The 60,948-nt window shown below is 42.6% G+C and overlaps 1 protein-coding gene across 1 annotated transcript; it reads right to left on the bottom strand.

Annotated features, from left to right (window-relative positions):
* Positions 1–2,533: 2,533 nt before the first annotated feature.
* LOC140195427 (protein lifeguard 1-like) lies at positions 2,534–44,442 on the bottom strand. Its single transcript, XM_072253707.1, has 10 exons — positions 44,341–44,442; positions 43,822–44,150; positions 37,985–38,063; positions 15,378–15,431; positions 15,206–15,296; positions 14,305–14,342; positions 14,110–14,197; positions 13,933–14,022; positions 10,728–10,775; positions 2,534–3,151 (listed from the first exon to the last, which is right to left on the bottom strand). The coding sequence occupies exons 2-10, from the start codon at positions 44,114–44,116 to the stop codon at positions 3,002–3,004; spliced, it is 933 nt and encodes a 310-aa protein (XP_072109808.1). The 5' UTR covers positions 44,117–44,150; positions 44,341–44,442; the 3' UTR covers positions 2,534–3,001.
* Between the last annotated feature and the right edge of the window lie 16,506 nt (positions 44,443–60,948).

Raw genomic sequence — 60,948 nt, 5'->3', positions numbered from 1 at the left:
TTATTGTAAAGTCAATCATACAGCTGCTGGTACACAGAGCTAGTTGCAGGCAACCTATTTGTAATGCTGAGGGTTTACAGCTGGCATGCATCAAAGAGCTGGTGTCATGAGTGAAAATGAAGATAAGCACCTCCTTCAGGTTTTCTCTCACTTCCTACTGCTGGCCTGTCAGGAGGATACATTGGCAAGACTCTTCAGTACTAATTCCATCCCAGGTTTTCATTTCAACCACTCTATCACTTGCCCACAGTCACACATTTAAGGAAATACTATCAACATTTCAAATGTTTAATAATGTGAACTCATTCCTTGCTTCCTATGTGAATATAAAATTTTAGGTGATGCATTGCTTTTAAATATCCCCTTGCAAATATTTTCTTGCAGTTCTAACCCCAAATCGTTTCAAGTCCAAACCAAAGTGACCTGCAAGTTGAATATTGAAATGTAATGCACCATGCACAGGAAGTTAATCTTAACTTTAAATCTAAATCTAATTTAAACTTTAAATCCAATCTAAATTTTGTCACTAATTGTGATCAGAAATTTCACACATACCTCAAGAAATTATAGAGCAGCTCTTATGCACAGATGTCAGAGATCATACCTCAGTGATGTGAGTTTGCCACACTTGATTGACTTTACTTCCGTTATTTTCTAACACATATATGCAGTGCCAGTACTTCTTGGTCCTTGTCTGATAGAGCAGGCTTTATCCGGAGAGTAGACGCTTCCTCCTTCATTAGTTAAAGAGCAGCTTCCCATCTGAACTACTGGCAAGTCCAACAGGGGCTTCTACCAGTCCACAGAGATAGTCCTGAGAGCAATCTTCTTGAAGGTAAAGTTTTCTTCCTTTTCCTGGGCTGCAATCATTGAGGCCCCTGAAGCCCAATATGGGAAGTCTTGGAAAGCGAGTTAAGGCTCACATAACTGCACAGCCTAGAACTCTCTGATTAAAGACATCAGAAAATCTGCAGAGGTCGGAAATCCAAGCAACACACACAAGTTTATGGAGGACCTCAACAGGCCAGGCAGCATCAATGGAAAAGGGTAAACAGTCGACACTTCAGGTCCTGATGAAGGGTCTCGGCCTGAAACGTCAGCTGTATTCCTTTCCATAGATGCTGCCTGGCCTACTGAGTTCCTCCAGCATTTTGTGACTTTTTGATTAAGTTTATCAAAAACATAACTAAGTGCTAAAATAATAAGTAAAAATAATACGACAAAGTATGCTACATGAATTAGCAAAGGTATGATGTAAAATCTACAAATTATCTTGTAGGATCTGTTTTTTTCCCTCTCTCCTTTTTCTCTCTCTCATTCACTTCCCATTTCTACCATCTCCACTCTGTTTGTCCAGTGTAGGATTGCTTGATACCCAATGATTAGAACAATGAAGATATTTTGATGACAAAAAGCTTGAACTTATCTAAAAGTTACTCAAATATTTCTTTAGATATTTTCACTTGGACATGGTTGCTGAGGGCAGGCTTAACAATATCAGGACCATCATATTTTCTATGCAATGATTGTTACTTTGGTAACATTATCATATAGTAAGGGTCACGGTGAAAAGCCTGTCACAGATAGTTGAGGATTTCCTCTCCTGTTTAGAGCCTATTTGAGTAGATTAACAGTGACATAGGGTTCCCATTGCATTCTTGCTGAAGATGTGACTTTATCACCTGCCATTTTGGTCATCACATGGTGCCTATCCACACACCAATCACACCTGGAGGCACAAGTGCCTCAAAATGGTCTCACTTATGTTCCTGACCTTTTATCCCAGCCACATTTCCCATCCAGTCCTCCACCTATTCTCCTTCCTCATCTGCTCAGCACCAAATACAGAGCAAAGTCACCCTCTGCCTCATTTTCTCCAATCTAGTAAGATATGCAGGCCTCTTGGATTATGTGCCTTAGACTATGATCCCAAGGGTTGATGATATCTGGTTTAGATTTACACATTAAAGAAGGTCTCTAGGCAAATGTTTGTCCAAATTAGGCTGGAAGCAATCCTCATTGAATCTGCCAGGTCTGAACAAATCCATGCAACTCCTTTTTGGTAGTTTGCCTTGAAAGCCAAAATTAGCTTAAAGCTTCTCTAATTCAGCACTGTAGTTCAGCTTTAAAAGCTTGCCCTGCTAACCTGGTTTAATGTTGTGATTCCCACATGAGCATTTCCTGTACAAATCTCAGTGAGTTTTCAAGTTCAGTTGCACTCTTTCTCAGAATGTGAACATAACTGCTCAAAGATCAGTCTAATAAAATCCATATAGCATAAATGTTCCAATTACCTTGGCTAGATTCATTTCCAAATCTGTGAGAAAACTGCTAACCTATTGGTAAAGAACAGATTCTAAACTTTGACAAAATACTGCAATAATATCATTCACAAAACTATTTTGCTGTAAGTTCATCACTGATACTGTACACCACATTGTGTAAAAATTAACAACCACTTAAAAATGACAAATAATTTCAGAGTAGCTAATCTCAAGAATTGATCTTGGTGATGCAGAAAGAATTTACTACATTTGCATTAAACACTTTTTATTTTGAAAATATGCCCACTTTTACAAAACTTTCACAGTTCACAAACTATCATACTGAGGCACTTCTCAAATTCGCACCTGTTACATTTTAAAGCTAATTTGCAATATTATTAATTAGTAAACAAGATTGAACAAACATTTCTAATACAGGGTATTAAAATAGCTGGTACTTTGACCTTTTACATGCTTTTTTATTGTTTTGTGGAGAAACAGCTTTCCAAGACCACAAGTCAATTTTGTAATTTCTGCTGCATAATGACCTTTCAAAATTATATCCATTAATAGTGATCTATAAGAAAGGTAATGACATTTAGCTTCTAAGTTTACATTTTGTCATTCTGCTTTTCATTGATTATTTACTGGACTTCTTTGTCTGAAATAAAAGATTTCTACAAGAATGCATTAATGATCAATAATTAAATAAATTTGCAAAATTCACTTTTTATTTCTTAACGACTCAGGCCAATGATCTGAAGTATGAAGAGGAAGAGATTTATAATGTCAAGATAAAGACTCAGGGCTGCAAAGATGTATTCCTCAGGGCTGAGGCTGTATCTGTGCTTTCCTCCCAGCATTAATTGTATGTCAATCACCAGGTACTAAAAAAAGAGATATAAAATATATTATATTTGTTGTTCAACATGTAAAAAATTTGAGCAAAGGTTCCCCTTCACAGACCTCTCCACTGTATATTAACCCTCCACGTCTTTTCTCCCCTTGGCATCCATTACTTCAGACAAAACAACCTTAGTTTGGCTAGCTTCTCATTATTGCACATGCCTTCTAATCCAGGCAGCATCCTGATAACTGTCTTCTGCGTCCTCTCTAAAGCCTCCACATCTTTTCTATAATGGGGCAATCAGAAATGAATGCAATAGTCCAGAAGTGGCCTAACATAAAGTTGCAACCTAACTTCCTGACTCTTGAACTCAGCTAAGAATGGCAAGTGCTGCACACGCCTTCCTTGAACCCTTTCAACTTATATGACCAATTTCATGGAGCTATGGTCTTGGACCCAAGATCTTTCTAAATGTCAAAGATCCATCTGTGCATCAATGATACTTCTCATCTGTATTCACTAAGGATAAGGGCATTTTATTTGGAGAATTTAAGTAGGGGATTGGTGGGGAGGTGGTGGTGGAAGTGGTGGCTGAAATTGTAGAGCAGGTAATTGCTACAAAGGGGGAGGTGGTAGGCTTTAAAGTGGGTAAATTCCCAGGGCCTGAAATGTATCCCAGGTTCCTTGGCGGGGGTGCGGTAGGGGCAAGGAAGGTGACGACCGTGGCTCTGACAGATATCTAAATCTTTGCCGCCACAGAGAGGGTCAGATTACTAGACTACAGCAGTAGTGGTAATCTAGTGGTAGGGAAGATACTGACATGAAAGGAAAATTTCTGAGAGACAGGATACTTGGAAATGCAGGTTAAACAAAAAAAATTTCGGTATAACTTTGTTAAGGGGAGATCCTGCTAAACAACTTTACTGAATTTTCAAAGAGGTAAATGAATGCATTAGTGAGGGCACTGCAGCTGCTGTGGCCTACATGGATTTTAACAAAGCTGATCCAAAAGGTTAACGCTCACAGGGTCCAAGGGAAGTTGCTAAACTGCATCCAGAACAGACTTAGTAATAAATATCAGAGTAAGGTTGGCGGGTGTCTTTTATGATTGGAAGCCGGTGATCAGCAGTATACCAGATTGGTACAAGGACCCTTACTGTTTGTAGGTTTAATGACTTGGGCATGAATAAAGGACATACGATTTTCTGGTGACATAAACGGTGTTAGTGGGGGAAGCAGTTGCAGGCTACAGTCGAAGCAAGCAGCTGAGAAGGGAGTGAAGAAATCGGATACAAAAAATCTTTTTTTTTTTTTAAAAACACTGCTCGGGGAGAAGGGTCTGCACCGCACAGGCGCGCGATGTAGTGTGCCAAGGTTTAAAAACAGACCACCATATACAGCAGGCAGCGTTGTGAGCGGGCAGTGGAGTGAGAGGGAACAGAGTGGGACGGCTTTGGCTCAACAGGCTTTGGCGAGAACAGGCAGAGGCCAGGGTAGGTTCCGGTAAGTTTTCTGTCCAGTTTGCTTATAGTAGAGAGAATGCCAGGTTGGAATGCTCCTTTTGCAGGATGTGGGAAGTCAGGGAGCCCTCCGGTGTCCCTGACAACTACACCTGCAAGAAGTGCATCCAACCGCAGTTCCTAACAAACTGTGTTAGGGAACTGGAGCAGGAGCTGGATGACCTCCGGATCATTTGGGAGAATGAGGAGATTATAGATAGTAGCTACAGGGAGGTAGTTATACCAAAGGAGCAGAGCACAGGAAATTGGGTCACTTTCAGGCGAGGGAAGAGGAAAGGGCTGGCAGGGCAGAGTTCCCCTGTGGTCATTCCCCTCAACAAGTACACCGCATTGGATACTGTTGGGGGTGATGACTTACCTGGGACAAGCTGCAGTAGCCGGATCTCTGGCACTGAGTCTGGCTCTGCAGTGCAGAAGGGAGGGGGGAGAAAAGAGGAGAGCGGTAGTGATAGGAGACTCGATAGTTAGAGGTGCAGATAGGAGGTTCTGTGGTCGTGACAGAGAATCCAGGATGGTTTGTTGCCTCCCAGGTGCCAGGGTCAAGTATGTCGCTGATCGATTGCATGACATTCTGAAGTGGGAGGGTGACCAGCCAAATGTCGTGGTGCACATAGGCACCAATGACATAGCAAGGAAGAGTGAAGAGGTCCTGGACAGTGAGTATAGAGAGCTTGGTAGGAAGTAGAAAAGCAGGACCTCAAGGGTGGTAATCTCAGGATTGCTAGCTGTGCTACGTGCCAGTGAGGGTAGGAATAGGATGCTCTGGAGGAGGAACAAGTGGCTGAGGAACTGGTGTAGGGAGCAGGGTTTCAGATTTCAGGATCATTGGGACCTCTTCTGGGGCAGGTGGGACCTGTACAAGAGAGACGGGTTACACTTGAACCACAGGGGGACCAATATCCTTTCAGGGAGGTTTGTTGGTGCTATTGGGGAGGCTTTAAACTAGGTTTGCAGGGGGATGGGAACCAGAGTGCCAGAGCTGACAGTGTGGCTGGGGTGAAAATAAATGATATTCAAAGTTTAAGCAAATCCACTGATAGAAAGGTTGTGAGTGGTGGTAAAAATCTTCTGAGGTGTATATATTTCAATGCTAGGAGTATTGCGGGGAAGGCGGATGAGTTGAGGGCGTGGATTGACACGTGGAATTTTGACGTTGTAGCAATTAGTGAAACTTGGCTACAGGAGGGGCAGGACTGGCAGCTTAATATTCCAGGGTTCCGATGTTTCAGATGTGATAGAGGCAGAGGTGGGGGCAGGGGTGTAGCATTGCTTGTCAGGGAAAATGTTACAGCAGTGCTCAGGCAGGACAGATTAGAGGGCTTGTCTACTGAGTCCTTGTGGGTGGAGCTGAGAAACAGGAAAGGTATGGCCACATTAGTGGGGTTGTATTATAGACTACCCAATAGTCAGCGAGAATTGGAGGAGCAGATCTGCAGAGAGATAGCAGGCAACTGCAGGAAACAAAGTTGTGGTGGTGGGGAATTTTAATTTTCCATATATCGATTGGGTCTCCCATACTGTTAGGGGTCTGGATGGGTTAGAGTTTGTAAAATGTGTTCAGGAAAGTTTTCTAAATCAATATATAGAGATACCAACTAGAGGGGATGCGATACTAGATCTCCTATTAGGAAACGAGTTAGGACAAGTGACGGAAGTGTGTGTAGGGGAACACTTTGGTTCCAGTGATCATAACACCATTAGTTTCAACTTGATCATGGACAAGGATAGATCTGGTCCTAGGGTTGAGGTTCTAAACTGGAAGGCGGCCAAATTTGAAGAAATGAGAAAAGATCTAAAAAGCGTGGATTGGGACAGGTTGTTCTCTGGCAAGGATGTGATCGGTAAGTGGGAAGCCTTCAAAGGAGAAATTTTGAGAGTGCAGAGCTTGTATGTTCCTGTCAGGATCAAAGGCAAAGTGAATAGGAATAAGGAAACTTGGATCCCAAGGGATATTGCAACTCTGATAAAGAAGAAGAGGGAGTTGTATGACATGTATAGGAAGCAGGGAGTAAATAAGGTGCTTGAGGAGTATAGAAAGTGCAAGAAAATACATAAAAAGGAAATCAAGAGGGCTGAAAGAAGACATGAGGCTGCCTTGGCAGTCAAAGTGAAGGATAATCCAAAGAGTTTTTACACGTATATTAAGAGTAAAAGGATTGTAAGGGATAAAATTGGTCCTCTTGAAGATCAGAGTGGTCAGCTATGTGCGGAACCAAAAGAAACGGGGAAGATGTTAAATGGGTTTTTTGCTTCTGTATTTACTAAGGAAACTGGCATGAAGTCTATGGAATTAAGGGAAACAAGTAGTGAGGTCATGGAAACTGTACAGATTGAAAAGGAGGAGGTGCTTGCTGTCTTGAGGAAAATTAAAGTGGATAAATCCCCAGGACCTGACAGGGTGTTACCTCAGACCTTGAAGGAGACTAGTGTTGAAATTGCAGGGGCCCTGGCAGATATATTTAAAATGTTGGTGTCTACGGGTGAGGTGCCGGAGGATTGGAGAATGGTTCATGTTGTTCCGTTGCTTAAAGAAGGATCGAATAGTAATCCGGGAAATTATAGGCCGGTAAGTTTGACGTCGGTAGTGGGTAAGTTATTGGAGGGAGTACTGAGACAGAATCTACAAGCATTTGGATAGACAGGGGCTTATTAGGGAGAGTCAACATGGCTTTGTGCATGGTAGGTCATGTTTGACCAATCTATTGGAGTTTTTCGAGGAGGTTACCAGGAAAGTGGATGAAGGGAAGGCAGTGGATGTTGTCTACATGGACTTTAGTAAGGCCTTTCACAAGGTCCCGCATGGGAGGTTAGTTAGGAAAATTCAGTCGCTAGTTATACATGGAGAGGTAGTAAATTGGATTAGACATTGGCTCAATGGAAGAAGCCAAAGAGCGGTGGTAGAGAATTGCTCCTCAGCGTGGAGGCCTGTGACTAGTGGTGTGCCACAGGGATCAGTGCTGGGTCCATTGTTATTTGTCATCTATATCAATGATCTGGATGATGATGTGGTAAATTGGATCAGCAAATTTGCTGATGATACAAAGATTGGAGGTGTAGTGGACAGTGAGGAAGGTTTTCAAAGCTTGCAGAGGGATTTGGACCAGCTGGAAAAATGGGTTGAAAAATGGCAGATGGAGTTTAATACAGACAAGTGTGAGCTATTGCACTTTGGAAGGACAAACCAAGGTAGAACAGACAGGGTTAATGGTAAGGCACTGAGGAGTGCAGTAGAACAGAGGGATCTGGGAATACAGATACAAAATTCCCTAAAAGTGACGTCACAGGTAGATAGGGTCGTAAAGAGAGCTTTTGGTACATTGGCCTTTATCAATCAAAGTATTGTGTATAAGAGCTGGAATGTTATGATGAGGTTGTATAAGGCATTGGTGAGGCCAAATCTGGAGTATTGTGTTCAGTTTTGGTCACCAAATTACAGAAAAGATATTAATAAGGTTGAAAGAGTGCAGAGAAGGTTTACAAGGATGTTGCCGGGACTTGAGAAACTGAGTTACAGAGGAAGGTTGAATAGGTTAGGACTTTATTCCCTGGAGCGTAGAAGAATGAGGGGAGATTTGATAGAGGTATATAAAATTATGTTGGGTATAGATAGAGTGAATGCAAGCAAGCTTTTTCCACTGAGGCAAGGGGAGAAAAAAACCGGAGGACATGGGTTAAGGGTGAGGAGGGAAAAGTTTAAAGAGAACATTAGGAGGGGCTTCTTCACACAGAGTGGTGGGAGTGTGGAATGAGCTGTCAGACAAGGTGGTAAATGTGCCTTCTTTTTTAACATTTAAGAATAAATTGGACAGATACATGGATGGGAGGTGTATGGAGGTATATGGTCCGTGTGCAGGTCAGTGGAACTATGCAGAAAATGGTTCGGCACAGCCAAGAAGGGCCAAAAGGCCTGTTTCTGTGCTGTAGTTTTTCTATGGTTTCTACAGAATAATGTTGATCATTTGGTAAGGCTAGCAGTATCAAGGAGGATCCCAGCTACCCTGCTCATGGACTGTGTGTCCCATTCCCATCAGGGGGTCTATGTAGCAGCCACGTCAGGAACACTAAACTCAAAAACAGCTGGAAAGTAGCTGACCAAGTAAGGCTGATCAACACATCCGCCCACTAACCTGCCCCACTGCACCCACCACCATTTGTCATATGTCATCATTTCCAGAGTCACATTATGTTGAGTCAGTCCTGTACCTGGCATCATGTATGTACATATACTCAATCTATCTATTTAAGCTGTCTTCTGTATTTATATATATTGTGTTTTTTTTAAATCTTATATGCTGCATTGGATCCAGAGTAACAATTATTTTGTTCTCCTTTACACTTGTGTGCTGGAATTGACATTAAACAACTTTGAATCTTGAATCCTGAAGGCAGACAGAGACATAGCAGATGAGATTTAAACCTGATAAATACAAGAGAGGACGTTGGGAGGACTAAGAGTGGAAGGACATATAAAATGAATAGTAGAATGTGAAGGACTGAGGGACCTTGTGTACCAAGTCCAACTATTCCTGAAGGTGGCAGCACAGGTAGATGAAAAGAAGCCATATGTGAGATCTGCCTTCGTGTAACTACAACACCCTCTCTGCGTTCTTTTTCTTTTTATGACCTTGATGTTCTTATATATGGCATGATCTGTCTCTTGCAGGATGTGGGAAGGCAGGGAAACTTCCAGTGTCTGCGAGGTGCATCCAGCTGCAGCTTCTAGCTATCCATGTTAAGGAATTGGAGCTGGAACTGGATGAATCCCAGATCATTCAGGAGGCTGAGGGGGTGATGGATTGGACGTATTGACAGGTAGTTATACCCAACATGCAGGAGACAGGAGACTGGGTGACAGTCAGGAGGGGAAAGGGGTTAAAGAGCCAGTGCAGAGTACCCATCCCCCTTAACAACAGGTCTATCACTTTGGATACTGTTTGGGGGGGAGGGGGCGGGATGACTTAACAGAAGGAAGTAACATGGTGGTTGGGTGTCATGGCACTGGTCTGGCTCTGTGACCCTGAGGGAAAGGAGGGAAGAAGAGACACGCTGTGGTGATAGGGGATTCGTTAGTTAGGGGAACAGACAGGGAAAGAACGAGATTCCCAGATGTTATGTTGCCTCCTGGGTGCCAGGGTCCGGGATCTCTCAGATCGAGTCCTAAGCAATCTCAAGTGGGAGAGTGAACAGCCAGAAGTCGTAGTCCATGTAGGTAGGACAAGTGCACAGGGAGCTCATGGAGCTAAGTTAAAGAGCAGGACCTCCAGGGTTGTGATCTCAGTACTGCTACTCATGCCACGTGCTAGTGAGACCAGAACTAGGAAGATTATACAGTTTAATATGTGGCTAAGGAGTTGGTGTTGGAGGGAGGGCATAAGATCTTTGGATCATTGGGCACTCTTCCAGATAAGTTGGGACCTGTACAGAAAGGATGGTTTACACCTCAGCCTGGAGGGGGACTAATATCCTAATGGGAAGGTTTGTTAATGCTGCATGGTGGGGTTTAAACTAGAGTTGCAGGGGGATGGGAATCAGAGTGCCAGAACAGTTAGTGGAGAAGTTGTGGAGGCAGATGTTGATAAGACCTCAGACAAAGTTAGGAATCAAGAAGTTGAGCATGGTGCGACTAGTGTCCTGAGTGGTGTATATTTCAATGCAAGGTGCATTGTAGGAAAGGCAGATAATAGTGCTGAAGATGAGGCAATGTGTAGTGAGGAGAGGCTGTTGATAGGGCAAAATTCCAGTCAATAGGATGAGTTGCAATGTAGAAGGTGGACAAAATCAAAAAAGGGTGAATTGGGAATGAAGGTGTGGTATTTGAATGTGCGCAGTATACAGAATAAGGTAGATGAACTTGCAGCACAGTTGCAGATTGGCAGGTATGTTGTTGTAGGCATCACTGAATCATGGCTGAAAGATTCAGGCCTGACGAAGGGTCTTGGCCTGAAACGTCGACTGCACCTCTTCCTAGAGATGCTGCCTGGCCTGCTGCGTTCACCAGCAACTCTGATGTGTGTTGCTTTATTATACATAGTTGTGTGGGAAAGCTCCAAAATTCTAAATTGTAAGCTGAAGAAACAAAGGCTTAAATATACTTACAGCCGAGAACACCAGTGTTCCTAAAGAGGCATAAACTATCTGGAGCCACTGTAGGGAAAACAAAACAATTCAAATTCAGATAATATTTACACCTTCCTTTCTGTTCACAGGTACTTCGCATAGAAAGTAGTGGGGAGAGTAGGCATGCTTTACAAGGGTTAGTTTCGCAGCTTTGTGATTCCATTTTAGAGTTGTGCACCCCTGAATGCATCGTGGAAACGTAATTAAAGAGAATAACAGTCCCCACTAACTGGCAGTGGATGATACACAGTCTGTGGGCGGGATCTAGAGACCAATGTGCTCCAGCTCGTGATGGACAATGATCTTGTGTTTGGAGAGTGACTTGGCAAAAGTTACTCATTAACTTGCAAATGCATTTTATGTTTATCCATTTTTATCCAGTACCTTCCAGTTTTCTTGTGATCAGATTTCCTGCTGGGATCCACATTATCCTCAATATTTTAAAAGTCTAAATTTTATAGCAGTGATTATCAAAAAGTTCTCTATAATTTTTATAAGATTAGCTTTATTTGTCACAGGTACATCGAAACATCGATACAGTGAAATTCTTTGTTTTGCGTCAGCAACCAACACAGTCCGAGGATATTAAACAAATTTGGCAGGGGGATGGGAAACAGAGCATCAGGTCAGAAAGTGGAGGGATGAAGAGGAAGGTAGATGTCAGGGCCAGTAAAAACGGGTAGGAGCAAAGTAATAGATACGATGGGATGGATAGAATGAAGTTTGTATATTTTAATGCTAGGAGTATTATGGGGGAAGGTGATGGATTTAGAGCATGGATCAGTACACGGAACTATGATCTTGTGGCCATTACAGAGACTTGGTTGAGAGAAGGGCAGGAATGGGTCCTTAATGTCCTAGGGTTTCAATGCTGTAGAAAAGATAGTGAGGGAGGTAAAGTGAGGGGTGGGAGGGTAGTTGCACTACTAATCACAGAACTCAGAGAGCACATAATGGAGGGCTCGACCACTGAGTCTGTATGGGTAGAACTCAAACAACAGGAAGGGTGCAATCACTCTGGTGGGATTGTACTACAGACCTCCTCTCACCACCACCACCCCCACCGCCACGGGGACACTGAGGAATAGATACGCAGGAAAATTAAGAAAAGGTGTAAAAACAATAGGGTTGTTGTCACAGGGGACCTCAACTTCTGTAATATAAGATAGGATTCTCTGAGTGCAAGAGGTTTAGATGGGTCAGAATTTGTTAGGTCTGTCCAGGAAGGTTTCAAGATATACTATGTAGATAATCCAACAAAAGCGGGGGAGGCTGTACTGGATTGGGTGTTGAGTAATGAGCCTGGTCAAGTGACTGACCATTCAGTGGGTGAGCAGGTTGGGAAAGTTGACCACAACTCATTAAATTTTAAGATAGTTATAGATAAGGATAAGTGTGGACCTTGCGGGAGAGTATTAAATTTGAGCAGGGCAAATTACAAGAGCATTCAACATGAAGTAGGGAGAGTTGATTGGGCAATCCACATTCAACATGAGGAGGCTGTTTAAAGACCAACTGCAGAGATTACAAGACAGGTATGTTCCACCATAAGGAAGGACCAAGGTGTCGAGAGAGGTGATGAATTTAGTGAAGAAGAAAAAGGAGAAATATGTAAAGTTTAGGACCCTTAACATTGTTGTTGAGCGGAGGGATTTTGGGGTCCAAGTTCATAACTCCCTGAAAATGGCTACAAAGGTTGATAGTGGTTAAGAAGGCATATATTGCTTTTATTAGTTGAGGCATTGAGTTCAAAAGTCAGGGTATTATGTTGCAGCTTTATAGGAAGGATGTCAATGCTTTGGAGAGAGTGCAGAAGAGGTTTGCAAGGATGCTGCCTGGATTAGAGGGCATGTGCTATAACAAGAAGTCAGACAAACTTGGGTTGTTTTCTCTGGAGAAGTGAAGGCTGAAGGGAGATCTATTAGAGGTGTATAAGATTATGGTGGTATCTTTCTCCCAGGGTCGAGATATCTAATACCAGAGGGCATGGGGCATGCACTTAAGGTGCGAAGGAGTAATTTCAAAGGAGAGGAGCAAGTTTTTTTTTTTAAAAACACAGAGAGCGGTGGGTGCCTGGAATGTCCTGCTTGGGGTGGTGGTAGAGTTAGATAAATTAGGAACTTTTAAGAACCGTTCAGATAGGCACACGAATGTAAGGAAAATGGAAGTATATGGTCATTCTGTAGGCTGAGGGGATTAGTTTAATTGGCCATTTGTTTACTAATTTAATTGGACTGAAGGGCCTGTTCCAGAGCTGTATTATTCTATGTCCTATGTGCTGGGGGCAGCCTGCAAGTGTTGTCGTGCTTCTAGTGCCAAGTCACCGTGCCTACATCTCACTACTTCTATCCATCTGTTTGGAATATGGGAGGAAATCAGAGAACCCAGAGGAAACCCCATGCAGTCACAGGGAAACTACAAACACCTTACAGACTGTGACAGGAATGGATTTTAGCGTTGTAAAGCATTGCCAGATCATTACACTTCTGTGTTACCTACCTTCATGGTTTTTAAGCTTACTACTAGAAGTTTGAACCTTTTCCCCATGATCATTGTTGATCTTTTTCTTAATTTTGCCGTGCATTTTGCTGATAATTGGCCTAAGCTCCAGTGCTTTTGTAAACTACATGTGCTGCCAAAATCTTTGGCACAATTCAAGGCCATGTGGTGATGGCCTGGAAATAATCAATGGAATGAAAACAGGCAGAGATAAAACATAATTTTAGCTAGAACAGGAAAAGAAAATAGGTTCATATTAATACAAAGCAATTAAAGATTAATTGGGCATGATAAGTACAATTCTAACATGGTTAGCAAGTGTGTTTCCATGGATATGAATACTGGTAATGATTGGTTACTGCTGAAAGTGTAACTGGATAATGTCACACAGGCATGGACCAAAAGGAAATGTTTTCCTTAATCAAGATCTCTAGATTCCTCATAGATATAAACATTAGCAGTTAAAGTAAGCCAAATGAAACTACAAATGTACATTAGTGCATTTCTAGAACAAATCATCAAATACAGCATTTTATATTTGTCATTAAACCACAAAAAGTGTGTAGGTGTTTAAATTGGTTCACAGGCACCAATCAGAGACAGACAGACGATAAATGTTGGCCTTGCAGCAGGCTCCACATCTAATATAATGAATAAAAACATCAGATATAAAACAAAGACTTACATATGATCGAATTATGGCACACAAAATTCCAAATGCCAAAAGCACCAGTAGAATCACGAACAAAATTCCAGTTCCCTTGGTGAAATCCCACTGAAAATAAAGAAAACTCAGTAATTCAGATTTTAGCACAGAGCAACTGAGCACAACAAAATCATGGGGCAGAGCTGTAAACTGTACCTTGGTTTGCAGAGCAAATAGTGTCAGTCCAAATGCTACAAATGTAGTAGCACCAACAGCCCACATCACTGCATTAGCACCAAAGAAACTGAGAAGCAACAGAGACAAGAGTCACAACTTCAGTGTTTGAAACTAAAATTATATCCAAGTCTTTATTGAATACAAAGGATGTTTCAAGCAAAGTTAAACACTTACACTGAAACTGCTCCCAACATCAAGCCTTCCAGAATGGTCTGCAGGTGAAAAGGATTAAATATATTGGATATGTTTTGTAGAAAATTGAAATCAACTTTCGTGGAGGCAGTGCACCATGGGCATTAAACCTGGGAAGTGACTCCCAGTCTGTGCAATTTTGATGACGACTAGGAACTGGATGAGACAGCTTAAGATGGTTGGAATTGAATGCAGGTTCAAATACATCTCTCAAACAAACCTCAAGTGAAAAATGCAACACAATGGTGTTTATAAATTGGGAAATTGAATATTGTGCTGCACTAGAACTGAGCCTTTTGCAAATTGTTTCTTTGAATTCTGCACTCCCCATCAATGGAAGGTGCAAACTAGTTTCATCGGTGGTCCCACAAGAGTTTGACCCGATGTCAGGGTTCAAGGTTCATTTTTATTATCAAAGTGCGTGTGTACAATACAACTCCGATATTTGTCTTCTCCAGATAGCCATGAAATTTACATGAAGTAAAAGAAACAAAAAATTACAGACCCTAGAATTCCCACACCCTCCCTGCAGAAAAAACAGTGACAATAACAATCCCCGACCCCCTCCTCTGCAGAAAAAGAGCGACAAAAGCAATCCCCAACTCCCTCCCTGCCGAAAAAACAGCAACTATACAATCCCCAACCCCCCTCCCTGCAGGAAAAAAAAAGCGCAAAAAAAAAACCGATGCCCATTAAACTGGTGAACTGGGCTGCAATCCCTCAAAGGAACACCTTCCAACTGTTGGAGCTGGATTGAGCAGTCAGGCTGCTTTCTAACTGAAGATCTATCAACTGACTTAGTAAGCTGAACTGAAGCATCAAGTCAGTTGGGAAATCGTAACAACTAAACTATTACCATTAACTGTGCTATTTAATAACTTACAAATAAAAAAAGAAGCACAAAGTTCCATGGAGTTTTACGTCGTACACCTTCACAGCATGACAAGATAATGATTAAAACGATGACGGCAGGGCTGCAATGGAGAGAGAGAGACACACCTTAGAGATACCAACCATAAGCAATAGGAAATTAGAAGAGCTTAAAAGATACTTACAACAAGGCATATGTAAACCAATAAGTTTGGGTTACCCATAAATTTAGGGCTGGCCTGGAAAATAAAATTTAAAAGATATTTATTTGAAGCATTGTTTATAGATTTTTGAAGAAATACATGCTGCAAATTACTTATTAAATATTTGCCGAATTTCCCAGCTTTATATCTTAATTAGGGACAAAATGAAAAAAAAGAGGTTTGAGAGTAGCTGTGGATGGAACAGACATGTTAATGGTTCAGGTGTAGGGCCTTGCTTTATAAAAATGAAAAGCTGAGCAGATATGAATGCATACACATACATGCACACACAGAAAAACATATGCACATAGAAACATAGAAAATAGGTGCAGGAGTGGGCCATTCGGCCCTTGAGCCTGCACCACCATTCAGTATGATCATGGCTGATCATCCAACTCAGAACACTGTACCTGCCTTCTCTCCATACCCCCTGATCCCTTTAGCCACAAGGGCCATATCTAACTCCCTCTTAAATATAGCCAATGAACTGGCCTCAACTGTTTCCTGTGGCAGAGAATTCCACAGATTCACCACTCTCTGTGTGAAGTAGTTTTTCCTAATCTCGGTCCTAAAAGGCTTCCCCTTTATCCTCAAACTGTGACCCCTCGTTCTGGACTTCCCCAACATCAGGAACAATCTTCCTGCATCTAGCCTATCCAATCCCTTTAGAATTTTATACGTTTCAATAAGATCCCCCCTCAATCTTCTAAATTCCAGCAAGTGTAAGCCTAGTCGATCCAGTCTTTCTTCATATGAAAGTCCTGCCATCCCAGGAATCAATCTGGTGAACCTTCTTTGTACTCCCTCTATGGCAAGAATGTCTTTCCTCAGATTAGGGGACCAAAACTGCACACAATACCCCAGGTGTGGTCTCACCAAGGCCTTGTTCAACTGCAGTAGTACCTCCCTGCTCCTGTACTCGAATCCTCTTGCTATGAATGTCAGCATACCATTCGCCTTTTTCACCGCCTGCTGTACCTGCATGCCCACTTTCAATGACTGGTGTACAATGACACCCAGGTCTCACTGCACCTCCCCTTTTCCTAATCGGCCACCATTCAGATAATAATCTGTTTTCCTGTTCTTGCCACCAAAGTGGATAACCTCACATTTACCCATAATAAATTGCATCTGCCATGAATTTGCCCACTCACCTAACCTTTCCAAGTCACCCTGCATCCTCCTCACAGCTAACACTGCCGCCCAGCTTCGTGTCATCCGCAAACTTGGAGATGCTGCATTTAATTCCCTCGTCTAAGTCGTTAATATATATTGTAAACAACTGGGGTCTCAGCACTGAGCCTTGCAGTACCCCACTAGTCACTGCCTGCCATTCTGAAAAGGTCCTATTTATTCCCACTCTTTGCTTCCTGTCTGCCAACTAATTCTCTATCCACATTAATACCATACCCCCAATACTGTGTGCTTTAAGTTTGCACACTAATCTCCTGTGTGGGACCTTGTCAAAAGCCTTCTGAAAATCCAAAAGTACCACATCCACTGGTTCTCCCCTATCCACTCTACTAGTTACATCCTCAAAAAATTCTGTAAGATTCATCGACATGATTTTCCTTTCACAAATCCATGCTGACTTTGTCCGATGATTTCACCGCTTTCCAAATGTGCTGTTATCACATCTTTGATAACTGACTCTAGCATTTTCCCCACCACCGATGTCGGGCTAACCGGTCTTTAATTCCCTGGTTTCTCTCTCCCTCCTTTTTCAAAAAGCGGGGTTACATTAGCCACCCTCCAATCCTCTGGAACTAATCTAGAATCTAAGAGTTTTGAAGAATTATCACTAATGCATCCACTATTTCTTGGGCTACTTCCTTAAGCACTCTGGGATGCAGACCATCTGGCCCTGGGGATTTATCTGCCTTTACTCCCTTCAATTTACCTAACACCACTTCCCTACTAACATGTATTTCCCTCAGTTCCTCCATCTCACTAGACCCTTGGTCCCCTACTATTTCCGGAAGAGTATTTATGTCATCCTTAGTGAAGACAGAACCAAAGTAGTTATTCAATTGGTCTGCCATGTCCTTGTTCCCCATGATCAATTCACCTGTTTCTGACTGTAAGGGACCTACATTTGTCTTACCCAGTCTTTTTCTTTCCACATATCTATAAAAGCTTTTACAGTCAGTTTTTATGTTCCCTGCCAGCTTTCTCTCATATCTTTTTTTCAGCAAGAACCTGTATCTGTGAGGTATGATCATGAAACACAAACACAGCAGGTCTAGAATAAATAGTAATTTAAAGAAGAACAAGACCTCTAAATGGAGGAAAAGACCACATGAGTAATTAAAGAAATAAAATGTTATGTATTCATGCATATTTTGACCCTTACAGGTTGCTGTCAAGCTTCCCCATAATGTGAGAGGGCATTCTGGGTAGATGACATACAAGCACAAAATAACCAGCTGCACATTTGTTCTTCACTTCTCTGTCTCTCATGTGTGTTATTCACGGCCACTCAGCTTCTCAGTACCATAAGCATAGCAAGTGGCAATGAGGTGACGAGTCCTTCCATGACATTTATTGTTTTGCTCCCTTCCAGAAGAAAAGTCCAGGTGCAATGCTGGTGGTGTACCGTTGTGTAATGTGGATGAGCGAAAAGAAAATGGCCGCAGGAAGTGTGGTCAGTGAGGAATCCGAGGGGAGTGAATCTGATTGGGATGGTTAAATAAAACACGAGGAAGAGAGAAAGTGAGAGACTAGATAAGACTAATTAGCTTTCCTGGAATGTGATTGTGTTTGAAAATAGTAACAATGTTTGGAAGTTTGGGGCCATATTACAAAATGACAGAGCAATGGAGTTCATATACTGAAAGATTTGAATATTTTGCATTGGCAAGTCAAATTTCAGATGATATTCATGTTCCAACTTTTCTGACTGACTGTGATGGGTGCAAAAATATTTAATTTATTATACAGCTTAGTGCAACCTACTAAACCTGGTGATAAGCCTTAAAAGGACATATTGTAGTTAAATTCTTAAAGGACCACTATTCACTTAAACCTTTCATTATTGTTGAGAGGTTTAGATTTCATGAAAGGAATCAAGAGAAAAGCGAGTCTATTTCACAGTTTGTGCTGGTGCTGAAGCAATTGTCTGAACACTGTGATTTGGGTCAGATACTGAATAACACATTATCTGATAGATTCGCATGTGATCTGTGTAGTAAGGTAATTAGGAAATGTTTGATTATAGAAGATAGATTAACATTGCAGAGGGCAATTGAGATCAGCAAATCTAATTAAGCACATCTTCCCAAATTCATAAAGCTTTTACTGACTTTCGGTATAAAACATCTACTGGCATTCAGTGTTACTGTTGTCGCAAATCTGGGCAGTCGGCAAGAGAATGCTGGTACAGGTTTCCCCGCCATCCGAAGGTAGAGCGTTCCTATGAAACGGTTCGTAAGCCGAAATGTCGTGAAGCGAAGCAGCAATTACCATTTATTTTTAATGGGAAAATTTTGTGAGCATTCCCAGACCCAAAAATAACCTATGAAATCATGCCAAATAACACATAAAACCTAACATAACAGTAACATATAGTAAAAGCAGGAATGATATGCTAAATACACAGCCTATATAAAGTAGAAATACTTTTCCACAATCATTGCCGGCACAGAACTCTGTAGCGAAAATCTCACACAAGCGCCGTCGGCAGAAAATCTCACACAAGCGCTGTTGGCAAAAACACGGCACAAGTGCTCTCCAGTAACCTTTAAACTATGAAGCTGCCAAATCATACCAAATAACACGTATAAATACACAGCCGATATAAAGTAGAAATAATGTATGTACCGTGTTGTATCACTTACTGGAATTGGGAAAACAGCGCCGAGCACACTGATGATGGTGTGTTAGACTGAGTCGTCGCAGGCTGGGTGGTGCAGTGGCCCCCACCCTCCAGGCCACCAACCAATACATTTCCGCGAATCGGTACTGTATCTGTCTGCGGCCTGGGGTGGGTGTTGGGGTGATGGGACACTGGGGTGTCATCTCGTCATCTATTTCCATTAGAGCAGGCAGCTCATCTTCTCCTATGACTGCCTGCCTCGATGTCGGTGGTCGAGGTTCGTCGTCTGCTGTGGCTGATGTGGAAGACTTGCTTGACTGCTGAGCCTCGCGCATTTTTCTCTCACACAGTTCTTTGTAAGGACTCAAAGAATCTTGCAAATATCCCCTAAACCTATGTACCCTTTCAAAATTAAAGTCGTACTTTATCATTACTCATTCAGTTTCGATTGTTATCCTTTCCTCTTCCAATTGCATCAGTTCTTCATCTATCAGTTCTTGGTCAGAGGATGCCAAAACCTCTTCAACATCATCTTCATCAGCTTCCACAAGCCAAACTCACTTTGTCCTTGCTTCGTTCACCACGATCGAAATGCTTAATTATGTCTAGTTTTACGCTAAGTGTAACACCCTTACGAGCTCTTTCAGGCTTTTCCGACACCATAGAACTCATCTTGCAAACGACTGCTCACAAGCTCGTGTTAAAGCAATGCTGGCGAGAATGCCGTTCCGAATCCGGGAAGAGCGGCTGCTTGGGGCGCGCGCTGTTTTTTTTTCGTAACAGTGAAAACACCTTTTGAAAGCGAAAACAGGGTACTAATGTAGGTCTTTCGTAACAGTGAGGTTTCGTAAAACGAACGTTCGAAAAGCGGGGGACACCTGTATAAGGATTTAGATTGCCAAAGGTGTGGGAAAAACAGAACATACTGAACAGGCCCGTAAAAGTAAAAAGACACTGTCAACCAAAAACAGTGTAATAAAGAAAAATGACTTTTGGAAAAACAGAAAGAAAGATGTGAACAAGATGGAGCATACAGAGGACGGACTGAGTGACTCTCATTCTGTGGTTGAAGAAGCTTTGCATCTTTTATCTGTTTCAGGACACAAAGATGACCATTGGGTGACCCTACAGCTGGATGGGGCCACAGTGAGGAAGCAGGTAGACATAGGTGCTGCAGTACCTCTGGTGTCAGTCAGCTTACAAGGAGAAATTGCAGCATCTCACCCCAGATGGGGCAAGGTTCAGATGGGCAAGGTTGACTTTAAAGACTGGCACTGGTGAGGTTGTTCCAGTGAGGAGAAAACTACATGTTACAGTGGAGATTAACAAGCAGAGAAAGAAACTTCCATTGTTAAAGATATTTATCCAGTGCTTCTAGGCCACTCGTGGAGGAGCAGCTCAAACTCAACTGGCACAAAGTGCACTTGATTGGTGGGAGCACTGATCTACAAGAAGTATTGAAGAAACACACAGAAGTATTCAATGGAGAACTGAACAGTCTGAAAGGTTCAACTGTTACACTAGCTGCTAAGCCCACACCACACCCATATACCTGAAGGCAAGGCCTGTTCCATACACCCTCAGACCAAAGATAGAGTGGAAAGACTGGTCCAGAGTAAAAGATTGTAACCAGTGTGTATAAGTAAATGGACAACTCCAATGCTTCCTGTCCTAAAAAGGGATGGGTCTTTAATGATTCGTGGATACTTCAAGGTAATCATTAACCCTGTTCTTTTTATATTCATTTACAGGATGTGGGTGTCACCAGCTAAGCCAGCATTAATTACTCCTCCCTAGTTGCCCTTAGGAAGGTAGTAATGGGCTGCCTTCTTGAACCACTACTGTCACTGAGGTGCTGTTAGGGAGAGAATTCCATGATGTTGACCCAGTGACAATGAAGGAATGGTGATATGTTTCCCAGTCAGGATGGTGAGTGACTTGGAGGGAGATTTCAAAGTGGGGGTGTTCCCAGATATCTGCTGTTCTTGTCCGAGTGGTCGTGGGTCTAGAAGATACTGGCTTAGGAACTTTGGTGTGTTGTTGCAGGGCATCTTGTAGATAGTACACACTACTGCAACTGTTTGTCGATGGTGGAGGGGTTGGGTGCTTGTGGAAGGGGTACCAATCAAGTGGGCTGCCTTGTACTGGATGGTGTCAAATTTCTTGACTGTTGATGGAGCTGCACTCATCCAGGCGAGTGGTGAGTATTCCATTACACTGCTGACCTGAGCCTTGTAGATGGTGAACAGGCTTTGAGGAGTCAAGGAGTGAGTTACACGCTGCCGAATTCCTAGCCTTTGACCTGCTCTGGTAGGCATGGTGTTTATATGGCTAGACCAGTTCAATTTCCTGTCAATGGTAACCCCAGAATGTTGATAGTCGGGGATTCAGTGATGGTGATGCCACTGAATGACAGCGGATGATGGTTAGAGCCTCTCTTGTTGGAGATGGTCATTGCCTGGCACTTGCATGGCTCGAATACTACTTGCCACTTGTCACCCCAAGCCTGGATAGCGTCCAGGACCTGCTGCCTTTCAGTATGAACTGTTGGATTGGAAATGGGAAGTGGGTGGCCACTGGGAGATCCTGCATTTTGTGGCGGATGGAGCAAAAGTTCTTGGTGAAGCAGTCTTCCAATCTACGTCTGGTCTCACCAATATATGGGAGGCCACGCCAGGAGCTAGGTGTATTGCTTCACCTAGAAGGAATGTTTAGGGCCAGGAATGGTGGTGAGTAAAGAGGTGTAGGGGCAGGTGCAGTACTTGTATGAAGTTTGACTGCTCCAGCAAACCACCAGAAATTAGTGATATTGTCAAAGTAATGCAGGAACACTTAAAACCGAAGCCATTGTTGATTGCAGAATGCTGTGGGTTTTGTGAGCAAAATCAAAAAGAAAATAAGTGTCAGAGCATTTAGAAGTGCAAAATAATTAAAATGGAATTTAACAATTGCCTGTAACTTATCCCCCACCTGGCCAATGAATATCAGGGCCAAGGTCAGCTGTTCTCTCTCTGCTGGGTCCATTTTTCTGGTCGAGACTTGCTGTCAGAACATCCAGATATGGCCCAAGCGGTTGGGGGGGGGGGGGAGAGAGAGAGAGAGACTGACTGACGTGGGTCACCAGTCCATAAACTTTAGTGCAAACTTTGCAGAATTTTAAGGGAAAGGAAAACAATAAACACTGGGCTAACAGGTCTGTTAACCAAGGCTCTCAAACTGAAAGTAAAATGCCAACACTGCGGCTGATAGCAATATCTAAATACTACACAAATACCGCTCCTTTCCGGCATCAGTCAAAACTGTAGTCCTCTTTCTTAGACATGGAAGAAAGTAAGCAGGGAGCATAACGTTGTGTGCTTTGTTCAAATCTCAATAAGGCTACAATAATAAGGGAAAAAGGATCTTAGAAACACAGAACATAGTGTGACAACAGACCAAATTATCAGAAGATTGATGCCGATAAGAGGACAATGCGGGAACATTCAAAATGCTAATAAGAGAGAGACGAGAGAGATTACCGAAAGGAGACACAGTTCCGAGTATTGTCAGGGACCAGTTGCTTTAAACCCGAACTGTTTGAAGTTTGATGGACAGGTGATACCCCAGCAGGGGGATAAAAGGAACAGGTTCGCTAAGGTAACACACACACAACACCACGAGGTAATAAGACCCTGGAAGCGGTGTGCCCCCACAAGTTGGTGGCAGTTTTGGAGGTCTGGTCGCGGGACCAGCCATAGACGCACAGGGTGGAAAGGTGCGGTCGGGCGGGAACCCGGTGTGTGTGTCCGTCCTTGCCTGGGTGCCGGGTTCATCGCAGAAGAATGATCGTATCTGGAACGGAGGGGTCACAGTCAGCGACCTCAGAAGACATTACAAAGGGCTCACCCGAAAGCTAACTGCGAGGAATATCAAAGGACTGTTTGGAATCTGATTTGCATATTCATTCGTTCTCTCTCTCCCTCCCCAATGGCACAACAGCGATTACTGCGAACTGAACTAAATTGAACTGAACTGTGTCACTTGAGACTGATCATTTTACCCCTAGACTGCGATAGAGCTTGATTGATCCTATTATCCTAGTTCTGTGTACATGTGTGTTTATTCATTGCTAACCTGTTGCATTTATATCCTTACTATTAGAGTACTGTATTGCTTATTTCTTTAATAAAACTTTCTTAGTTCCAGTAATCCAGACTCCAACTAAGTGGTCCATTTCTGCTGGTTTGACAACCTAGTTACGGGGTACGTAACAATAGAAACATAGAAAACCTACAGCACAATACAGGCCCTTCAGTCCACAAAGCAGTGCCGAACATGTCCTTACCTTAGAAATTACCTCGGGGTACCCATAGACCTCTATTTTTGTGAGCTCCAAGTAGCTGTTATGCACCTGATCTTGTGCTTTCCTGGCATATATAATGCTTCCGGCCAGGTCCAGGTATCGATTATAACCGACACTTCAATGACAAAATCTACCATCTTCATCAGGCCTGGGCATGTCTAGTCCGGTGGTATTTATAGCCCTGTTGTCTGTCCCTCCTGATTGGTTAGTCCTCATCCAATCAGGTTGTTCACAATCAAATTTCAGTTTACTTAGAGCGAGACCTACATCTTTGTGAAAATTCTTTTCCTCTAATTTTATTTCAATGGTTTCCTTTACTAGGCAGTATCAAAAGCCATTGGTGTGGCACAGTTTTTTTTTGCCATCGAAGTCAATCCTATGGCTATTGCAAATACGATATTCTGCTACCACCGATTTCTCCAGGTAACCCAAATGAATACACACACCTCCTGTGCTCTTGATGCAGGTTTCCACTGGCTGATAAACCCTGCTCTGCAATCACAGGGAATCCTGTCAACGCCAGCCAACCTGAGTCCCAGATCATCTTTGACTCATATAAACTGTGATTTGAGTTTCCTCATGGGTATATGGGTGGTTTTAACCCAGTATTTCATCAGGATCCTGGTGATCCTTCCAGAAACCGTGGAAATATAGGGAAGACTTGCAGTAGCAAAGGCTTCCTCCTGGTTGTTTGGTTTCCTAATTTTCCATCGACCCTTTTAAGGGCCCAATTGATTTTCTTCATGTTGCAGCCATTCTGGAGGAATGACATGCATAATCACCTTATTTCCTTGGGGAGACTCTCTGGGTCCTAAATAGTTTTTGCACGGTTAATCAAAGTAGAAAGAACTGCTCTACGTTGGGTGGTGTTATTGTTGAGGTATAAGTCCATGTGAGTGGATTTCCAATAGACGCTATGTCCGAGGCTACTGCCTGGTTTCCGTTGTATTAGAATGTCCAGGAACAGGAGGCAGCCATTCTTCTCCATCTCCATCGTAAATTGAATGTTTAGATGTACGCTGTTCAGATGGTCGTGGAACTGTTGCGAGTACCTGGAGTCCATTAGGCCACACTACGAAGGTGTTATTGACGTAACTGAAGAAACATTTAGGACGTAAGGGCGATGAACTCAGAGCCCACTCCTCAAAGTCGTCCATGTAGAAATTAGCAACAGCCGGTTACAAGAGCGATCCCATACTATCGGACTAGACATGCTCAGTCGTCATTCCTGATGAAGGTGGCAGAGCTTATCATTGAAACATCTGGCTGGAAGCCAGGGAAGAGTTTATTTGAAAAGAAGGGAGTTAAATGCCGCCATAACAAACAGTAATTAACTGAAAAGGGCACGTTCATGAGCGCAATTGCTGAACCTGCTGTGCATCCCACCTGCGGGGGTGCATAGACACCACAGCAGAGTCCAAGGTTGTGCCAACAGTTGTGGCTGAATTGAAGAGATTGTCTGAGAGTTGTTTAATTTGTGGAATCCTGCAACTGAGTTGCAGTCAAGGATGAAAGTGAGCGTGAACAAAATTGCAGCATCTAAAAAAAAACAGCTTGGCCAAACAAATGTGTTACTGTTGTGGCTGAGCCTCACAATCACCAAACAAATTCAAGTTTAAAGGTGAAATTTGCAGAAAATGCAACAAAGTAGGACACATACAACGAGTGTGTCAGGTAGATAAAAAGAAATGGAGTGCTCAGGGAAGAGAAAAAGCTAAAAAGTCCATTAGCAGTTTCAAGAAGAGCACTGATCTGCGTGCTGTTGATGAAAATCTGATAACGATGAGACTGACAAGCCTTGAAATTTCCAGTGTGAAAATGAACATTGGGCAAGCAACATGGCTTACTCCAGAAGTGAACAACAAATTAATTAAAATGGAATTGGATACTGGTACACCTGTTTCAGTCATTCCACAAAATGAGTTTGTATGTGGTAAAAATAGGAGGACCAACGTTGTGGGGACGTGATTGGCTAAGACATCTACAAGTTGATTGGAGATCCATCCACCCATTGCATGCCACATCCCCTGCAATGAAGCCATCTGAAACTGAATTGAGAAAGGTACTGGATGATGTTGCAACGGTCTCCATGCCAAACACCATGAGCCCAACAGAGGACAAGCAGGTGCTGGTGCCAACCCCTGTGCTTCTGGTTGGGAAGCATGTTGGACAAAGGAAGGACCAAGCTGCTCAGAGGAAGTGTGGAAGTGATAAAAGCAGTGGTCCAACTACAACAGTTTTTGTAAGCAATATATCTGAGAAAGCTCTTGATATGTTAATTGGGCAGTTACTAGTGAAATGTGAACACAAGGAAGTCTGCAGATGCTGGAAATTCAAGCAACACACACAAAATGCTGGTGGTCAGGACGAATGGTCTCGGCCTGAAATGTCGACTGTGCTTCTTCTTATAGATGCTGTCTGGCCTGCTGCATTCACCAGTGTTTTGTGAAACGTGGCTTGTTTTTAAGCTGGGAGAGGGTTCAAGGAGCATCAGGAAAGGTGAATGTGCTTGGCTTTTGTGAATATAAAGACCTGGAATCTACTCTTTGTGCATTAAGCTTATTGCATGAACTTCAAGTGGGTGATCATAAGCTGCTTTTAAAAGTAGATGCAAAGACCAAAGCCCAGCTGGATGAATGCAAGGCCAAAAAGAAAGGAGTCAATGGAGATACAAAAACAGAGGATATGTCAGATGATGTTGTGGATGAGGAAGCCAAGAGGAGAGATCAGATGGTAAAGGGAGCAATAAGAGAATACGCCAGTGAACCAAATGCATCTGTCCAAGATCAAGTTGCACAGACGAGAAGAAGATAAAGAAAGAAGAAAGGTGGCTACCACCTGTTGGAACCACTTCCTGCCGTCTCAGAGTCAACTTCTACAACCACCATAGAGGAGGCCCCAAAGCCTTGGACTGTTTCACAGCTGCAAGTCTCACCTGTCAAGCAGAGGGATCCTCCTTGTCAGGAAGCATGTTATCCCACAGGAATAAGAAAGCTTTCACCACAATGAAATCTTTCTGCCTGAATGGGACACTTTAAAATATACTATGCTATGGATGTCAATACATAATAGTTTTATTATATACTGTATATATAGTGGAGATGCAGTCTATATTGAGTTGGAATTCATAGCTAAGCAAGGAGAGTGTTGTGTATTTAATATTTTGTTATATTTGAGTATATATATACACACACACACATATATATATTATATATATATATATATATATATATATACACATACATACACACACACACATACATATATAAAAATAATGGATAAGCTTTCCTGTTCATTTAAGTAATTCATTACGGGTTATGTGTATAAATTTGTGAACGTCATACGCCACCACACAACCTTGTGATACGTGTACGCACAACTTAAAGTAAATTCAACCCAAACTTGTATTCTCGGACAGCCATGTCTTCTTTGAGTTAGTTTATAACAGATATGTTATGTATCCACGTATATTTTGACCCTTGCAGGCTGCTGTTGAGTTCTCTTTGTGTTATGCACTGAACATAATGCAAGAGGGCATTCTGGCTGGGTGACTTATAAGTAATTTAAACAGTGTCTTTCGTGTGTGTCATTCACAGTCACCTATCTTCTCAGTACCACAAACATTGCATAAAATGCATACATAAAGCCTAATGTGTGCATGTTTTGTACAGTTTGAGAATAGAAGAAGGGGAGCTGGTAAAGAAAACTGTCAAAACAAAAAACAGCAAGACAGAAAATATTGGAGGGAAACGGCATGTCAGGCAGCATCACGGAAATGAATAAACAGCCAATGTTTCAGGCCAAGACTCTCCATCAGGAATGGGAAAGGAAGGGGGAAAATGCCAGAATAAGAAGGCGGGGAATAGGGAAAGAGGACAAGCTAGGAGGTGATGGGTGAAGCCAGGTGGGTGGGGGAGGGTGGTGACGTAAGAAACTGGGAGTTGACAAGTGGAAAGGGCAAAGGGCCGGAGAAGAAGCAATCCAAGAGGAGATGAGAGTGGATCAAGGGAGAAAAGGAAGGAGGAGAGGGACTAGAGGAAGGTGATAATCAAGTAAGGAGAGGTAAGAGGTCTGAATGGGGAAATGAAGAAGAGGGAAGAGGGGGAAATTACCACCAGTTTGAGAAATCGATGTTTTCGCCTTCAGGTTGGAGGCTACCTAGACGGGATATGAAGTGTTGCTCCTCCAACCTGAGAATGGCCCCCTCATGGCAGAAGAGGAGATCATGGACCCATCATATCAGAATGGGAATGGGAATAAGAAGTGAAATGGATGGCCACCAGGAAATTCTGCGGATGGAGCTGAGGTGCTCGACAGCACGTACAGGATCTCTTGTGTTTAAAACAAAAAAAAAAAAAGGCTCCAGTGTTCTATAAATTGAAAAGTGCTTTCTCTCTATAAGTTCATCACCATACACAGCTGCTGGGCAGGCAATGTTGCTTTACCCTAGAACCTTGATATCTGCCCTGCTGCAGTTGTCACCATGTCTTTCGTGAACACAAATGTAATGAAAAGAAAGGTTTCCCTTTATATAACACATGTTATACCCTGTTTAGAATGTCCCAATGTTCTTGCACTTCAGAATTTCCTTTAAGTGTAAGCTCTAAGTGCAGGGAAAATGGTACAAACTCTTTCAAACAAGTTTCTAATTCTTCTTGGGCAGCCACTCAGAATATAATTACTTGCTTTTACTACAGATCCACAGTGTGTGAATTCTTTTAGCATAGGATGTCCATTTCATACCAGCTATCAAAGAGGCACATGTTAATAAAGATACTGGAATAACCATCCTGCTCTTCCTCAAAATAGCATCGGGCAATCCTTGACATCCACATGAGAGAGCAGGTGAGCTTTCAGTTTAAATGCTTGCCCAAAAGACAAAAGGTTCAGGAGAGATATTTGTTCTCAAGTCACCAGACTGTGGCCAAAACCTTCAGTTTTCCAACTGATGACAAATAGCTTAAGCCTTAAAGTCAGTTGTCAGTCACAAAGTAAATGCTAGGATGAGAAAAGCCTAATCAAATAAAGCACAACAGTTCATAGAAACAAACATTCCTTATCAAAAATAAAAACAAGCCAATGGAGATCACAGACTCAATAACCGCTTTCTAAGGGTAGCCAAACCATACAATGTATTATTATGTGAGATTTCTTAGCAAGTAGCTGAAAATCTAGGGGCTAGGTGAATGACCGGCCACATCAGAAACTGGTGCTTTGTGACTGAGGCTTCCTGAGGCACAAAGAGAGATGAACATTGTAACAGTTATCAATAGTACTGGGATAGATTTCGGGAGACTGCAGATATGCTAATGATAAATTCCTTAATCTTCACTTCTTAGTTCACATCTATATCTTTCAATATTTTTTGTAGCAAATGGTAAAGAGGTTATTCATCCTATCTATGTAGAAAGGTTTTGCTGTAAAAATTCACAGAGAAGGGTGCATATATGACAAAAGAGCAAGTTTTTAAAAGGGAACATACGACTGTACCGGACAAAAAGAAATATAAATGAAGTATCCTCAAGGAAAGTGAGGAAACAGCTGTAACTCAGCTGTTCTTGAGATACAGCTCAAACTGAAAAAGGCAAATTTATCCAAAAGTAAAGGGAGCCTCTGGAAAAGGGGGTTTGTCAGTCTGATACCTCAGAAGATTGTCACATCTTCCCTGAGGAACAAATCTCCAGTACTGCATACACCAGGGCACATGGTTGAGCAGTTTCTAGTTCCTGGGTGCCAACATCTCTGAAGATCTATTCTGAGCCTAACATATTGATGCAATCACAAAGAAAGCACAACAGTGGCGATATTTCATTAGGAGTTTGAGGAGATTGGGTACGTCACTAAAGATTCTAGCAAATGACTACAGATGTACCATGGAGAGCATTCTGACTGGTAACAACACCGTTTGGTATAGAAAGGCTATTGCACAGGATCAGAAAAAGCTGCAAAGCTCCATCCAGGGCACTAGATTCCCCAGCACTGAGGACAACTCTAAAAGGTGATGCCTCAAAAAGCCAGGAGCCTGAAGAAACACAGTCAATGTTTCAGGAACAGCTTCTTTTCCCGACAGAAAACAGCTTTAACCAAATATTTAAATAAATATATGACCCTTGTACATGTGCTTTCCAAGCATGGAGTGCATGCATAAGGGTGTCAACATCTCTGGAGATCTATCCTGGGCCCAACATATTGATGCAATTACAAAGGGGGCATGGCAGTGGCTACATTTCATTAGGAGTCTGAGTAGGCTTGGTGTGTCATCAAAGACTCCTGCAAATTTCTACACGTGAGCTGTTGAGAGAATTCTAACTGGTTGCATCACCATCTGGTATGGAGAGGCCACTTCACAGGATCAAAAAAAGTTGCTAACACAGCCAGCTCCGTCATGGTCACCAGCCTCCCATCAATGAGGACATCTTCAAAAGATGATACCTAAAAAGGCCGCATCCATCATTAAGGACCCCATCACCCAGGACGGGCCCTCTTCTCTTGCTGCAATCAAGGAGAGGTTCTTAATGGACAATGAACCCATGTTTATAGTTACAGTTTTTAAATTAATTTACATTTACAGGTCTTTATTATGTATTGCATTTTACTGCTGCCACTAAACAACAAATTTCACGGCATATGCTAGTGATCATAAACCTGATTCTGACTCAGATTCTTGACAAAACTGTAGACTACAAACATGCAGACTTTAAACTGTTTAATAGAACAGTAATTTAGTATTATAAACTTGTCAGATGGTCTTATTGAAACTAATCTCAGAAAATCATATTGCTATTGATTTCAACTAGAAGTCGAAATTCTCTGTCTGGCATTCTATGGCCTGGCAACTCCCAGTCCGGCAAGTTTTAAATCTGGCATCATCAGTTTACAGAGAGGCCATCAGAGTGGCTATATTAGCATTCTGTAGTAGCAAAAATTTTCTGTATTTGCAAAATTTAAAATGTGGAATACAAATTTGCTCTTAAAGAAAGTATGTGAAAAATAAACAAACACAAAATGTAAACAGAGAACTGAATTAGTTTACCAAGGACAATGTTCTACAGGTTGCTTGTTAAAAAACGGTAGGCCACTTCAGGGATTTGCATTGGAACCAGACATGTAATCTCTTTAATGATACTTGTAGTTAAAAGCTCATAGCAGGAGCCCACTTAAAGCTTGGGCAGAGTGAACTGCCAAGCCAAGGGGCTAGGCATATGTTTACATAGGGAGATCCTGGGGCATTTTCTGTGGTCCAGCACTAGTCATGCCCAAGGATGCTGGACTAAGTTTCAACCGGGATGTATTATTTATAACATTGAATCACTGTGATACGGCCAAACCTCACAAGTAAATGTTATGATTTATTTCAACTATTAACCATTTCAACTAAATGCATGCATGCTCAATATTTAAGAATTACTCTAGTTAGGAACAATATTTTCAATTGTACTTTTAAAATGAGCATTAACTGATTCATTTAGTCAACAGCATCTGCAGATTCTGATGGAAGATGAGCGATATAAATAAGGATGGATGCATTCTATTTGGCATGGATGTGGTGGGCTGAAGGGCTGTTTCTATGCTGTCTGACTCAATAACTCCACGAATCGCATGTGATAATGTGGCAAGTCTCTATCTCGCTAAATGGTATGTCACAGGCAAGGCATGAAGAGCATTTGGTTAACTTGAAGGAATAAAAGTGAAAAAGTTGAGTATTCAGCTGGATCTTTGTCATTATACAATAATCAGGATTATATAGATGTTCAGAGATGTTAACATTGATGAAATACTCATGCATTTGGGAGAAACATAGAAACATAGAAAATAGGTGCAGGAGTAGGCCATTCGGCCCTTCGAGCCTGCACCGCCATTTATTATGATCATGGCTGATCATCCAACTCAGAACCCCGCCCCAGCCTTCCCTCCATACCCCCTGACCCCCATAGCCACAAGGGCCATATCTAACTCCCTCTTAAATATAGCCAATGAACTGGCCTCAACTGTTTCCTGTGGCAGAGAATTCCACAGATTCACCATTCTCTGTGTGAAGAAGTTTTTCCTAATCTGGGTCCTAAAAGGCTTCCCCTCTATCCTCAAACTGAAGAGAAAGCTACCCTGAAGTAGAAACACACAGAACAGCACAGCACAGCAATGGGCCCTTTGGCTCACGATGTTTGTGCTAACCACGACACAGATTTAAGTTATACATCTGACTGCATATGGTCTGTATCCCTCACCCCAATTTCCCGCCTATTCATATGTCTGTCGAAATGCCCCTAAAGCATTACTAATGTTAACTGCTTCCACGACCACCATGACAACATGTTCCAACCTCTCTCTGTATAGAAGTCTCGCCTAATAAATCTTCCTTAAACATTACCCCTCTCAACTTAAATGTATGCCCTTTAATATTTGATATTTCTAACCCAGGATAAAGACTTGGACCATCTACCCCATCTATGTCTCTCATAGCAACACACACAAAATGCTGGTGGAACTCAGCAGACCAGGCAGCATCTATGGAAAAGAGTACAGTCGGCGTTTAGGGCCGAGACTTTTCAGCAGGCCATTGTACCTTCCTCTGCAAATGGATCCTTAACTTCCTCACCGGGAAACGACAATCTGTGCGGATTGGAAATACCAAATTCTCCTTGCTGACATTCAGCACTGGTGCTCCTCAAGGATGCATGCTTAACCCACTGCTCTACTCTCTGCACCCATGATTATTTGGCTAGACACAGTTCAAATGCCATCAATAAATTTGCTGATGACACAACTGCTAGTGGCAGAATTTCATTTGGGGATGAGGAAGCCCACAGGAGTGATATAGATCAGCTGGTTGAGTGACGTCGCATCAACTTTGCAGTCATCGTCAGCAAGACCAAGGAATTGACTGTGGGCTTCAGGAAGAGGAAGTCGAGCGAATCCACATCAGTCCTCATTGAGGGATCAGAAGTGGAAATACTGAGCAGTTTCAACTTCCTGGCTGTCAACATCTCTGAGGACCTATCTTGGGCCCAAAGTATTGATGAAATTACAAAGAAGGCATGACAGCGACTATATTCCATTAGGAGTTTGAGGAGAATTGGTATGTCACTGAGGACACATGTAAGTTCCTACAGATGTACCATGGAGAACATTTTAACTGGTGGCATTACCTTCTGGTATGGAGGAGCCAATGCACAGCATTGACAAAAGCTGCAGAACTTTGTAAACTCAGCCAGCTCTATCATGGGCACTAGCCTCCTCAATATCCAGGAAAAGTCAATGCCTCAAGAAGGTGGCATCCATCACTAAAGACTCCCATTACTTCGGATGTACCCTCTTCTCATTCTACCATCAGGAAGGAGGTACAGGAGCCTGAAGGCACATTTTCAACGATTCGGGAACAGCTTCTTCCACTCTAGCGTCAGATTTCTGAATGGACGTTGAATCCATGAACACTTCAGTTTTTCCCTTCTCTTATGCACTACTTATTTAATTTAATTTTGTATATGAATATATATATATATATATATATATACACACACACACTTACTGTAATTTATAGTTTTATTATTAATTGCAATTTACTGCTGCTGCAAACAAATTCCGCATCAAATGCCAGTAATATTAAACCTGATTCTGATTCTGAGGCCACATCATGTGGAATTAATTCATTGCTGAGGCGATTGAAGCCGGTCTAGGAGCCCGACGACTGCAGGACAACAACTGGTCCTGAACTTGGCAGTGTGAGACACAAGACTCCCGCACCTCCTGCCCGAAGGCAGCAGCGAGAAGAGAGGGAGACCGGTCAAACACGACATATTTACTGACTGTTGAAGGCAAGTAAAACATGTGCCTCTTTACCACCTTATCTACTTTCAGAGAGTCATGGACTTAATTCCCAAGATCCTTCTGTACATCATGCTCCTAATGCCCCTGCCATTTACCCTGTAATTTCCTCTTACATTTGAACTCCTGCAAGTGCAGTACCTCACATTTATCTGGGTTAAATTTCACCTCCCACTTATCTCCTCATGTTTCCAACTGGTCCACATTCTTCTGTTTCCTTTGATAACCTTCCTCAATATCTACAACTCTGTCATATGAAATCAATGAATTCCTGACGATGCAGAACCTCACTGTGGGCAAGTCACCAAGGCAACACTGATAAGGCATTCCTCAGGGTTAACTAACCATGTAGAATGAAAGGTTTCGGTTTGTTATCACTATGTAAACTTTAGGCAGACTGAGTAATAGCAAAGATTAAGTTAGTGCAATATGTGGCATTTTTATCTATGACTGAGGAACTACGGTTTGGATTCTACTGGGTAGTGCCAGCCATTCTGCACGGAATTGGAACTTGCACTGTGGAACTGATCATGATGAGTAAACACTAGGGAATTGGCTCTCAGGTCCTATGCTGTTAGAGATGTAGGATTCATTAATTCATTGACCTCAGTGGGGACTGAAGTGCTTTGAAAATGAAGGATAGAGAAGCTGAATTCCTGCTTCAGTTATTCGCAATTTGCAGCTTGTTAAACATTTACTGTTATTTAGAAATATATAGAGTGATTTTGTTTTTTTTACTCGTACACTGTATATCAGAATGTTACTTTCTAATAAATTATGTAATTCCCAAACTGTACTGGTAGACAATTGGTTCCTGTAAATTGCCTCAGAGGTAAGTAGGTGATGGGAGATTCAATGGGGTATTAATGGGTGCTACAGGGAAAAAGGTATTAATGGGGTTGCCTTTAGAACTAACAGTGACTCAATGGGTAAAATGCTCACCTTCATTGTCAGAAATATGTGAAAATATATACAAGGAATCATTTTCTTTTGAACGAAGGGATACAAAGGAGATTTTTCCATTTATCAGAAGTGTTGTGTATTTAATATTTCAGTAACATCTGAGTAATCTTGTAAATATTGTTTGAATAAGCATTCTTTGTTGTTTATATAATTCATTAAGGCTATATGTAAAAATACAGGCATTGCATATGTCACAGCGCTACCATGTGATTTTGTGCACCTCGCTTAAAGTAAAACAAAGTTAGACTTACATTTTGGCATACAGTGTGTCTTTTAATTAGTTTAGTGTTTTGGAGTTACAAAAAATAACAGTGGTGATGAGGTATTTTTAAAATGAACCTGAGATGGCTACTGACCTTTTGAAGCACAGCAAAAGAGGTATTTGAGTTTTAAAAAGGCGCATGAGGAATGGCCAAGTTAAAAAAACACAGCGTAGCATGTGCAGAGGCAGTTGAGTTTTAAAAAAAAAAGGCAGAAAATAGAGGAATTCAACAGATCATAAACAGGAAGTCTCAGGTGAGCAGAAATAGCTAGCTACATGGGATGCGTTTGTTTGCACAGCGATTAATTGGCTGTTGTATACTGAACTAACTGAACCATATTTTGAAGCAAACAAAATAGTGAATGAGAAATGAGTACCAATTTTGCTGAGTCTATTGGGTTTAAAGGCATTCATTTACTTCAAATTTTAACAGCTCTAATCAAACCACCTTAAATGAGTTTACTAATATTGTGTAAATATTTACTAATATTTGAAACTGAAACCATTATTGATTGCAAAACAGTTTAGGTTTCATAACTGGAATCAAAAGGAAGGGAAATCCATTTCAGCTTACGCATGTGGCTGAATTGGACAGATGTCTGAGCATTGTCAGTTCAGTAATGAGCTTAATGATGTACCGAGAAATTCTTTTGTTTGTGGAATCTTACAAGAAAGCACTTAAAAACGGCTCCTAATTGAAGCACAACTTACATTCAAGACAGCAGTTGACATAACTGAATCAATAGAAACTGCAGACAGAGACACAATTGAGTTGCAGTCGGGAGTGAAAGTGAATGTGAACAAAATTGCAACATCTAAACAGAAACCACTCTGGCTGAACGAATTGTGTTACCGTTGTGGCAGGGGCTCTCATACACCAGACAAGTGAAGATTTAAATGCAAAATTTACAGAAAATGCAACAAAGTAGGACACATGTCAGGCATGTCAGGCAGACGAAAATAAGCGGACTGCACAGGGAAGAAAAAAGATAAAAAGTCAATTTGCAGTTTCAAAAAGAGTATTAATCTGTATGCTGTTGATGAAAAATCTGATCATGATGAGAGTGACACTGGACTGGCTAGCCTTGAGATTCACAATGTGAAAACTAGCAACGGACAAGTGACACACACAAGCGAACACAGCAAGCCAGACAACACCTATGGAAAAGAGTAAACGATTGGCGTTTTGGGCTGAGGCACTTCATCAAGAAGGACCATGCTGCTCAGAGGAATCATGAAAGTGATGAAAGCAGTGGTCCAACTACAACAGTTTTCATGGGCAACATATCTGAGAAGGCTTCTGATATGTTAATCAGGCAATTACTTGCAAAATGTGGCTTGGTTTTAAGCTGGAGGAGAAAAAGAAAAAGAGGGGGATCGGGACCGTGAGCAAGACCCAGATAGGGATGGTGAGAGAAGCAAGGATTGAAGAAAATCCAGAGAGAAAAGCTGAGAAAAGGAGAAGAAAGGTGTCCAGGACTGTCATAACCACTGGCTGCAGTCCCAAATTCAACTCACATACATACGTCCTCTGTGGTGAGAGTCAGGAGAACCACGTTTCTGGGAAGTGCACATAACAGATGATCTCATCTGGTCCTTCAACACTACCTCTTTGGTCAAGAAAGCACTTCCTGAGGCGGCAGAGGTGAATGAGGGTCTCCCACCCTCACCTGCCCCCCCCCATCATTCTAACCAATTTTTACAGGAGCCCCAATGAGTGTCCTGACCAGCTGTATCACCACCTGCTACAGGAATTGCAAGATATCTGCCTGCAAGTCCCTGCAAAGGATTGTGAGAACTGCTGAAATGTTCATCGTGCTCTTCCTTCCATCCATTAGAGATATTTATCAGAACCATTGCGTACACAGGGCCCTTAGCTTCGTCAATGACCTCTCCCATCCATCCAGCAATCTCTTTGACTTCCTACCATCAGGCAGAAGGTTCTGTAGCATTAGGACAAGAACTGTTAAGATGGGAAACAGCTTCTTCCCCCAGGCCGTAAGACTACTGAACTCCCCGCCACCACGTATGAATCTCATTTTAGGGTTTTATCACGTATGAAGCGCCAGGAGCATTATACTGTTTACTTTTTAACTCGTATCATATATGCACCTTATTATTTGTTAACTTATTTGTGGTAATATGTCTTTATGTGTTATGTGTGTGAGTTATATGTACTGTGTTGTGCACCTTAGTCTGGAGGAACATTAATTAGTTTTGCGGTATACATGTGCACAGTTGAATGACAATGAGGTGAACTTGAACTTGAAGCAGTGGCTTTGGTGGGTAACAGTTTTGTCAGAGGAAGGATTAACCTTTAAATTGATCTGTCCTGAGACAATTGTTGTGTTTGTACGGATGGTTTCAATGGCCTTCTGCTACAGACATGTCCAGCCAACACTGATCTCTTGCTGGGCTTTTTCAGAAGGCAGCAAAATGAGAAAGGAATTCACATCTCTCCCAAATTTACATGCAACAGGCCACATGCAGCCTACGGTTCCAACACAGTTGCTCTCTTATGTTTTGGAGAGCAGAGAAATTAAGAATGATTGATTTGGGTCATCTATTATTTCATCACAGGACATAGTATGGATGGCAAGACCTGATCATTTATCTATCCCCTGGGAAAATTATGGTGAATGGCTTCTTGAGTAGCCATGATATTTTCCCATAGTGCTGCCAGATCGAAAGTTTAGGACTTTTGATGAAATAATGAGAGATATCTACAGGCTGGTGTGTCAGTTGGAGGTAGAGATATTCCAACCCATTTGCTGTGCTGATGGCTCAAGTCTGTGAGTTTGGGAAATGGAATTAAAGACTTGTTGGTGTTACATTGCATGGCCACATGGCAGCTGTAATGTGCCAGTAGCACAAGGATATGTTACAAATGAGACGGATAGTGCACCAATTACTCTATCTTGTCCTGGAAGGTGACAACTATTTCAATGTACTTGTGACAGATGGGTAATCAGCTCTTGGAAGCCAGGAAATGGCTCACTCATTATTAATCTGTTCTTGTAGTCATGACATTTTTATAGCTGGCTCAATTAAGCTTCCAGTTACTGGGGACTCTCAGTGTGTTGCCTAGTAAGGCATTCAATAATAGTGATGCTATTGGGTATTAACTGGAGGCCCAATGATCTGCTAAATCTCTGGGACAAAATAGCCTCCTTCTGTGCTGTAAGGAAAATTATTGAGTTATCACCAACCATGACATAAGTTTCATAACAACTTGGATGTTTATTAAAAATAATCTTACCAGGGTTATCACTACAGAGGAACATGATATCAAAATCTGAACAACAAAATTCCTCTACTTTAATACTGTGCAGGTTACAATGCACCATTATCACAAATGGCATCTTTATAAGTGAGGAAGTACTTACCAATAAAGAAACGTGCAGATTATTGCTGTGGTAATCAACAATTGAACCATTAATGTGAGAAACACCTTTCTAATGAAAGCTATGGAAAGAGTAAATGATAACATTTATTAGTATTTTTGGGATGAGTAAATGCTCTTTGAAATTATCTGTGTTTTTGTAAGGTGTTTGGATTCATCTTAGATTCCACAACTGCTCTGTCATCAAACCTTCTCCATTTCCTGATAAACATTATCTTTTCCAGTAACTCTCCCCTGTTTACCAGCTCAGTGAGACTGCACTGTTTTTTTTTCAGATTTAATTTTTAATAATACCAGGACCAAAACTGGGAACTACAGACCAGATGGCCTAAGACCAGTGGTAGGGGAATTTCTGGAATCCATAGAGAAGTGTATCATAACACTCTAAAAAGAAATAGCCATGTTAATGGTCCTGGGAATGAAATGGTTAATGCATGAAGAGCTCTCACACATTATAAAATTTGATGGCTCTGGTCCTGCACTCACTGGAGTTTAGAATAATGGTGGTGGGGGGGGGGGGGGGGGGAGTCTCATTGGAACTTATCGAATATTGAAAGGGCTAGATAGAATGATAGAATGGGCATTGCAGAGAAAGTTTCCACCAATGGGAGAGTCTAAGACCAGACACCACAGCCTCAGAGTACAAGGACAGCACACTAGAACAGAGATGAGGAAGAATTTCTTTAGCCAGAGGGTGGTAGATATGTGGAATACATTACCACAGACAGCTGTGGGGGCCTAATGGCCTAATTCATTTCCTATGTCTTATGGCCGTATGGTCTCCAGCTGACCCTCTGCTGTTGCCCCTGGAATCTCTTGGTGATGTAACTTGTCTATGTGGCTTCAGCATCCATACGTAGTGAAGTTTAGTTCTATCCCGCTGCAGAGCTATAATGTGGCCAAGCCAGACAACATCCCAGGCTGAGTGCTCAGGGAGTGTGCACACCAGCTCACTGACATCTTCAACACTTCAGTCATCTAGGCTACTGTCCCCACATGATTCAAATCAGCAACTATCATCCCTGTACCAAAGAGCTTGACATCTTCAGAACTAAATGACTACAGTCCAGTGGCATTGATGCCAATCATCACAAAGTGCTTTGAAAGGCTGATATATCAAAAACTCCATTCCTGCCACACTGGACACTCACCAATAAGCTTACCGACAGAGCTGTTCTGTGACAGATGCCACCGTATCTGTCATGTATCTGGCCCTGACACACCTTGAAAACAAGGACACTTCTGTCAAAATGTTGCTTCTGGATTTCAGTTCGGCATTCAACACTAGTGTCAAACAGACCTTGGTGAACAAACTCCTACTCCTCGGTCTAAATACACCAGCTGTGCAACTCAGTATTAGACTTCCTAACGAACAGACCTCAGATAGTCAGGGTGCACAACCGCTGCTCCCTTCCCATCATCCTCCACACAGGTGCTCCCCAGGAGCTGTGTACTGAGCCCACTGCTGTATACTCCGCTCACACGTGGCTGCACGGCTGAATTCTCAAGTGATCCCATTGTCCGTTCACCGTGACATAACTGTGGTGGGTCTCATCACTAACAACAATGGTACTGGTACAGAAGAAGTTGGAAGAGCTTGAGGCCTGGTGACAGGTAAATATCTTCCTCCTTGATGTCAAAAAGACTTCAGGAGAACTCGTACCACTTACACACCTCTACATCAGTGACACAGCAGTAGAGACTGCAAGTAGTTTCAACTCCTAGGAGCAAACATCTTGCACAACTTCTCAAGGCCCCAGCACACATTCTACACAATCAAGAAAGCTCACAAATGCCTCTTCTTTCTGAGGAGGCTGAAGAGAGCTGGACTTTGTACATTAACACTCACGTCCTTCTACGGATGCACAGTAGAGCACATCCTAACAAGCTGCAACATTGCAATGGACAGGAAGGCTCTAACTTCCTGTTGATTTTGACGACCCTCTACTTGGATAGTCAAAACTACCCAACATCAACACCAGTTGCTGACCAGTTGTCAGCAAGGACATATTTACAGAAAGATGACAGAAAAAGGCCAGTAATGTCAACAAGGATCCTACCTATCCAGCTCATGGATTGCTTGTCCCACATAGATTCAGGCCAGGACCATCAGACTCAAACAGTTAAATTCTCCAAGCACTGAGGCTGATCAACACCTCCACCCACTAACCCACCCCACAACACCCCCACCACTACTACTTTATCATTTCCTGTCAGAGTCACCTGATGTACAGCTACTCCTGTGCCTAGCATTACTTTATAGACATACTATGCACATAAGCTATCTTATGTATTTATATTTATTGTATGTGTTTTTATAATCATGTTCTTTTTCTTATTGTGTGTATTTTGCACTGCATCAGATCTGAAGTAACTATTATTTCGTCATATATAACACTTGTGTACAGGAAATGACATTAAACAATGTTGAATCTTGAATCTGTCTCTCATAACCTTTCCGCCAGCTCTGAGCTATTGGAATGCTTGTCTGACTGACCTTCCTCCAAATAAAATTCTGGAAGACCAACCCTTTGCTTTTGGTTCCCATCATGAGCCTGACACCACTGCCAATAAATGACATTCTCAGTTTCTGTCTGAAGATGACATGGGCAACCTGCAATTTTGCTATTTCATTTATCCCGCAACATGTGCTCTGACCCCACTTCCTCATTCCTGAAGCAACTTCTTTTCACTTCTGAAACATCTGATATTGGCCACTGGAACCTTCAAACATGGCTGTAAACCTCCAGACTCACACTATTCCAACACTTTCACAGGAAGCCACCTATTTTCCATTGCCCATAAACACAGGAAGCCACCAATCTTCCATCGTCCACAAACACAGGAAGCCACCAATCTTCCATCGTCCATAAACTACAGCTCTCTTAAAGTCTTCTATCATCACCTCTTCTTCTATCTGAGGCTGGCTTTTCTCTTTGGAATGAAGGAGGATGAGAGATAACTGATAGAGGTGTATAAGATTATAAAACACATAGATAGAGTGGACAGCCAGCACCTTTTTCCTAGGAAGGCGAGGGCTAATACCAGAGGACATCGTTTTTGAGGTAGAAATGAGCTAAGTGAATGGGCAAGGGCATGGGAAATAGAAATAATGGGGAAAAGGTCACTTACTTTGGTAGAAAAGATAAAAAATCATATGTGATTTTTTTCATTTGAGAGAGATTGGTAAATGCCAGTGCCCAGAGGGACTTAGGTGTCCTACAAATATCACTGAAAGATGATGGGCTGGTTGAGTGAGCAATTAGGAAAGCAAATAATATGCTGGCCTTTACCATAAGGGGATTTGAGTACAACAATAGACACAATTGTTATGGCTTTTGTGAGACTGCACCTGAAATATTGTTTACAGATCTGTTCTACCACTTGAAGAAAGATGTACTTAAAACAAAGATTTCCAGGATGGGGTGGGGGGGGGGGGGGAAGGTAGGGGAGAAGGGGATTATTGTTTGAGGAGACATTAAGCGGTTTGGTCCTATTACTTTTAGAAATCAACAGAATGAAAGGTGAAACAAAATTCTTACAGCACTTTAGAGCGTACAAGCAAGGATGAAAGCTCGCTTGACTGGATGTCTCAAAATTAAGGTTGGCCATCAGGAATTAGATAACATGGAAGTGAATCTTCGGAAGTCTCATTCCAAGAGGACTGTCAGTGTGTAGCCACTGAGTATATGCGAGACAGATCAATGCATTTTTATGATTAAAATAACCAATGTGTAAAGGTTTGGGGCAGGGAAGCCCAGCCAAGGTAAAAATATCAGAATTTGTTATTCAATGGTGCAGCAAGCATAAGAAGCCAAATGGCATACTCCTGTTTCTACGTCTTATGTTTTTAAATGCTCTTGGATCTTTATTGTGTTATTTGTTTATTTCTTATGTGATGAGAGGCTGTTGATGATTAGAGTATTTGGGGAGATGAGCTCAGAGTTAAGTGGTATTGCATTAAGGAGAGGAAAAAGGAAAGGTCGATTTGATTTGGCCTGCCATTGGGGAAGGATGTAGAAGCAATGGGTTATTTATTCAGCAAGGTCATATACACACACTCAGTGGCCACCTTATTAGGTACACCTACTCATTAATGTAAAATATAATCAGCCAATCATGTGGCAGCAACTCAATGCATAAAAGCATGCAAACATGTTCAACAGGTTCAGTTGTTTTTCAGACCCAGAATCAGAAAAGGGAAGAAATGTGATCAAAGTGATTTTGACCGTGGAATGATTGTTGATACCAGACGGAGTGGTTTGAGTATCTCAGGAGCTGCTAATCTCCTGGGGTTTTCATGCAAATAGTCTTCACGTCTGGTGTAGCACCCTCCCCTACTCCCAACAATTTCCACAAAAGAGGCATCAACACCCTCCGCCCAACAAGCATGAAATAGCATGGCCCCCAGCAAAGACCACGATCTGCAGTATAACAAAAGTGAATTGTTCACTCGACAGTTCGACATGCCACAGGTTCTCTGTCTCCCCAATAAAGGGGAAAATAAAGAGGTGTCCCCTTTCACAGCAAGAGTGAAGACATAACAAAACAGCTCACTGAATTATGATGATAATGTCGAGAGAGAGAGAGAGAGAGAGAGAGAGACAGACAGACAGACAGAGACAGACAGACACTTGCCGAATACATAGCCTCTGACAGTTTATCTGTTGTTTCCGATGTTCTGTTCTCTCAAATTTCATGATGTATACCGGTGATATTAAACCTGATTCTGACTCACTGATAACCCAATTAACTGGAATCCACTGTATAGACCATAAGATACAGGATCAGAATTAGGCCATTAGGCCTATCAAATCTGCTCCACCATTTCATCATGGCTGATCCATTTTCTCTCTCAACCACAATCTCCTACCTTCTCCCTGTATCCGTTCATGCCCTGACTAATCAAGAGTCTATCAACCTCTGCCTTAAATATACCAAATGACCTGGCCTCTACAGCTGCCTGTGGCAAAGAATTCCACAGATTCAACACTCTCTGGCTAAAGAAATTCCTCTTCATCTCTGTTCTAAAAGGACACCCGTCTGTTCTGAGGCTGAGTCTATTAGACTCCCCCACCATAGGAAACAACCTCTCCACATCCACACTATCAAGGCCCTTCAACATCCGATAGATTTCAATGAGGTCACCCCTCATTCAGTGAGCAGAGGGCCAGAGCCATAAAACGCTCCTCATATGACAATCCTTTCAATCCTGGAATCATTTTCATGAGCTAGCTTCCTTTGAACCTTTTCCAACGTCAGCACGCCCTTTCTAAGATAAGGGACCCAAAACTGCTCTCAATATTCCAAGGTAGACTTCACCATTATTTTATAGAGCTTCAACATTATATCCTTCGCAAACACAAGGAAATCTGCAGATGCTGGAATTTCAAGCAACAGATATAAAAATTGCTGGTGAACACAGGTCAGACAGCACCTATAGGAAGAAGTACAGTTGACGTTTCGGGCCAAGACGTCAACTGTACCTCTTCCTATAGATGCTGCCTGGCCTGCTGCGTTCACCAGCAATTTTTAAGTGTGTTGCTGAACACTATATCCTTGCTTTTTTAAAAAAATCAGGTCAAGTCAATTCCACAATCAAAATAACCTTCCTCACACAAAATATGAAATTATCAGTAATGTTAAGATGCATTTAGATTCTACACACAAGGGTACTAATTTTCTAGATCTAGAAATGTTAATGGTTTTTGGATGATTTATATTTATAATTAAAACTTTAACTCCAGATTACCTTGCTTCATGATTAAAGCTATGCTAAGTATTGCTTATCCACCATGTTGTTAAAAGAGATTGACTTACCTCTTCTGATGACTTTGTCTGAGAAGTTCTTTTCTGTTTCATTGGCAAATTCATTTTGGTACTCTGGGGGTGCATCATCCAGAGATGTGGGGGAAGGCCCTGTGAAGGCTTGAGATGGTACATTTGGAAGAAACCCCTGACGAAAGTTTTCTTGGGGTGTGTATCTTGGAGCAGGGTATTCCTGCGGCGGGTAGCCTGTAGATGAGTCCTGATAATATCTGTCATGAAATCTCCCAGAAGTTGCTCCTAAGTTGACAGTCTGTGCTGGGAGATAAGGTGGTGAACGTTGTTCCATTATACCCACATTCACTGGTTGGTTAATTGTTTCTCTGAAATGAGGATTAGTACATCATTGCATCGTAACATTACAAAAAATATATTCCAAATCTGCACTGCAACAACATGGATTATGAACAGGAGAAAATCTGCAGATGCTGGAAATCCTAAGCAATACACACAGAATACTGGTGGAATGAGGCAGGCCAGGCAGCATCTATGGAAAAGAATAAACGGTCTTACTCTGATGCCTCATCTTTCTTTCCGGTCCTGATGAAGGGTCTTGGCCCGAAACATCGACTGTTTCCTCTCTTCCATGGATCATCATGTTCCACATTCAATTCAGTTACTTTCTAAAAGTATTACTTTAATTAAAAACAAGAATTGCTGTACTTACGGAAAGCCTGTTATAGAGCGGTTGCTCAAGCTCAGAAATGGCAAACTGCTTATCAGTAATGAATGGTACAAAGTACAAACAGAGCCTTTTGTTTACAATAGCACTTGGTGACATTTATTGGCTGCTTCAAAGTCACACTTACTGCTTTATTTGTTCCCTTGGAAACTTTCAGTTCAGCAAATTTTCCAAAAAAACTTTACTCTAACTCTTGATGCAGACATCCCACCCTGCAAAAACTGATTTCAGGGAGGTAGCACCATCAATTTGAGGAAGACTTCCAGGAGAGGTGGGATGTCTGCAATAGAGTAGCTCCTTAGCAGCTGGCCAGCTAGTTTAAATAACGTTAGCTATGCTAATGAACGAATGATACCTGTTAACTCACCTCAACACGTCTTTTACAATCTTAACCCACCATGGGCAATAGAAAAGCCACTGTTGTAAACAGTGCAGCGAGCAACACTGTCATTAATTTTGACCCCTATTAGGCAGGAGTATGCTTTAGTCTTGGGTGACGTACGTTTTATATTTTCTATTTTTGGAACACTCTGCCACTGACTATTTTTGGAACTCTCTTGCTCTCATTCTTGTTCTCGCTCTCTCTATCGCGCGCATGCGCGCTCTCTCACTCATGGTCACTCTCACTCGCGTTTGCTTTCTCGCTCTCTCTTGCGCTTGCTTTCTTGCTCTCACTCGCGCTCTCTGTCTCTCGTGGTCGCTCTCGCACTTGCTTTCTCGCTCTCACTCTCGCGTTTGCTTTCTTGCTCTCTCTCGCGCGCTCTCTCTCATGGTCATTCTCACTTGCGCTTGCTTTCTTGCGTTCGCTCTCTCACTCTCTCTCGTGCGTTCTCTCACGCTCGCTCACAAAAAAATCAATTTCCGGGACATTGTATATAATTTGCGGACATCAGGGAGCCACTATTAATTTGCGGGAGACTCACGGAACTTCCGGGAGAGGTGGGATGTCTGCTTAATATGACATGGTAGAAAGGGGGTATTAAATTCCCTCTAACCCCTATCGGCTGTTTGGCCTTCGACTCCTCACTCACCTCTACCTTCTTCTTCCGTCTGAAAATTCTTAATCTTCCTATTGTGGGAGTTCCTCAAACTCTCCTGCTCCAATCACTAATATTTATGAGATCAAAGCACGAGTGGTGTTCCCACCTGACTTACTTCCTTTTGGAAGAGCGGCGTGGGAGCTGAGTTCTGAAGGAAGGCAGTTTTTTAAAAAATTTCTTTGTGTGCCAGAAGGACGAGACTGCGCAGGCGCGTGACGTAGCCAGGACAGTGCAGAGATTTTAAAAAGGAGACCACCCTACACAGCAGGCAGCGGAATGAGTGGTAGCAGAGTGTAGGGCTTTGGCTTCAATGGTAACGGGAAGAGGCGAGAGCGAGGCACCAACTCTTTTTCTCCCCCTTGGCGAACCGGCCAGGACAGACAGGAACAGCAGGGCTCACACAGCTAACGGTTTAAAAAGTTCATCTGTTTATCGAGGTAAGTGGGTGAGTAAACTTATTTTTCCTGTTTCATTCCTGTAGCATTAGATAGCATGCCTGCAGGGTTAGTGCTTTGTTCAGGGTGTCAGATGTGGGAATCCTGGGAGACCTCCAGCCTCCCTGATGGCCACACCTGCGCCAGGTGCACCGAGATGCAGCTCGTCAGAGACCGTGTTAGGGATCTAGAGCTGCAGCTTGATGACCTACTGCTTATTAGGCAAAGTGAAGAGGTGATAGACAGGAATCCCTAGGCTACAGGGGTCAGAAAACTGGGTGACTGTCAGGAGAAGGAAGGAAAATGCCCAGATAGTGGAGTGCGCCCCTGTGGCTGTCCCCCTCAGCAACAAGTATCTTGTTCTGGATGCTGTTCTGGATGACCAGACAGGAGACGCCCACGGTGACTGGGTCTCTGGCACTCAGCCTGGTGCTGTTGTGCAGGAGGGAAGGAGGGAGAAGAGGAATGTGGTAGTCATAGGGGATTCCATAGTCAGGGGAGCAGACAGGAGATTCTGTGAGCCTAATAGAGATACCTGCATGGTGTGTTGCCTCCCAGGTGCCAGGGTACGGGATGTCTCAGATTGGGTCCAGAATATTCTGAAGGGAGAGGGTGAGCAGCCAGTTGTCTTGGTACACGTTGGTACCAATGACATAGATAGGAGAAGGGAGGAGGTCCTGAAGAGAGATTTCCGGGAGTTAGGAAGGAAGCAGGACCTCCAGGGTAGTAATCTCGGGATTGCTACCTGTGCCACGTGCTAGCGAGGGCAAGAATAGTAGGATCAGGCAGATGAACGCGTGGCTGAGAGACTGGTGCAGGGGGCAGGGCTTCAGATTCTTGGATCATTGGGATCTCTTCTGGGGGAAGGATGACCTGTTCAAAATGGATGGGTTACACCTGAACCTGAAGGGGACCAATATCCTGGCGGGAAGGTTTAATAGAGCTGTTAGAAAGGGGTTAAACTAATTTGGCGGGGAGATGGGAACCAGAATGATAAAGCAGAGGAAGGGAAAACAGAAATAAAGCTAAGATAGTGAGCAGTAAAGATGTCAGGAAAGACAGGCAGGTGATGGGGCAAATTTGCAGCCATTGGGATGAGTTGCAGTGCAATAAAGTTGCAGTGAAATCAAAGCGAAAAGTACCAAATACTGGTCTTAAGGTGTTATACTTAAATGCACGCAGCATAAGGAATAAGGTGGATGATGTTGTTGTACAGCTACAGATTGGCAGGTATGATATTGTGGCCATCACTGAGACGTGGCTAAAGGAAGCGTGTCTCTGGGAGCTGAACGTCCAAGGATACACAGTGTATCAGAAGGATAGGCAGGTAGGCAGAGGGGGTGGTGTGGCTTTATTGGTAAGAAATTATATCAAATCATTAGAAAGAGGTGATATAGGTTCGGAAGGTGCAGAATCTTTATGGGTTGAGCTAAGAAATTGCAGGGGTAAAAGGACCCTGATGGCAGTTATTTATAGGCCTCCAAACAGCTGCAGTGATGTGGACTACAAATTACAACAGGAAATAGAAAAGGCTTGTCAGAAGGGCGGTGTTATGATAATTGTGGGGGATTTTAACATGCGAGTGGATTGGGAAAATCAGGTCGGCACTGGATCTCAAGAGAGAGAATTTGTAGAATGTCTGCAAGATGGCTTTTTAGAACAGCTTGTTGTTGAGCCCACTAGGGAATCGGCTGTACTGGATTGGGTATTGTGTAATGAACTGGAGGTGATTAGAGAGATTGAGGTGAAGAAACTCTTAGGAGACAGTGATCATAATATGATTGAGTTCACTGTGAAATTTGAGAAAAAGAAGCCGAAATCTGATGTGTCGGTATTTCAGTGGAGTAAAGGAAATTACAGTGGCATGAGAGAGAAACTGGCCAAAGTTGACTGGAAAGGGAAACTAGCGGGAAGGACGGCAGAGCAGCAGTGGCTGGAGTTTATGCGAAAAGTGAGGAAGGTGCAAGACAGGTACATTCCAAAAAAGAAGTTTTCGAATGGAAAAAGGATGCAACCGTGGTTGACAAGAGAAGTCAAAGCCAAAGTTAAAGCAAAGGAGAGGGCATACAAGGAAGCAAAAATTAGTGGGAAGACAGAGGATTGGGAAGTTTTTAAAAGCTTACAAAAGGAAACTAAGAAGATCATTAAGAGGAAAAAGATGAACTATGAAAGGAAACTAGCAAATAATATCAAAGAGGATACTAAAAGCTTTTTCAAGTATATAAAAAGTAAAAGACAGGTGAGGGTAGATATAGGACCGATAGAAAATGATGCTAGAGAAATTGTAATGGGAGATAAGGAGATGGCGGAGGAACTGAATGAGTATTTTGCATCAGTCTTCACTGAGGAAGGCATCACCAGTATACCGGACACTCAGGGGTAGCAGGGAAGAGAAGTATGCACAGTCACAATTACGACAGAGAAAGTCCTCAGGAAGCTGAATAGTCTAAGGGTAGGTAATAATAATAGTAACCATACCATTAGTTTCAGTAGAATTATGGAGAAGGATAGGACTGGACCCAGGGTTGAGATTTTTGATTGGAGAAAGATTAACTTTGAGGAGATGCAAAAGGATTTAGAAGGAGTGGATTGGGACAATTTGTTTTATGGGAAGGATGTAATAGAGAAATGGAGGTCATTTAAAGGTGAAATTTTGAGGCTACAGGATCTTTGTGTTCCCGTTAGGTTGAAAGGAAAGGTTAAAAGTTTGAGAGAACCATGGTTTTCAAGGGATATTGGAAACTTGGTTCCGAAAAAGAGAGGGCTCTACAATAAACATAGGCAGCTTGGAGTTAATGAGGTGCTCGAGGAATATAAAGAATGTAAAAAGAATCTTAAGAAATTAGAATAGCTAAAAGAAGATATGAGGCTGTTTTGGCAAGTAAGGTGAAAATAAATCCAAAGGTTCTACAGTTATATTAATAGCAAAAGGATAGTGAGGGATAAAATTGGTCCCTTAGAGAATCAGAGTGGATGGCTATGTGTGGAGCCAAAAGAGATGGGGGAGATTTTGAATAATTTCTTTTCTTTAGTATTCACTAAAGAGAAGGATATTGAATTGTTGTAAGGTAAAGGAAACAAGAAAGGTAATTATGGAAAGTATGATGATTAAAGAAGAGGAGGTACTGGCGCTTTTAAGGAATAAAAAAGTGGATAAGTCTCCGGGTCCGGACAAGATATTCCCTGACAGAAATATTTCAAATGTCATTAGAAACGGGGATGGTGCTGGAGGATTGGCATATTGCTCATGTGGTTCCATTGTTTAAAAAGGGTTCTAAGAGTAAACCTAGCAATTATCGGCCTCTGAGTTTGACGTCAGTGGTGGGTAAATTGATGGTAAGTATCCTTAGAGATTAGGAACAGTCAACATGAATTTGTGCGTGGAAGGTCATGTTTGACAAATCTTATTGAATTTTTTGATGAGGTTACTAGAAAAGTTGACGAGGGTAAAGTGGAGGATGTCGTCTATATGGACTTCAGTAAGGTCTTTGACAAGGTTCCACACGGAAGGTTAGTTAGGAAGGTTCAATGATTAGGCATTAATATCAAAGTAGTAAAATGGATTCGCAGTGTCTGGATGGGAGATGCCAGAGAGTGGTGGTGGATAACTATGTGTCAGACTGGAGGACAGTGTCTAGCAGTGTGCCTCTGGGATCTGTACTGAGTCCAATGTTGTTTGTCATATATATTAATGATCTGGATGATGGGGTGGTAAATTGGATTAGTAAGTATGCAGATGATACTAAGATAGGTGGTATTGTGGATAATGAAGTAGGTTTTCAAAGCTTGCAGAGAGATTTAGGCCAGTTAGAAGAGTGGGCTGAAAGATGGCAGATGGAGTTTAATGCTGATAAATGTGAGGTGCTACATTTTGGTAGGACTAATCAGAATAGGACATACATGGTAGATGGTAGGGCATTGAAGAATGCAGTAGAACAGAGGGATCTAGGAATAATGGTGCGTAGTTCCCTGAAGGTGGAATCTCATGTGGATAGGGTGGTGAAGAAAGCTTTTGGTATGCTGGCCTTTATTAATCAGAGCATTGAGTATAGGAGTTGGGATGTAATGTTGAAATTGTATATTGCATTGGTGAGGCCAAATTTGGAGTATTGTGTACAGTTCTGGTCACCGAATTATAGGAAAGATGTCAATAAAATTGAGAGAGTACAGAGGAGATTTACTAAAATGTTGCCTGGGTTTCATCTCCTAAGTTAGAGAAAGGTTGAACAAGTTAGGTCTTTATTCTTTGGAGCGTAGAAGTTTGAGGGGGGACTTGATAAAGGTATTTAAAATTATGAGGGGGATAGATAGAGTTGACGTGGATAGGCTTTTTCCATTGAGAGTGGGGGAGATTCAAACAAGAGGACATGAGTTGAGAGTTAAAGGGCTAAAGTTTGGGCATAACATGAGGGGGAACTTCTTTACTCAGAGTGGTAGCTGTGTGGAATGAGCTTCCAGCAGAAGTGGTTGAGGCCTGTTCGATGTCGTTGTTTAAAGTTAAATTGGATAGCTATATGGACAGGAAAGGAATGGAGGGTTATGGGCTGAGTGCAGGTCAGTGGGACTATGTGAGAGTAAGATTTTGGCACGGACTAGAAGGGCCGAGGTGGCTTGTTCCCATGCTGTAATTGTTATTAGGTTATATATAAATCTCCCGGACCAGATGGAATGCACCCTCGTGTTCTGAAGGAAGTAGCTGTAGAGATTGCGGAGGCATTAGCAATGATCTTTCAGAAGTCGATAGATTCTGGCATGGTTCCGGAGGACTGGAAGATTGCAAATGTCACTCCGCTATTTAAAAAGGGGGCAAGGAAGCAAAAAGGAAATTATAGATCTGTTAGCTTGACATCAGTGGTTGGGAAGTTGTTGGAGTCAGTTGTCAAGGATGAGGTTACGGAGTACCTGGAGGCATATGACAAGATAGGCAGAACTCAGAATGGTTTCCTTAAAGGAAAATCCTGCCTGACAAACCTATTACAATTTTTTGAGCAAACTACAAGTAGGCTAGACAAGGGAGATGCAGTGGATGTTGTATATTTGGATTTTCAGAAGGCCTTTGACAAGGTGCCACACATGAGGCTGCTTAACAAGATAAGAGCCCGTGGAATTACTGGAAAGTTACATATGTGGATAGAGCGTTGGCTGATTGGCAGGAAACAGAGAGTGGGAATAAAGGGATCCTATTCTGGTTGGCTGCAGGTTACCAGTGGTGTTCCACAGGGGTCCGTGTTGGGGCCGCTTCTTTTTAAATTGTACATCAACGATTTGGATTATGGAATAGAAGGCTTTGTGGCTAAGTTTGCTGATGATACAAAGATAGGTGGAGGGGCCAGTAGTGCTGAGGAAACAGAGTCTGCAGAGAGACTTGGATAGATTGAAAGAATGGGCAAAGAAGTGGCAAATGAAATACAATGTTGGAAAGTATATGGTTATGCACTTTGGCAGAAGAAATAAATGGGCAGACTATTATTTAAATGGGGAGAGAATTGAAAGCTCTGAGATGCAATGGGACTTGGGAGTCCTCATGCAGGATACCCTTAAGGTTGAGTCAGTGGTGAAGAAGGCAAATGCAAAGTTGGAATTCATTTCTAGAGGAATAGAGTATAGGAGCAGGGATGTGATGTTGAGGCTCTAAGGTGCTGGTGAGACCTCACATGGAGTACTGTGGGCAGTTTTGGTCTCCTTATTTAAGAAAGGATGTCCTAACGTTGGAGAGGATACAGAGAAGATTCACTAGAATGATTCCGGGAATGAGAGGGTTAACATATGAGGAACGTTTGTCCGCTCTTGGACTGTATTCTTTGGAGTTTAGAAGAATGAGGGGAGACCTCAGAAACATTTCGAATGTTGAAAGGCATGGACAGAGTGGATGTGGCAAAGTTGTTTCCCATGATGGGGGAGTCCAGTACGAAAGGGCATGACTTAAGGATTGAAGGGCACCCATTCAGAACAGAGATGTGAAGAAATTTTTTTAGCCAGAGGGTGGTGAATCTGTGGAATTTGTTGCCACGGGTGGCAGTGGAGGCCAAGTCATTGGGTGTATTTAAGGCAGAGATTGATAGGTATCTGAGTAGTCAGGGCATCAAAGGTTATGGTGAGAAGTCGGGGGGGTGGGACTGAATGGGAGAATGGATCAGCTCATGATAAAATGACGGAGCAGACTCGATGGGCCAAATGGCTGACTTCTGCTCCTTTGTCTTATGGTCTTTCTAGTTTGAGGAGATGACTCAATTCATATCCTTCTGGCTGACATTACCTATCTTAAACCAGAAATGCTCACCAAGTACATAAACTTCTGCTGAAGTACTAATAACTGCTTTTACTTTGGACCAATTGGTTCCTTAAATTTAGATGATCTCAATCTGACCCTTGTACAGACAAGCAGACAATCCCAGGGATATTTTTTTTGTTATATAAATTAAGTCAATTTTGTTACACTAGTAACTATATTATAACATTGATCCTTGCAGCAGTTATCTTCTAGCCTGCCAATTGTTATCATGAACATTTTAACCATTTTTCACATCCGATTTATCATTCAACAATTTAATAGTTCAAAGGTTTAATAGTTCAAAGGTTCAATAGTTCAATTTAATATCAAAGAATGTATGCAGTATCCAACCTGAAATTCTTACTCTTCAGACATCCATGAAACAGGAAAAAACCCAAAGAATGAATGACAGAAACACCAGAACCCCAAAGTCCCCCCTCCCACACAAGCAACAGCAAAAGCATCGACCCTGCCCCACTTGCTTCAGCAAAAGCACTGATCCCCCCCCCATGCAACCAATAGCAAAGCCCCCAAAGAGACCTTGATCTAGAGTCTATCAAAAACTACTGTCCATCCCAACACTTTGGTAACTCAGACAGACTTTTCCTCATCAGTGAAGGTGGGGGTAGGGGAGGGAGAGAGGGAGAGAGGGAGAGAGGGAGAGAGGGAGAGAGGGAGAGAGGGAGAGAGGGAGAGAGGGAGAGAGGGAGAGAGGGAGAGAGGGAGAGAGGGAGAGAGGGAGAGAGGGAGAGAGGGAGAGAGGGAGAGAGGGAGAGAGGGAGAGAGGGAGAGAGGGAGGGAGGGAGGGAGGGAGGGAGGGAGGGAGGGAGAGAGGGAGAGAGGGAGAGAGGGAGAGAGGGAGAGAGGGAGAGAGGGAGAGAGGGAGAGAGGGAGAGAGGGAGAGAGGGAGAGAGGGAGAGAGGGAGAGAGGGAGAGAGGGAGAGAGGGAGGGAGGGAGAGAGGGAGGGAGGGAGAGAGGGAGGGAGGGAGGGAGAGGGAGGGAGGGAGAGAGGGAGAGATATATATATCACTCATGCAACAAACGAGAGCAGAGACCAGCGGTTCAGAGTCCTTCGACTCAAGAGGCGATGGGCTCTCACTCACCATTAAGAAAGGATCGTTCGAGTACGGGAGCCTTCTTCCGACAGCAGCGCACACCGTCTGCTGTCTCGATGTTTCAGTCTCCCGCAATGCTTTAGTGGGCAATGTCGGCGAGGGACCGGAGTCATCACACCCTGAGGCTGCACGTCTCCCAGGCCACACAGTGAGTACGAGTACCCGCTCGCAGAAAAACATAGTTTGAACTGCAGCTGTAGATCACGGACTCCAACAGGACCCCAGCCACCTTGAAAAGGAAAGGGAGACATGAGAAAAGAAGAATAAGCTGTTTCGTGGATGAACAGGAAGGAGTCGCCTAGGTCTGCAAAACCCTCTGACGCCATCTTTCTACAAAGACTTAGTCCAAGGAAAAAATGAAAAAAATGTCTAATCCCCAATTCAAATTAAAGTACTGTGAACAAAATCCATTTCTGGTTGCCTATCTATAAGACTATAAGATACAGGAGCAGGATTAGGCCATTTGGCAAATTGAGTCTGCTCCACCATTTCATCATGGCTAAACCAAATCCCTCTCAGCCCCAGTCTCCTGCTTTCTCCTCATGTCACTTCATGCCCTGACCAATAAGAATCTATCAACCTCTGGCTTAAATATACATAAAGACTTTGCCTCTGCAGCTGTCTATGGCAACAAATTCTATGGATTCACTGCTCTATGACTAAAGAAATTCCTCCTTGTCTCCATTCTAAAAGGATGCTCTCTATTCTGAGACTGTGCCCTGTAGTCTTAGACACTCCCACCACAAGAAAATCTTCTCATCTCCACATTCACTCTATCAAGGCCTTTCACCATTCAAATAGATTTCAATGAGGTCACATCTCATTCTTCTGCATTCCAGTGAATACAGGCTCAGAGCCATCAAACACTCTTCATATGACAAGCTGTTTAATCCTGGAATCATTTTTGTGAACCTCCCTTGAACCCACTCCAGTTTCAGCACATCCTTTCTAAGATAAGGGGCCTAAAACTGCTCAAAGTGAGCCCCCACCAGTGCTTTATAATGTCTCAGCATTACACCTTCACTTTTGTATCCTAGTCCTCTTGAAAAGAATACTAACAACATAAGAAAGGTGTCATTAAACTAGAAAGGGTGCAAAAAAGATTCACAAGGATATTGCTGGGACTGGATGACTTGAGATGTAAGGAGAGACTGGATAGGCTGTGACTTCTTTCCCTGGAGCGTAGAAGACCGAGAGGGTGACCTATTAGAGAAGGTTCTGGGCAAAACAGAGACAAATGGAAGTAGTTTGACTAGGGACCTTGGTCAACACAGACAAGGACTAAGGAACTAGTTCCTTGCTATTATGGTAGTTAATGGGTTAATCCCAACTCCTTCGAGCTGCACCCAAAAGTGGAGACATTGTAATAATCTGTGGGTAACTAACCTAGGGAAGTGCACAGAGACATAAACACAGCAAAGAAGTCAGTCAAACTCAGAGAGGGATAAAAAAGGATTTTTGTAGTCCAAATAAATAAAATGCTAAACAAAAACAACAGGGAAATTGCACAAATACCTACAGTGCCTATGTCTATTTACCTAATAAACCCCCCTGAGACAATGGATTTCTCTAAATCCTGGAATGTTGGGAGTTGGTTCAAACACTGAGAGATTTAGGGTTGCTCACAATCTCACTCAGGCTTCAGAAGAGTATCAAGTAAGCACACTGATATACTGCATGAGTAACAAAGCAGATGACATTATGGTTGGATAAGGTCTGACAGATGCTCAGAAAAAGGAGTCCAAAACAGTGCAGGACAAATTCAAAGAATATTTCACAGGAAAACGAAATGAGATATATGAGAGGGCAAAGTTCAACTCCAGAAAACAGGAGCCGGGTGAAAGTGTAAATGACTTCATCACAGCATTGTATGCCTTGTCAGAGAACTATGCATATGGAAATCTGAGAGATGAGCTCATTAGAGACAGGATTGTTGTCAGGCTACCTAACACCAAGTTGTCAGTGAGACTTCAGTTGCAGGCAAACCTCACACTAGAGAGCGCTATTCATATAGTCAGGCAGAATAAGAATGTTCATCAGCAACAAGCAGAAATGAGGCACAAAAACGATCCGGAAGTAAAGCTAGAAGAGAAGGGTACAAACAAGGTGCATTCAGAAAGACTACAGACAGTAGAGCTCACCTCAAACCAAACAGAGAAGCGAAACAAGGAGCAGGTAAGATGACCAGCTGCAGGAGATGCAGCAAGTCTACATTCTATTTCAAAGAGCTTTGTCCAGCAAAAGAAGTGAGATGCCACCAACATTGAGCTGACCATTATAAAAGCCAGGGTCACTCAAAAGCAGTCCTTCATGAGGTCAAAGAAGACCATGATTCAGACAGAGAGAGCTTTCCTTAGGGCTCCAGATTCAAATAGACAAGACTGGTGTACCACAGTTCAGTAGCAAAATGAGGCAGTGTTGTTCAAAATAGGACGACATGCCCTACAGAAGCTGAACGTCATTGCAAGGTTGAATTTGCTAAACGATGTTCCATGGCAGGAGAAGTACCTGGAGTCATTCACAGGCTTGGGGTTACTGGAAGAAGAGTACCTTATCCCACAGAGGCCAGGAGTGACACCCTACTTTCTGACCACAGTGAAGTGTGTACTAGACCCATTGATGAACAAAGTCAAAGCTGGACTTGAAAGAATGGAGCTGCTTGATATTATAACTGGAATGAATGACTGGTGTGTGGGCATTGTTCCTGTTCCCAAGCCAGATGGCACAGTGAGGATCTGTGTTGATCAAACAATATTGAATAATGCAGTGAGGCGAGAGAAATTTATTCTGTCCGTTCTTGAGCACACATTGGGTATGCTCTGTTGGAACCATTTTTGACTTTTATGTTCAGGACGTTTAGCAAAATCTCACAATCTCAATCTCTCTCCCTCTCTCCCCCGCTTCCTCTCTTCCCCTCTCCCCACCCTCCACTCTTCCCCCTCTCTCTTCCTCCCCTTTCCCACCTCCCCTCTCCCTCCCATTCTCCCTCTCTCCTCCCCCTTTTTTCTCTCCACCCTCTCCCCTTCTCCTCCTCTCCCCTCTCTATCTGTGTCTCTCTCTCTTCCACCCCCCCCGATCCCCTCTCTCTCCCGCTCTCACAACTCCATAGGCTGTCAGCTTATTTGTGATATTTTGTCGAATAAAGAGACTGCTTTATGCCTACCCTGGTGACTTCATTCATGCAACATGCTAAGTGGAGCAAAGTTTTCCACCAAGATGGATGCAAACTCAGAGCTTTGGCAGATCTATTTAGCTCCTGAGTCACAGCAGCTCACAACTGTTATCACACCAAATGGACGCTATGCCTTCAAGAGGCTGCCCTTCAGCATCTCATCGGCCCCTGAATTCTTTCAGATGAGGATGAGCCAAATTTTGGAGGGACTGAAAGAAGTAGACCGCCACATGGATGATATACTCACCTTCAGAAGCTCAAGTGAGGAACATGACAACAGATTGGAAGCTGTCTTGGAGAAAGTGAAACAGGTTGGAATCACCCTGAACAAAACAAAATGCGAAGTTAGAGGTGAAGTTTTTATGCCACCAGCTATGCTCAGAGGGAGTGCAACCAGATTCAGACAAACTGGCAGAAGTTCAGAACATGGAACAACCTATGAGTGTATCAGAGATCTGCAGTTTCCTTGGCACGGTAAACCATGCTGGGAAAGTTCATTCCAGATTTTGCAGGGAAAGCAAAGCCACTATGTGACCTCCTCTCTCAGAGAAATGTTTGGACCTGGGACGCACTGTGGGAGAAGTCACTCACATCACTTAAAGCAGAACTTACCTCTCCGACAACATTGGCATTCTTTGATCCAAAGAAAGCAACCAAGGTCTCAGCAGGTCTCTTCCGTTAGCCTAGGGGAAATGCTTATGCAGTACTGCAGTGGTGTATGGAAATTGGTGGGAAATGCATCAAGAACACTGATTCCTACTGAACAGAGTTATGCGCAAACCAAAAAGGAGACTCTGGCTCTCGTGTGGGCTTGTGAACACTTCAGCTGCAACTTGATAGGCACTAAATTCCTAATTGAAACAAATCCCAAGCCACCTCAGCTCAAAACACTTGGATGACTTACCTCTACGTCTTCAAAGATTCAGAATGAGGCTTATGCAATACAGTTATGACGCTGAACATGTCCCCAGCAAATCTTTCACAACACCAGACACTCTGTTGAGGATGCCATGCAACAGTTAAGTGGACGGAAGCCTATTCCTCCCTCATGGAAGGTACTTAGCTCAGGTACGTGCAAGCTTTCCTGCATCACAGAGAAAACTGGATGAACTTCACACTGAGTTGAAAAAGGACCAAATGTGCAGCAAGCTCATACACTTCAGGAAGCATGGATGGCCAGCTGTTCCAAAAGCAGCTCATGAACTCAGACCTCACGGGCTTGAAAGAGACACACTCACCATTCTTGATGATTTGCTGCTAAAGGGCTCCAGACTCATTATTCCTGCTTCAATGCTCGCCAAAATCATCAGTCAAATTCACAAAGGACATCAAGGCATCAATAAATGTTGTCAAGAGCAAGGCAATCTGTGTGGTGATGTGGTCTGAGCACACAGCTGGGAGATTATGTAAAGCAATGTGAAGCACACAGAAAACCACACAAAAATAATGCTGAATCTCTCTGTCCCACAGAATTCCCAGACTTTCTCTGCAAATTGCAGGCACAGACATTTTTGAGAGACAAATATCTTCTCACTGTGGATTACTACTCACAGAATGTTCAGGTGTCCAAGCTGTCTTCTACATCTTCAGCAGCAGTTATTAAACAGCCCCTAAAAGCTGTATTTACTCACCATGGAATACCAGAGACATTTGTGTCAGACAACAGTTTACAATTCAGCTGCTCAGCATTCAAAGCCTTTGCTAGGAACTATGAGTTCAAACACCAGACAAGCAGTCCACAGGACCCACAGGCAAATGGAGAAGCTGAAAGAACAGAGCAAACTGTTACGAGTCTCCTATTGAAGGCAAAAGAGCCCTACAAAGCATTGCTAGCTACTTGCTCCACACCTCTTGTGAATGGCGACTGTCCATCAGAGCTGTCAATGGGCCGGAGACTGAGAACAAGCCTGCCGTTCTTCCTTCCCTTCTCCAACCTCACTTACTGGACTTAAACAAAGTGAGTAATTTTGAGACAATACAGCGTGACGAAATGAAGATCATGTATGATCTCAGACACACAGCAAAATCTTTGTCGTCGCTCAGGAGTGGTGAAGCTGTTCAGGTTTCAGACCAATTCACCAAAGGAACAATAGCCCAGCAGCATGCACCACGATCGTTGGTGATCTCTAGGTGAAATCAGGCGGAACAGACGCGCACTCGTGTGCCTTCAAGTTCCACAAAAGGTAGAGGAAGAAATAGAGTGGCCTAATCTTTATGATGAGGACCACTTACCTGAGGTGGACGCACCTGTTCAAGAATCTCCATCCACTTTGGTCACTTGCAGGAACCTATACAGATACGTTCGGTTATCTGTCCCGCCATAGAGATATACTCCATAGCCTAATAGCTTAGGGCAAGTGACCAAAGAGGCAGAAGAATCCTCTCACTTTGCTGGAGTGTTCAGGTAGTCTATCCTGACCTCCATTAGATTAGTGATTTTTAAAAAGAGTTCTAATGTTGAAAACATTTCACAAAATGAGACTTTTTTTTTGAAAAAAAGAATTGGTGAAAAAAAAAGAAGGAAAACAATGAGGGAGAGAAACCATTAGAAACAAAGAGAACAAGACCAAATAGGTCTATATCATTTCCCAGTTCTTGGTCTGCGGCCTTGTGCTTAACAACAATTAACATACAACTGGGTATGTTTTAATTGTGGAAAGGAATTCAGGCAGCAAATTCCAAACCTGGAGAAACTTCTAACTTTCTATCATTTCTTTAAATACATGATCTACCTGATGACTGTCCTTAATGATTCTTTGACTATGTTAACATTTAACTATTTCTTGTTAATAATAATAATGCATTTATACAGCTCTTTCCATACAAGGGTGTGGCTCAAAGTGCTTTACATGGGATAAAGGTCAAAGATAAAAATATAACCATATAACATATATAACCATATAACAATTACAGCACGGAAACAGGCCATCTCGCCCCTTCTAGTCCGTGCCGAACTCTTACTCTCACCTAGTCCCACCAACCTGCACTCAGCCCATAACCCTCCATTCCTTTCCTGTCCATATAGCTATCCAATTTAACTTTAAATGACAACATCGAACCTGCCTCAACCACTTCTGCTGGAAGCTAGTTCCACACAGCTACCACTCTCTGAGTAAAGAAGTTCCTCCTCATGTTACCCCTAAACATTTGCCCTTTAACTCTCAACTCGTGTCCTCTTGTTTGAATCTCCCCCATTCTCAATGGAAAAAGCCTATCCACGTCAACTCTATCAATCCCCCTCATAATTTTAAACACCTCTATCAAGTCCCCCCTCAACCTTCTACGCTCAAAAGAATACAGACCTAACTTGTTCAACCTTTCTCTGTAACGTAGGAGATGAAACCCAGGCAACATTTTAGTAAATCTCCTCTGTACTCTCTCAATTTTATTGACATCTTTCCTATAATTCAGTGACCAGAACTGTAAACAATACTCCAAATTTGGCTTTACCAATGCCTTATACAATTTCAACATTACATCCCAACTCCTATACTCAATGCTCTGATTAATAAAGGCCAGCATACCAAAAGCTTTCTGCACCACCCTATCCACATGAGATTCCACCTTCAGGGAACTATGCACCATTATTCCTAGATCCCTCTGTTCTACTGCATTCTTTAATGCCCTACCATTTACCATGTATGTCCTATTCTGATTAGTCCTACCAAAATGTAGCACCTTACATTTTTCAGCATTAAACTCCACCTGCCATCTTTCAGCCCACTCTTCTAACTGGCCTAAATCTCTCTGCAAACTTTGAAAACCTACTTCATTATCCACAATACCACCTATCTTAGTATCATCTGCATACTTACTAATCCAATTTACCACCCCATCATCCAGATCATTAATATATATGACAAACAACATTGGACCCAGTACAGATCTCTGAGGCACACCACCACACATTGTCCTCCAATCTGACACACAGTTATCCACCACTACTCTCTGGTGTCTCCCATCCAGCCACTGCTGAATCCATTTTACTACTTCGATATTAATGCCTAACGACTGAACCTTCCTAACTAACCTTCCGTGTGGAACCTTGTCAAAGGCCTTACTGAAGACCATATAGACAACATCCACCGCTTTACCCTCGTCAACTTTCCTAGTAACCTCATCAAAAAATTCAATAAGATTTGTCAAACATGACCTTCCACGCACAAATCCATGTTGACTGTTCCTGATCAGACCCTGTCTATCCAGATAATTATATATACCATCTCTAAGAATACTTTCCATCAATTTACCTACCACTGACGTCAAACTCACAGGCCAATAATTGCTAGGGTTACTCTTAGAACCCTTTTTAAACAATGGAACCACATGAGCAATACGCCAATCCTTTGGCACTATCCCCATTTCTTTTGACATTTGAAATATTTCTGTCAGAGCCCCTGCTATTT

This window comes from Mobula birostris, chromosome 3 (genome assembly GCF_030028105.1).
Source record: "Mobula birostris isolate sMobBir1 chromosome 3, sMobBir1.hap1, whole genome shotgun sequence".
NCBI classification, from domain to species: Eukaryota; Metazoa; Chordata; class Chondrichthyes; order Myliobatiformes; family Myliobatidae; genus Mobula; species Mobula birostris.
This window is presented reverse-complemented; position numbering and strand designations above follow the sequence as displayed.

Excerpts from the sequence above, each read along its gene's own strand:
- LOC140195427 (XM_072253707.1), bottom strand. The coding sequence starts at position 44,116 with ATGGAACAACGTTCACCACCTTATCTCCCAGCACAGACTGTCAACTTA. Across the intron at positions 15,432-37,984 it reads ATCTGCACGTTTCTTTATTG|GCCAGCCCTAAATTTATGGG; the intron begins GTAAGTACTTCC and ends TTTATTTTCCAG. Across the intron at positions 3,152-10,727 it reads GAACACTGGTGTTCTCGGCT|TACCTGGTGATTGACATACA; the intron begins GTAAGTATATTT and ends CTCTTTTTTTAG.